Consider the following 72,089-nt stretch of genomic DNA (forward strand, 5'->3'; position numbering starts at 1 on the left):
ACAATGTACTTTGAAATGTACCATGAGGCCAGGCGCAGTGGCTCACGTCTCTAATCCCAGCAATTTGGGAGGCCAAGGAGGGTGGATCACCTGAGGTCAGGAGTTCATATTCACAAGGAATGTGAACAGTTACCAGGTACTGTTAGTCATTTAACTTTTCCCCAACAGCATACATCTATCCATCTATCTATACTTCCGTCCATCTTTCTTTCTCCTTTTTTTTTTTTAGAGGTCTCACTATGTTGTGCAGGCTGGAGTGCAGTAGTTATTCACAGATGGGATTGTAGCACACTATAACCTCAAGCTCCTGGCTTCAAGTAATCCTCCCACCGAACGCTACTGATTAGCTAGGACTATAGGCACACAACACCACTCCCAGTGCATTTCTTTTCTTTTCTTCTTCTTTTTTTTTTTTTTTTTAACAGAGACAGGGTTTCACCATGTTGGCCAGGATGGTTTCCATCTCTTGACCTCGTGATCTACCTGCCTCAGTCTCCCAAAGTGCAGGATTACAGGGGTGAGCCACTGTGCCCTGCCCGCCCTATTCATTTCTATGAACTTATTGATTACTGGGTAAGAAGAGAACGTAACTCCATACCACAGTAGGATTTGTTCCGACTCAGTCAGTTTAAGAACAGATTACAAAGTAAGCATTTTTATAATTGGTAAAATGGGATTCCTGAGTATTTAGTAAGAACAATGAAGATTTTATTTGCACAATATTCTCATAAAAGTAAAAAACAACTGAGCCCGCTTTCTATCCATATCTGATCTAACACTTCCTTCAGGTCATTATAAAGAGGCCACCAGGTACACAGAGATGCAGAGTACAAAGTGGAAAGAAGTGATTTACACAGAGACTTCAAAAGGATTTCTACCATTTAGTTAAATAATACCTAGAGTCCAGTCTCTGGTGACTCTGCAAATGCTGGGAAAGAGGATTTACTGCGCGGTTGGGAGGGGCTGATGTTACATAAGAAAGCAGTGGCTGAGCCACATACACTGCCAGATGCCAGGTCGGCCCGGAGCTCAGGGACCCAAGGCCCTTCTCAGACTCCCGTAGCAGCGATGATAGAGTTCAGCCATTTAGGGGAGTGTGACAGAGTGGGGGCAGAAGGACTCTAGAAGAAATAAGTTTGGAATCTGGTTCTGAATCCCACCCCTCACTGCTGCCTCTAGAGTGTCATTAAATTTTAGGAGAGGAAAGGAATTTTAGAACAAAGACAAAGAACTGTCTTTGGTTGAGAGGGTGTTCCTGTCCACATGGTGTGCCATACAGGACTTGAGAGGGGACAGGGAGATTTCCTGTATGTCATAGGATGACGTGGTTCTGTCATTATAAGATCAGTCCTCTTGGTTGGGCGCAGTGGCTCACACCTGTAATCTCGGCACTTTGGGAGGCTGAGGCGGGTAGATGGCCTGAGGTCAGGACCAGCCTGGCCAGCATGGTGAACCCCTGTCTCTACTAAAAGTGCAAAAATTAGCCGGGCATGGTGGCGGGGGGGACCTGTAATCCCAGCTACTCAGGAAGCTGAGGCAGGAGAATCACTTGAACCAGGGAGGCAGAGAATGTAGTGAGCTGAGATCATTCCATTGCACTTCAGCCTGGGCAACAAAGCAAGACTCTTGTCTTAAAAAAAAAAAAAAAAAGATCAGCCCTCTTGAAAAGATCATACCTCTTGATATAGTGACTGTTTCCGAGAATAATCAGAATGAATCATGAATCACAAACCTGTTAGCACTTCTTCTTCCTCCTTACCCGCCTCTGGTTGCCGGTGAAGTGCTGGGTTGAAAGTGTGTGGAGTATGTGTGCACAAACACATATGAACACATGTGCAGGTGTGATGGGAAGGGGCACACAGGTGTGTAAGCAGTTTGTCACATAGGGAAGCGGTTCAGGGCCCAATAGCTTGAGGCCTCTGAGTGAATTTACTTGTCCTGAAGAACACGGGAGAACAAAGGCAGTGTTCTCATGGTGTGACAGCTGCAGGGAGCAGTTCAGGAGAGGCTCAGAAAAGGGAAAATGAAAATGAGCCGTGAGGTCTGGGGATCAGGCCAGTAAGAAGGAGTCAGGTTAGTGGCGATAAATTAGGCCTGATCTTCCTGAAGTTTGGAGAGAGAGGTGGAATTAAGGAGGTACACATGCTTATCCTTCAAAGCGCCCTATAAAACGTGGGGAAATTAACTCACAGCATTGAAAGCGATTAATGTTTGGACATTTGATGTCTGTAAGGGGGTGCATATGGTGACCAAGAATGTCTGGAGGTGACCAGAGACAACTGTGGCCAAAATATGAGAACCAGTAAAAGCCAATATTTCCTGGAGCATATCAGCAGTTGCCTGTGTCAATGTAAGTGCTGGCCTACCTGTAAGCCTCTGGCTAACTTTAAACAAAGGCATTCATTAATCCCTGGGGGCTGAGAACAAAGCTGAGGATCTGATCCAGCCTTTCCCATAACAAGACTCAGACAGAGGCAGTTCAAGACTAGGAACATAGCTCTCCAGTTCTATTCATGTTCTGTTACGTGAAATAAGCCTGCAACAGAAAGGCAAACCGCGTGTTCTCACTCAAATGTGAAAGCCTAAAGAGCTGACCTCATAGAAGGAAAAAGCACTGGATGGTCACGGTGGCTCACGCCTGTAATCTCAGCACTTTGGGAGGCCAAGGCAGGCAGATTACTTAAGGTCAGGAGTTTGAGACCAGCCTGGCCAACGTGGTGAAACCCCGTCTCTATTAAAAATACAAAAATTAGCCTGGCATGGTGGCGGGCGCCTGTAATCCCAGCTACTCTGGAGGTTGAGGCAGGAGACTTGCCTGAATCCGGGAGGCGGAGGTTACAGTGAACTGAGATCATACCACTTCACTCCAGCCTTGTCAAAAGAGTGTGACATCATCGCAAAAAAAAAGAAAAAAAAAAAAGAAAAAGAAAAGACAAATGATTGAGACAATGGATATTCTAGTTACCTTGATCTGATCACTGTACATAATATGTATTAAAACATCACTACAGTACCCCATGAATGTGTGTAACTATTATCTGTCAACAACAACAACAAAAACTGGATTTCTCTTTGTTTTTTTTTTTTGAGACTGAGTTTGCTCTTGTTGCCCAGGCTGGAGTGCAGCAGCGTGATCTCGGCTCACCGCAACCTCCACCTCCCAGGTTCAAGTGATTCTCCCGCCTCAGCCGTAGCTGGGACTACAGGCATGTGCCACCATGCCTGGCTAATTTTGTATTTTTAGTAGAGACAGAGTTTCTCCATGTTGGTCAGGCTGGTCTTGAGCTCCTGACCTCAAGTGATCTGTCTACCTCGGCCTCCCAAAGTACTAGGATTACAGCCGTGAGGTGCCCGGCACAGAAACTGGACTTCTCTGAGGAAGTAGGAGGTAATGGTAATTTCTTGGACAAATGAAGCAGCAGGAAGCTGCATCAGTCCTCCTTCTTTCCATGAGCTGGGTGAACTGGGGCTCCTGAACACCTACAGGCGCTGGCTAGGTAAAATGAAATGTGACTGATATCAAAATGCACAGGCTTGAGATGTTGGAGTCAGAATGTGTTTAAATTGGCATATCATGCCCGTTATGTCTATATCTGCTCCCTTCTCAATCTAGAAATAATTCCCTCACTTAGCGAGTTGTATTTTCCTCTTCTTGCAGCAAAGAGATTCATGTGCAATGCTGCCCTGTTTGTGGCCTGAAAGCAAATCAGGGAAGATATACCCCTTCTCATTTAGAAAAGGAAAATTTAAACTCATCAGCTGCTTGTGAGTTCCTTTTCTATTTATTTTTATTCTTTTTTTTATTTTATTTTGAGATGGAGTCTTGCTCTGTTGTCCAGGCTGGAGTGCAATGGTGCGATCTCAGCTCACTGCAACCTCTGCCCCCTGGGTTCAAGCAATTCTCCTGCCTTAGTCAAGTGGCTAGGATTACAGGCACCCACCACCATGTCCAACTAATTTTTGTATTTTTAGTAGAGATAGGATTTCACCATGTTGGCCAGGTTGGTCTCGAGCTCCTGACCTCAGGTGATCTGCCTGCCAGTCCCAGCTTCCCAAAGTGCTGGGATTACAGGTGTGAGCCACCGCGCATGGCCGGTTACTTTTCTACTGAAGGCAGTCTAGTTTAATGAGGATTGCAGAGAAGGAAGAACAGGCTCTAGAAACTGGATTCTCCAGTTCTGCTTTCCACTAGAATTTTGCTTTGTTTCTTTTGAGAAAAAGAAACCTAAAACACAGCAGGGCACCTTGGACCCTGATTGTGTTAACCCGGTGTCGGGGTGCATTTACTGTCCCTGCCAATATCTGCACTGCAGAAAGGCTGTGGTTTTATTCTTCTGGATCCTCCAGTGACTGTCAAGTGCTTGCAGAGACCATGACACGTAATGAGATAAAGCAATTTCAGTGTCACAATTTATTTCTCTTGAATTCACTGCAGATTTCTAATCGTAGAAAATCATCTCACCATGGCAAAACTAGAGTGAACAAAAGTCTTTGAAACAGCCCTTTCAAATATTAGGTCCAAGTAGCAAAGAAAAGAAAATGTGGGAAAAAAGTAACATTCTATTCTCAAATTAATCCCATTCATAAGGGCTTCACCTCCATGCCATATCTGCTCCCAAAGGCCCCACCTCTTCATTGCACTGGGGGGACACAGACATCCAGACCAGAGCAAGCATCTGGAAAAGGGGGTCTGGACAAGCATGGTTTTAGGTCCAAAGAGGTTCTTCAAAATGTACTTTTAACCTTTCACAGGGCTTTATGAATAAACACATTTAATCCAAATCCTAATTCGCTGGAGGACAAATTGTTTCTTTTTATTAACATTTACTAAAGCCAGCAATCCTTAAAGTTCCGGGGAAGCATTGTGGAGATAGGAATTTGATCTCTGCCTGCGCAGAGTTCACAGCCAGTAGCTGCAGAGTCTATGGCGGACTTGCTATTCTTGGTCTTGGGAAACTGACTTTGCCTTTTCATTCTTTAAATATGGAACTGCCTATTACTTGAGTTAAATTCCCCGTAAGACAAGGAGGAAGGAGAGTGAGTATTGTTATAAAGGGTAAACCAGAGACTCCAGGGGTTACCTGGCTTTATCTAAATATTCTTCGATAACAAACAAAAAGAAATGATGGGAACTGTTACCTTCTGCCGTTGATAAATAAGTATAAACAATTTTGCAAAACTAAAATATATCATGTGCAGAGAAAATAGAACAAACGTTAGGTATTACAGAATAAAATTAAACATCATAGTTGGAGTGTAGACTATAGATTTTTGTGCTTAATCCTGAGTTTTGAGTGGAAAATACAGGATAGCCGTGTCCTGGACGCTACAAGTATAAAGAACATTTTTGAACTTAATGGAAATAAAGTATCCTAGTTTATCACTCTCAAAATAAATGAGCATTTGAAGAATGCTTTAATGTTGCTCTTAACTCATAGGCAGGCCCTCCACTATCCAAGGGAATAATTTCTTGGAAATAATTTGACTAATTTTTTTTTTTTGAGACAGAGTCTTGCTGTCACCCAGGCTGGAGTACAGTGGTGTGATCTTGGCTCTCAGCTCACAGCAACCTCCACCTCCCAGATTCAAGAGATTCTCCTGCCTCAGCCTCCTGAGTAGCTGGGATTATAGGCACCTACATGTCCAGCTAATTTCAGTATTTTTAATTAATTAATTAATTAATTAACTTATTTTGAGATAGAGTCTTGCTCTGTTGTTCAGGCTGGAGTGCATTGGCACGATCTCAGCTCACTGCAACCTCTACCTCCTGGGTTCAAGTGATTTCCGGCTAATTTTTATGTTTTTAGTAGAGATGGGGTTTCACCATGTTGGCCAGGCTGGCCTTGAACTTCTGACCTCAGGTACTCTGCCCACCTCAGCCTCCCAAAGTGCTAAGACTACAGGCATGAGCCACTACCCCTGGCCAAATTTTTGTATTTTTAGTAGAGATGGGGTTTCACCATGTTGGCCAGACTGGTCTCAAGCTCCTGGCCTCAAGTGATCTCCTGCCTCGGCCTCTCAAAGTGCTGGGATTGCAGGCGTGAGCCACTGTGCCTGGCAACAAGTTAATTTTTATAACAGGACCACCAGATGGCTTAGGCCAAAATGCTTTAAGCATTGAGGTTTGCATCATTTAATAGACATCCAAGATTCAGACTGAAGGGTTATCTTGACTAGAAATTAGGTTAATGAGTGTAACTTTCTGTGATTTTCAGGATTAATTTACATCAAGCGGACAGATTATTTGTCTGTCGTATTTTAAAAATTCATTGCTACCCAGGCATGGCTGATCCTGGGGAGCAGGATGAAGTAGAAGTTATTTTTCAGTTTCCCCATGCTTCTTTTAGGTAACTTATGTCCTGCGCTTCTAAGAGGTCCGTGTTTCTGATGCTTTCTGGCTGTCCAGGTCCTCCAGCCAGGCCAGCTCTCCCAGAAGTCCCGCTGGAGTCAACATGGATCTTCTTCTTTACCCTCTTCAACACCCCTGTCCCCCAGGCTTTCTGAGTTCAGGGGGTTGTTACGTAGAGTTATGGGATTAAATCAGCTCATACTATGAATTAACAATTCCTGACAGGGCTAATGGTGATTACAAGTCTAAGGTGTTTGCGTAAAAAGAACAATGTTCTACTGAAATAAACCTTTCATGGTGACATTTCAGTGGCTTTGAATGAGAACCTTTCTAGTGTCATTGACCCTGTTCCAGGGATCCACCTCCTGCCACCTCCTTGGAGTTTGGGCCAAGGTTCTTTTCCTCAACACTGTGGCCAGTTGTTTTAACTTCAATATTTGAGATGGCAATTGGCATTAGGGGTGTTTTACCAAGTTCCTTAAGCCTTTCTTAATATAACAACATCTGAATTGAGAGATAGCTCATTATGGCCTGGGTGCTGGATGTATGGGTGCTCATACTAAGTCCTTCTTAGCCAAGGGAGAAAAATGTAAGGATAAGACAACCAATATTACAGGGGCTGTCTGAGCTGTTACCTGTGATTTTCTTTTTCTTTCTTTCCTTTTTTTTTTTTTTTTGAGATGGAGTCTTGCTCTGTCGCCCAGGCTGGAGTGCAGTGGCGCGATCTCGGCTCACTGCAACCTCCAATTCCTGGGTTCAAGTGATTCTCTGCCTCAGCCTCCCAAGTAGCTGGAATTATAGGTGCCCCCCACCATACCTGGCTATTTTTTGTATTTTTAGTAGAGACAGGGTTTCACTATGTTGGCCAGGCTGGTCTCAAACTCCTGACCTCATGATCCTCCTGCTTCAGCCTCCTAAAGTGCTGGGATTACAGGTGTGAGCCACTGCGCCTGGCCAACCTGTGATTTTCTACACTTGGTAGCCTTCTGGAGCAGTGGTGAGTACTAGACATTTTGGTAATGGAGGGAGTACTTCTCTTTGAGACTTTAGAAGCCATGTACAAACCATGTCTTTCTTCTGTGTTCTGCATCTGTCGGCTGCAAGGGCAGTGAAAGGTGTAAACTGGACACCCAGGAGTCCCCACTGTGACCTCCAGCTACCTCAGGGTGAGTGTAGCAGGTCTTCCTGCTTCTCAAGCATTTTCTAGGCCTTCAAGTGTATGCATGTCTCCGATTCACAAACCAGGTCTCTATCTGCACTGTACAAGTTATTTAAAAGTGACGGGAAATCAGATGTCAACAAACTGATAAATTGGCACTTATTTTTACAGAAAAACACTCACTACAGTTGGTTTCAGACATGCTGCAGTTATATAATGAAGCAGAGTTTACTGATTTTTAAACAATGTGTTCTGGGGTTGGGAGGGATGGAGGCGTGTTTATATACGGCAATGTGAAGTATCTTTGTGATGATGGAACTGTTCTATATCCCGATTGTGGTGGAGGATACACAACATACAATGCGATAAAATTGTATAGCACTAAACACACATCCACATCCACACACACACACACACACACACACACACAAATAGGTACATGTAAAACTGGGTAAATCTGAGTCAGAGTTGAAAGCTGTATAATGTCAATATGCTGGTAATGACAGTTCTGCAAGATGTTATCACTGAGAGAAACTGGGTAGAGGATACATAGGGCTTCTCTGTACTGTTTCTTACATGTGAATCTACAATTATCTCAAAATAAAAAGTCTAATTTAAAAATATGTGTTCTGGCTGGGTGCAGTGGCACACACCTGTAATCCCAGCACTTTGGGAGGCTGGGATTTAAATTTAATATTTGGGTAATGGACTGAATCTAAATTAGGTATCAAAAAACTTAGCCATCCTTTTTAGATTTCTCTCACACAGGAAAATCATGACCATATTAGATTTTTTCTATGCAGGTGAATGTAAATGTTTAATGTGATGTGTGCCTATAATCCCAGTGACTCAGGAGGCTGAGGTAGGAGAATCACTGGAACCAGGTGGGCAGAGGCTGCAGTGAGCCAAGATTGTGCCACTGCACGCCAGCGTGGGCAACAGAGCAAGACTGTTTTTTAAAAAAAATCTCATAAACAAAAAGGCTTAAAAAGCCAATTCAAATCCATATGTAAGAACTTGGAGGAAATGTGTCAAATGTTTTAAGGGGTCCTTGCAGTCTTTTTCCCACCACACACCCCACTTGCGAGCATAGCGTAACAAGATATTAGCGGAAAGTCTTCCCTGTCTAAGCTTCAGATAAAGAAACATTCATAGATCACTCAGCTGCTCTGCTTTTATAATTATACTGTAAATTTCTCATTGATTCAAAATGATTGAGAGTAAAATGTTTCACTAATAGGTTACCGGGAGTTTGTGAGCATGTATGAAATACAGCAATTACCAATTTCAAAGGATTCAAAGAAAGCAGAATATAGTTTAATCCAATCACCTCAAATTTATTATGGAATGAGAGAAGGTAACAAAATAGTCATAATGATACTAAAGTATTTATCTTTAAATTTGGATTTTTTTTCAGGACCTGACAGTGTTCAGAAATATCATTAGTGTATCTCAACTATTGTTATGAAACCAAATAATTGAGGCTGGATTGATACAGAAAGTTATTCTGCACATTAAACAATCTAACAATCACAGATTCCTCTTATTGACTGTCATATTTTCCCCTATAAATACAATGTAGACTATGCCATTAATTTTTCTGAGATCTTAACACTTTCAGATTTATTAAAAAATTTTTCCTTTCTCAACAATCATCACAGATCGAATTTCTTATTAGATGAAAACACTTCTATAAATATAATGCTGAGTCCTAGTTTTTGGAAGGTTTGTTTTAAATAATTTCAGACACACCCAGCATGAAACTGATAAAGGGCCTGCTACATGGCAGATGAATTTTCTTCTGGAATCTTTCTATAACCAAGCGTTTAGATCATGCATAAGAAGTTGGTCTGCTGGTCAGACAGCTGAGGTAATGCTAGCAGGGAAGAGAATAGAAAACACCAGCTAACAATGAGGGCAATCTATGCAGCTGTCAGAGGATCCCTTGACCCTCTTCAGACAAACGTCTTTCTTTCCATTTTGTGTCAAAACTTTGGTGGTTTTCAGAATTCTGAATCCTCTTAAAGCTTTGGGACTTTGTTCGTCTATCTCACCAAGTATCTAAACAGAAGTCTACAGCACCAGCAGACACAGTAAATCAGATTTAAGTAGTAAATCTGGCTTAAATCAGAGACACTGATCACTTAAGATGTCTCCAATGTACATCAGCTTCATATAAATCATGAAAACTTTCAGGAAAAGGATGCTGTACTGCATTTATGCTGAACAGCAGAAAGTCCCCTAATTTCGTTGGATTTCTATGCTCAGGTGATTTTTTGCGTGGTTCACTGGGAGTCCTATTCTATAATGAACTTTAAAACACAAATCAATTGTAAGAAAATCCACTCGTTTAGTTAGTTGCAAGGGCTCACCAAAACTATTCACCTTTTTCAATGAACTGGACCAGAGGCAGAAAATACATCGGTAGTGAGAAATTTGCTTTTTGAAAAACTCATATTACCCAACCTCCATTCATTTTTAAAGATTATTTAATATTTGTTACTTCATATCTTAGGAAAATTATTTTCCCCTTAGTATCCTCATTTTATCTAATAGTGTAAATGCAATTGGTGCCAAATCTAATTCAATTGCTATTTAAAAATACCTCAGTATTTCACTCCATCCATCCATCCATCCATTCATCTTTCAGGAAGTTAATTCCAATGGTCTTTCAAAAACATACTAATCAACCGAGGCAATTAATCTGCTGGTTAATTCATTTTCTTCCCTGTTATTGAACAACTCTTTAAGGAGCTGTAGCTTTATGGCATCTCAGGGGTTGGGGGGGTGTAACTGATTCTGCCTTCAACATCCCTATTGGCAGAAACCATTCACTCAAAAGGGGGTTCACCACATGCCATATAGCTAATGTAGTAGTATCAGGCACACCCAATCTGTCTTTGTAGTCTTCTCTTTCATGTATTTATAATTTTAGTTTTGTCTTGACAGTAAAGATGATTTTATTGTACCAGGACTAACTTCATGTTTCCAGCTCCACATGGCTCCATAAGGACTGGTGGGGTACTATTATTAGGATTCTTGACTCAGCATTTGAAACCTAACAACAGAACATGAGATCATGAGATCATGAGCTCCCCCTTTGTCTCAGAGATTTTCAAACAGAGGTGAACTAGTACTTGCCAGGGATACTGTGGAAAAGATTTGTATAACACAAATCTTGAAATAAATCAGATACCCTTACACATATTTTCCAACTCAGTGACTATATGCTTCTTTGAAAATCATTTGTTAATGTTAAGCCTTACTAGGAAGGCCAGGCAGAACACAGCATTCCAAAACCTGAAAAAAAAATGAGCAGCTGTTTGTTCTGGGTCTTGACAATAGGCATCAGCCAGAATTTCCCGGTTAGGACAAAAGTTTCCTACTTTCTCTTTTGTGATGACACACGGTTAATTTTTCCATTTATACCAGTGTAATTTGCTAAAATCTTTTTTTTTGAAATTTTTTTCTTTTTGAGACGGAGTGTTGCTCTGTCACCCAGGTTCCAGTGCACTGGTGTGATCTCAGCTCACTGCAACCTCTGCCTCCCGGGTTCAAGCAATTCTCCTGCCTCAGCCTCCCAAGTAGCTGGGATTACAGGCATGTGCCACCGCACCTGGCTAATTTTTGTATTTTTAGTAGAGATGGGGTTTCATCATGTTTGCCAGCTGAGCCTTGAACTCCTGACCTCAAGTGATCCGCCCGCCTCAGCCTCCCAAAGTGCTGGGATTACAGGCGTGAGCCACCGTGCCCAGCTTAAATCCTTTATTTAATAGAGCAAACCTGTGGAGGGCTGCAAGCAGAAATTCTGGATAACTCACTCCGCTGTTTTGCTTGCCTGTTTGGTTTACCCTGCAGTACACCACTGATTTGCCGCCCTTTTGATTTGTCACTTTCCATTTGGTAGTCTCCTTTCTCGGTTCACTTATACATACTCCACAAAATCATCTCATCCAAGAGGAATTTGGTTTTTGCTGTTTACTGATTGTCAAAGAAACCGCACACCTGTAATCCCAGCACTTTGGGAGGCCGAGGCGGGCGGATCATGAGGTCAGGAGTTTTAGACGAGCCTGGCCAATATGGCGAAACCCCGTATCAACGAAAAATACAAAAAAATAGCCGGGCATGGTGGTGGGCACCTGTAATTCCAGCTACTCGGGAGGCTGAGGCAGGAGAATCGTTTCAACCTGGGAGGTGGAGGCTGCAGTGAGTCGAGATTGCACCATTGCACTCCAGCCTGGATGACGGGCCGGGGGCGGTGGGGGTGGGGGGAAGGAAGAAACCTACTTAGCATGTTCTTGGATCTGGTGTAGTCTAGGTGTTTTGTGGCATTCTGCTACTGATGTCTTCTCCCCGTGGAATGCTTTAGGGATGTGAGCTTCTTTCTTGGATTCTCTAAAGCAAGCTCCATGTGATGTGCTAAAAATTATTTCTTGATATAGACTAAAATCGATTGCTATAAAATTTGTCAGGACAGAGTTAGGCTTCTGTAGTGGGACAAAATTATGCAGGTTTTACATATAAATTGCTTCATTTTTCTCTTTTCCCAAGAAATGCTGCAGATGCAAAGGGCAGGGGTAAGAACCGACTGCAGGTTTTATACCACGGGAAGCAATGAGTCAGGCCACAGTTACCACCCTTCAGGTGGGACGCGACACACATTCCACACACCTGTGCAAACCCTTTATTAAAGCATCAATCAAAATACAGGATGGATCACATGGTTTTCTGTTTTTGCTACTGTTATATCAACTTATATATGAATCATTTGTTTACATCGTTATTTTTAAAAAGTGAACATTTTACAGTTCACAGAATCACCAGATGGACATTTCTGTCTAGAGACATTGTTCCATGTTCCAATTTTAACAAAGGACATCCAGAACTACTGAAATGCAACAAACAAAATCTAAGTGCAAGCATCTTCCTTGACTCTCACTGTTAGCAGCTCTGTGGTGTCTGAGATACACATTTGGAGGTTTCTATTAATGGCTAAATAAAAATAATTTATGCCAGAATATTCTTAGAACTATTTACTTCCTATTTTTACATTCTCTAGCTTCAATTTTGATTGTGATATTCTTAGTATTAACTTCTTTATAAATTCCATCTCTAAAAAAATTTGTTAAAGATTATCATCCTATGATATCTTCTTGAAGAAAAGATAAATGCTCATATGATATCTTCTTGATAAAAAGATAAATAAAAGATAAATGCATTTTCCAAAATCTTTTGGAAAACACAATAATCAATTGTTTTATTTGATTTTTCCCCCACAATTGATTCGTTAACCCAAACCTGGTTGATCAGTGAAGAACCCCAAAAAAATCATTAGGAAAATAAACTGTGGTATCTACTGAAGAATTTTTTTTTTTAATGACCAATATCTTGATGCCCAAAATATGAATGTGAATATACAATGAGATTTGGTAGGCATTTAAAGAGTACTAGTAACTTGATTTAAAAACCAAGAATAGAAACACTTACAGAATTACTGAAGTGACTGCCAAAAGCATATGTGAAGAGAGGTAAAGCAAAGTATCTGAACAGTGCTGAGAAAACAGAGTATCTGAAATACACGGTAAATGCTCCATTTTGGTACCAGATGAAACACAGAAAGGATATCCCCAGTTAAAAGAACCATAGGGAGCACCACTTAAGAGTTTTAGCACTGATCAACACTGTATTTCCTAGGGCAGAATAAACAGGTATCTGGTTTGCCTTTCTAAACCATTTCTTCCAGCAGCTGGAAGCGGTGTTTCTACAGTCAAGCCAATTTGTGTTGGCCGCTCTGGGCTCAGAGCATGCTGTTCAAAACATGGAAATGTCCTTTGTACCTGACATTTTCTTCATGTGCTAAAGAGCCGAGTAGATCCTAGATCCCCAGTAAATAAAGATCCAAGCATTAGACTTAAAACTTCTTGTCAGTCGTTAAAATAACTTACACAGCCATAAATTCATCCAGTCTTTCTATCACACTGCTTTCTTGTTATCTCATATTTGCCTTTCCAAACAAAGGTTAGACAACACAGACTTGTGCAATTAAAAATGAAACAAACACTGAAAACAGATAAAGGAGGAAAGGGGAATTCCAGAACCCCACTGTGTGAGATGTCAGGTCTTTCAGCCTTGGTAGTGAAAAAGGAATGCTCATAAGCATTCAAGACAAATCATTCTGGACATAATGACACGGCACAGTAATGCTTGGGGTGGATAAGACATTCAGAGATTTTTAGAGCGATTTCTGTAAGTTATATATCACATGTATCACATTTGGTTCCTAGAGATTTTAGTCAAGTATTAGTATTTCTTTTTGCTAAGTATGGTATACAAAAAGATGAGGATAGTAGATGTGCCCTAAAGATATGAAAATATAATATATAAAACAAAACCATTATAAATTACATAGATTTTGCATATAAAATTGGTTTTCCCATTTAGAATAAATACCATCCAAGTTTACAGATCATCTAAATGAATTAAATATACACATACATGAATCATTTTCAGAATTTCAAGAAAAACATTGCTAGAGATATGACCAGGATGACTCAGAAGCCAGAAATGGATTTTAAGAATGACTGCGTAAGACCCAAAGGACGAGGCTTTGGATTTAGTGTCAAGCTTTTAAAACTGCCCAAATGAGTCCAATGTGCACGAGTGTGTACACACACACGTTCAGTCACACACATGAATTTCTATGAAGCTGAACAGTTCACTTTGTCTTTGAAAAATCAGCTGAAAGTCACGAAGTCTTCTGTATTTCATATTCTAGCAAGAGGGCCTCTCTTATTTCACAAAGAAGCTGCAGGATGGATAGGAAGAGTGTAGCATTTTTGGAAAGAAAAATTCCTGTTTTAAGCCAACCTCCCTTTATGTCGGCTATTATCAAAATCGAGAGCATTCTGATGCCTTAAAGAGGGAGAAAGTTTTGAAAATCTATATACTCTCTCCTGACTGCAGTCTAAAGCAGCAAAACCAATTGGGAAACATTCTTTGGCCATGTCTGTCTGCTCTTGCTCCACTAAAATCTGCCCACTTTTAGCTTCTTATCACTATTCAATGTCTAGGTGGAATGGATGCCTTCTCCTGTTGCTTCCATGTGGAAACCTGCACGTGAGTTTGGGTGAAATGAGAACTGAATAGAATGGAGTAACATTCATACCATATCACAAAATGAACTTGAGTTCTCTGATTGCTTTGGGCACATAAACCCATGGTAAAGAATCTGCGGACCTTCATGACAACTGGAAAATTTTTATATTCTAAGAGCTGGAGTTAAAACTTTTCTGCAACCCCAAAACATACAATGCTAGTCCAGAGAGCCCGAACAGGAGTCATGATTTCTCTGAATTTCTCACTACTCATTTCTTTATGTGACCGCCCAAAGCACTTCTATTAGAAGTCAAAAGTTCAGTCCTTTCCAAGGGATGCCTGATCAAACTCCATGACTAGCTAGCTCCTATCAGCTTCCACAACAGTTAATCTATAAATCAACAAATCAACGCTAGGTTTAAAGCCAAGCCCACTGCCCTCCATTACAGAGCCAGATTACATTTGTTGTAAAGCTGGGATGGCAAAAGCATCCAACTTCACAGACCCATTTTTGCTTGTCTCATGCAGTGGGGGTTGGTTATCCTGGAAGATTGCAAACTTTCTGTGAAACTATACATGTTAGAACTAGAAGGGATCCTGTAGACTTTTGGGTGCTACCTGCATATTTTACAGATGAAAAAGATTAAACCCCAGAGATGGGAGTTGTCCAGACGGCAACAGGGTGAGGAGTAGACATCTGGGTCTGCTCTCATCACCAGTGCGGCCCATGCAATCTTAGACATCAAAACCCCACCACTTGATGTGGCTTGCTAAGTAAGGCCCTTATGAGTTTAAGGTTTCTGTCTCCTTTGCGTACCAGAGAAAATGAAATAACATGACTCATTCTCGCCAATATTAAATCTCAATTGCAGATGTGGTCCTAATGACTTTTTTGGAAGGAGAAGATCCACAATTTGTTTAAAATGCTACAGTTTCTCAAAACCAACAATCTTATTTAAGTAATGAAGTGTGAAAATGTTAGGTGGACCGAGAGATCAAAGCCAAAGTCTTTAACGTGATTGTGAAAAGGAGCGAGGATTAGTTTGGCTCTGTAACAGAGTGAGACCATTTCAGTGGTGCTCAGAGTTCGTCTCCTCTGCCCCTTCTACAGATAAGGGACCTGAGGCCCAGACTTGCCCAAAGCCAGGCAGCTGGATATTGGCACAGTCGGGGAAGGTATTAAGCCTTTGACTGACTAACTTTTTATTCTTTCCATAACATCATGCACCTCACATATAACTACTTTCTTGCAGGACAGAATAATTATTCAATGATTTTGGCATGAAACTTGATGGCACAGTTCCCTTTGCTATTACCTGAATCTTTCCCTCTCCCCTTTAAGGACAGCCAAGTCCGCTATGCAGTTCACAAAGGTGGACCTGGTTATATGACTTCAAAATCAAGTGTCTGAGTCATCCAACAGCATGTGGTCCCTGCAAGCCTGGTTGGAAGCCAGTAGTCTACAACCTATAGGAATTCATTGACTCCTCTGTCTTTGGAAGCAATAATTTTTCCAGGTAAAGAATCAGGCTTTGTTTGGAGGATGATGTAACTTAAACATAAATAATGATTTTCATGGGTGGTGTGGGTCTATTTAACCTTTTCCTATTTCCCTCCACACCTCAGCTGAGCTCACCAAAAGGCTCTCTGAATCAGACAGGTAAACACATTTCTTGACTATTAAAGTGCTATTCCGGGGCAAAGTTTTTCTCAGTTTCACAACAGCAGCTTCATTAGAAATGAACAAAAAAAGCAATCTATGAAAATAGGCCTGGGGAATGAAAAAAAAAAAAGCCTCGTAACTACTTTGGAACATAACAAATGTAATGTCACTTGTAGATATCAGCCCTGGTACTGGTGACTGACACCAAAGTCTCTGAGGTACGTGTTCTAGGGAAAAATAAGGACAAAAATGGCAACGAGGACTAACCCAGAAAGAGCAATTAGTATCAATCACAAGGACGCCATTAAAAAGGAACAGCCAAAGTAAATAAAACTGAGAAGAAAGTGCAAAAAACCCACGTACGTGCATTTGCTATTGTAGCAGACCTATACTTTTTAAAAGGAAAAGCAATGCAGTGTGCATTGGACAGGGTTCTTGAACTCAGAATATCTTACAGCGGTGGACTCTTTGCCAAGAAGGCATCACCAATTAAGGTATTTGGCAGAGATCAGCCTCTGAAACTCCTATCACACAGACAGACACCTTCTGTCTGATATCAATTCTGCACCCTGATGTTTCTTGCATCCTTTTCTACTGGGGAAATGCCAGTCCCATTCATGGCAGGCAGGTGCTTCCCCTTTCAAAGTGGCGTCACTCCTAGCTAAGGGATGAGAGTCTTCTGGTAAGGCTTAGCGGCAAGTGCGAACTACATCTGTATTACAAGGAGCAGCCCCTGATTTTCTGGATATGCATAGCTTTTCGGGGTTGGTATTAGACATGGCTTTCATAAATAATGCAGGTGTTTTTGTCATGTGTCACTGCTGGCTCCGTGGCTTCCAGGTAAGCTGGTGGCAGTTCCTTATCTGATACCTCAACAGGCGTGGGCTCTTCCGACGTTAGCTCGGTGGACGTGACATCGGTAGAAGGCTCTGCAGTTTCGGGGGAATGTTCAGCCGACAGTTCTGTCTCCTCTACATCTTTGACTTCAAATTGTCTACCCTCTTGGTCGTCTGCATGCTCTTTTTTGGACTGCGGGTGAACCGACACCTTGATGGCAATTTGCTGAGGTTGCTCGTGCAGCGAGGAGGCGTCTGAGTCGGCAGCGGGGGAGTCGCTCCGCTTCAGAGAGTTGGGGATTGTGTAGACCTCATCCCTGTCTGTGGCCTCCTGGCCCTCTGGAGTATGCCTCACAAAATTCTGCCCCTGCTCCTCCAGCCCAACCACCTCCATAATCTCCTCCATGATCGTCCTGCAGTTCATGATGAGAGGTGGCAGAGGCACGCTCCTGGCAAGCTCTTCGATGTAGCGGGCGAACTCCATGGTTTTGAACTGGGTGACTTTGGCAAGCTCGAGAGTTTTGGCAGAGGTGATGATGGGGATACGCTTGGCGATCTCGAATGCCTTCTGCAGCTTCTCTGCACCTTCTGTCCTAAAGAACTCATTGATGGCCTTCTCGGTCTTCTTCAGGTGGCTGCTCATCATGCACAGGCGGGTGATGTTGAGGACCATGACGATGGTGAAGGCCACCAGACACACGACCATGTAGTAGACGCCCATGTCTCCGGAGGTGAAGATGACACGCAGAGTCACCGTGTTGTTCACTGTGCCATAGATGTTCGAAGCCACACATGTGTATTTACCTCGGTCTGAGAAGGATACCTTGGTGATGTTCAGGAGGCCGCTGTCGTGCATTTGCCATTTTTCTGTAGGAAGGGAGAGAAGAGAATTCAACCAAGGAACACAGAGCTCCTGTTCTACAAACTGATAGGTTTCTAAGAATAGCTACTACTACTATGAACCTCTACTTAACGTGCTGGCAATGTGTCAGGAAGTGACAGACATTAGCTTATCTAATCTTCACAACAACTCTGCAAGGTGGGCCCTGATACTGGCTCAGTTTTACAGGATGAGGAAACTGAGGCACAGTCAGGTTAAACAACATTCCCAAGGATACCCGCGTGGAAGCTGTAGAACTGGAAGATGAACATGAGTTCTAGAGGCTGTGCTCTTTTTTTTTTTTTTTTTTTTCCTGCGATGGAGTCTTGCTCTGGTGCCCAGGCTGGAGTGCAGTGGCACGATCTTGGCTCACTGCAACTTCCACCTCCCAGACTCAAGCAATTCTCCTGCCTCAGCCTCCCGAGTAGCTGGGATTATAGGCGCCTGCCACCACACCTAGCTAAGTTTTTTATTTTTTAGTAGAGATGGGGTTTTGCCATGTTGGCCAGGCTGGTCTTAAGCTCCTGGCCTCAGGTAATCCACCTGCCTCGGCCTCCCAAAGTGCTGGGATTACAGGTATGAGCCACCACACCCGGCCAGGTGCACTCTCAACTACCAAACCCTATTGTGTAACTCCACCTCCCAGTGAAAAATGAGAGAAATTAACAATCTGGAAAACACTGTGCTCTTACTGAAAAGTTCCTTAACTTTAAAAGCAACTGATTCTCTAATCTGCCAGTGAGCATGCCTCTATTGAATATATGTTCACTGGGGAGGTTAATGCAATTAAATTATAATTGTTTACCTGAGTTTCTCAAATTTAAGACTGAAGTTATCCTTATATGATCTCAGTTAATTAAAACATAATTTATGTCATTCATATTGAGACTCCACAATGAATTATCTACACTATTTAAAGTTACAAGCTAACACTGTGAATATTCAGAGGCTGGATATGAATTAATATCAATTTGTTTGAGCCTTGCAAATAAATTACAGACCCATCAAGCTGAAAATAAGCTTGTCACGAAGGAGAACATACATTGATAATAAATGCGTGTTTTCTTACCCCCACCACCCTCTCTGGAAGGGACCTAGCGTCACCTTAGGAATGATAGTTTGAATCCAGTGAAATACTTTGGTTTGAACATAGTCTGCTCATCTACCTGCAGGTCAAAGACCCCAGTGTGGGTTCGGGGTGTTAGGTCTGACCCCTTCTGAAACCCTGCCACCTCCTTCGACCGTTCCATAGAGCGAATGAAGATTCCAGTTAGGCTTTTGGGGAGTTCTAAAAGACAGGCAGATATTTCTCCATAAGAACATTCTATTTCCCCGAGCCGACTAGAGAAGCCTCTCCTGAGAGCTGAGGCAACTGAACACAGAGCTTCCTTCTAAGCATCTATTATTGCACTGTGTATTACTTGTTTGTTCTCCTTATGGTAGTGAGTTTTAATTCTAATAAAAGGCTTGGTATTTCCCAAGACCAATTTTTTTTTTTTTTAAATCCAGGGTTCCAATGGACTATGGAATGAGGCAACAGAGGGCCCATTTTCCCGCAGTCTCTCTGCTCCAAGGAACTTTCTTAAGGAAGCTGGACGTGGCAACGAGGTACCTCCTGGGTTCTACAGTTCCTCCTGCTGATCAGCCAGGGTGAATCTGGCGGGAGGCCTCTTGGTGGGCGCTGCCACATGACTGTGCCTTCTGAAAGAACATCTGTGAAGAGTACTTTCTGGTGTCCCTGAGTAACCCTTTTCTAACAATTCAGCCAGTGTACTTCCTCCAAGAGTAGAAAACATTGGCTTGGGAAATCAAGTGAAAATTTTCAGCTTCTTGTGAATGCGTGCGAACCAACCAACCTACTCGGTCTGTGAAATTCTTGCTAATTGAGATACGTCATGGGCAAGACTTCTACCATGTTTGTTCCTTGAACATACATTTTGATATTCTGGCTACAGATTTATTCAAATATACAATGGCCCGAGGCCAGGAAAGTTACCTTATTTTCTTATAATTTGCATGTCTCATAAAAGCAGACTGCAGCAGGCATAGGGAAAAAAAAAAAAAAAAAAAAAAAAAAAACAGAACAAAACTCTGATTGATTGAAAGCTTATTCCATATAGAAGACACTGGGTTCTACCAGACGTACAGACTATGCTTCTAGTTTCTCAGATTTACCTTCCTTTTTTTTGAAAATATAGCAGAAAATGGAGTGAGGAGGCTAAGAAGGTGAGGTTATTTGTGTGGAGGATGGTTAGGATCAGTTTGTTATTTGTGTGGATGAGGTTAGGATCATCGTCCCCATCTGCACTACTTCTGTGGAACAATTATCTGTAAATACAAGGATCGAGTAGTCTGAACCTGGGTACAGAAGAGGAGAACACCAACAAAGGCATCTGATGTTAACAGAAACAGCTTTTCCCCAAACCTAAGTAACAACTTTAGTGATACTTAGGTTCTAACTGTTACAGAAAAGTAAAATGTGAAAACACTTACTAGTTACAACAACCCAATGCTTTCCTCTACCAAACATTTAAAAATGTTTCTGAATGTGAACTTTAGAGTTCTCAGAGATGCTTTTGTTCTACTGATATGTATTTAACCTACAACCAAGCAGTTCAATTCAGACAACTACTTACAGACACTTCAAACGTTTCTTGTGACATTGTTAAAAGGGGGATAGCTTGGAATCAAAGCACTCTAATTAGGTGATATGTGTGGTTCGTTTTGGGGAAATCTGTGAGACGTTTAACAGATAAATTATTATTTAGGAGTATAGTCAGATTCTTAGCCCAGTATAGTGGGTCCACAGGTGAATGGTTTTTATATACTTTATCCAATATTTAATCTTATTTGTTCTGAAAGTTTGAAGCCCAGCCATGTACCTGTGAAGTGACTATTTTAACTATAAACCATGACAAATATGAATAGATAGATGATAATCCTAAAGCAGTGAGGTTCTTATGTATAGAGTCAGCTGTGACAATCTAGTTAAATGACTGACACCATTACAGCTCTCTCTGCCAACAACTTCCCATTTCCAGTGGAGGACAAAGATACCAAAATACCTCTTTCGTTTTCAGTCAACTGCTAGATTCCTCTTGAAACCATCGTCATCTTCATTTTATGGGTTAATGTTCATGTCACTTAGAATTCTGGGTGAGATGCGGTAAAATGAGTATGTGACCTGGATTAAAACATGTATTCCCAGACCACAAAGTGAGTCCACGTCTTTGGAAGCCAACACACAATCCTACAACTATCATAGAAGAACTAAGGTCCTGCAGCCTTGAAGGTTACATATGTCTGTCTTCCCCTACTTTCTTTTTTGTAAAGGCCAAGACATTAATTCGTTCTGGGAACCAAGACTCCAAATATTTCCTCTCAGCCTCAGCTGCCCTTCCATTAGTGAAAAATACAGATTTCTGCACATACTATTGCCATATACAGTTCTGAGAAGCAAAGGTAGTGCACATTCTGAGGCTCCTCCCACATCAGCTTTGGGCTCATGCTCAAGAAGCATCTCCATCCACACAGCACCTGTCCAGACAGAACATCTTAAAAACATTCTTGCTGCTGCATGTCACCATTCATACCTGTCTATAAACACATGACCCGGCGGTTCATTCTAGAAGGGTCCTGACTTCAGCTGCTAGAAAGTTGTACAAACACCCACGGTGACTATCACAGATCTTCAGTGCTTTACACGTGACATGGGGATGTACAGTGCGGTTCCCATGTATTTTAAACTGTAACTGAGTGGGAATGTCAAGCTTATGCACTGAATGTTCATGAAGCTGCATCACTTCAGCACAAATAAAATCCAAAATGTCAGGAGCGAATGCCAAGTCAGTTCTACATGCAATGATTCTGGAGGAAACAACAGAGGCAGCCATCTCACTATGGCCTTCTGAATAGAAGACAGACTCACCCTCTTCCTGCACCTGGACTCCGTTACACAATCCCTGTGCCTTGCGCAGATTGTAGCTCCCCTGCCACCACGTTGAAATGCCCTTCCTCCATCCCCTCCCTTTCCACTCCTGTTCTGGAAGGTGATGCACATCTGAGGCTTTAGGCTAAAATGCTCAGGCCAAGGGCTGCTGCAGCTCATCTCTCCTGGAGACTAGAAATTGCCAGGGACCTGCCACAGTCTTCCCCAAGCACAAGAGTTAACTGTGAAAATCTCCCAGAGGTGGATAACAGTGTTGTGGTGACAGCGTCTCCTTTGCAAAGAGAAAAGCCAGCAAATGTTGTTTCTGAACTGTACCGCAGTGCATGGGCTAGGCCACACAACAAAGCTGACATTTGTAGAAGGGTAGTGATCATTTTTTATCTTGTTCGCTAATTCAGTCAACAAATATCAATGAGCAAACTCTCTAAGTACCAGGCTCCACTCTAGATGATGAGAATACCAAGATGAGCTAGACATGACCCCTGACTGCAAGAAAACAGCCAGTTCCAAGAGAAAAACAGACTCCAAGACACAACCACAGCATCATGTGGTAAGCAGAATGGCATCAGGGAAGGAGTGAAGGGGGCAGAGGGCAAGGGCTTCCTAGAGGAGGTCACTGCTAAGCCAGATCTGCTGGCACAGGAAGGAGAGGAAGGGGAGTAAAAGAGAAAGGACTTTTGAGGCCAGAGGGAGCACAGGAGAGAAGACGGTGAGCCACTAGACAAACCACTAGAAAACTGAGAAGGGCTCAGATGGAAGAAGGCAGGGCTGGATTCAGGCGGGCCCCCAAATGTGCAAAGCTTTCTATCTATCCTGCAGGGGAGCGGGAGCCCCTCCTGCTTCTCACTGTCATTTACACTGACCTTTCCCGTCTGACAGGTTGGCCTCACTTTATTTCTTACAGGGGCCACAGGGCCTTCCCACATGCTTCCTCTCTGGCTGCAAGGCCTCCTTCCTCCCCACTTCAAGTCCCAGCCTCACACACTTTGCCTAGTTAAGATCCCATCTTTAAGTCTTGCTCCAATTCCCAATAAGGCCTTCTCTGACCCCTGATTAAATCAGCGGAGGAACCTAAAAGCACTGAGCAGATGCAGCAAGCATGGGATGTTTAAAGATGAAGATGACAGCACTTCAAACTGGGGGGGAAAGACTGTTGGGATAGATGACTATTTGTTTGCATGAAAATAAAGGCAAATTCCTACTTTAAGTGATACATAAAAATAAATTCCAAGTATTCTGAAGATCTAAATATAAAATTAAGTCTAAAATTAATAGAGAATATAAAATATTTTATAACCTTGAAATAAGAAGCCCTTTTCAAGCATTTCAAGCCCCTCAGAAGCTGTAAAGGAGAACACCAGTGGATCAGATTTCCCCTAAATTAATTTTTTTCACTACAAAATATGCCCTATTAAAGTTAAAAGCAAATGACCAGGAGAAAATTCTAGAATGTTTGACAGACAAATGCTTAATGACTCTAAACCATCATGAACAGCTATAAATCGAGACAAACTATAAGTCAAGACAAACCCAAAAGAAAGAATGGGAAAGGACTATGAATAGATCATTGGCAAAAACAAGAAATGTGAATGGTGTCTATGTGTAGAAAATCACAAACAATTAAATTATGATTACATTTATAGGGATTACGGTCTTTTCTTTTTTTTCTTTTGAGACGGAGTTTCACTCTGTCGCCCAGGCTGGAATGCAGTGGCATGATCTCAGCTCACTGCAACCTCTGCCTCCCAGGTTCAAGCGATTCTCCTGCCTCAGCCTCCTGAGTAGCTGGGATTATAGGCACCCGCCACCATACCTACCTAATGAAAAAAAATTAATGAAAAACATTTTTAGTAGAGACAGGGTTTCACCATGTTGGTCAGGATGAACTCCTGACCTCAGGTGATCCACCTGCCTTAGCCTCCCAAAATGCTGGGATTACAGGTGTGAGCCACTGTGCCCAGCCATTACAATCATTTTTAAAACAACCTTTTCACCTTTCAAATTGCCAGATTAAAGGGGATCGGCTGCCTGGCTGTGTGAGGGGCAGGCCCGGGAGCTCGCCGCAGCCTGGATGGCCCACTCCTGCCCAGCTCAGCCTTCTTTCATTAATTCTTTCCCTTTTTTTTATTTTTAATGTTGCTGAGAATGTGGGGTAAGGGACGCTTCCACTCATTGCAGGTAGTCGTCAAGCTGGTAACATTGGAAGGTTGATTTAATCACAAGTTAAAATGAAGGCAGCCTATGACCCACTTTTAGACTTGAAATTCTTCAAACCAGGCAAGCCGAGGCTGACTGGGAAAACATTAATGAAGTCAACAAACCAAGGTGATGAAAAAAATATCTTTTTAAGAACAGTGTTTCTTCCCAGGGACACAGTTCCAGAGCCTTCCTCCCCTGCTCACTTTCTCCGAGGAAGCCATAACCGTGGTGGGTTCCACACGTGGGAGGCAGCTGACCTGGTGCCCATGTGGAATGGCCCAAAGTCTTCTTGACAGGACAGTGCCAGGTAGCCCATCTAGCAATGAGAAAACAGACCAATAGCATCCTATGGCTGCAATTAAACCAGTAAACAGCAAGAGATTCTATGGTACACGGGTGACTGCGCCTCAGTGTGAAACCAACATACAACAACATCAGAACTGACACTCACACAAACTTTTGAGCAAATTATTGCTGTGTGGCAATGAGCAATGCATTCTGAATGGAAGAATCACAGGGAAACTGACAGCACAACCTTCACAGACACTGTCATCATGCCACTTCTACCGAAACCCTACATTCTTCCCAGGCTTACCTTAGGATCACTGAGCACTAAAAGTTAACATTTTCAACTTGAGAAAGCTGACTGGAAAAAAAAAAAATTATACCCAAATGCTAAGCTCTTAAAATTTCCAATCACTAAAACTCCAAGAAAAAAAAAAAAAAAAAAAAACAAAAAAAAAAAAAAAAAAAAAAAAAAAAAAAAAAATTTTGTTTAAAAAAAAAAAAAAAAAAAAAAAAAAAAAGACCTATTTTTCCTCAGAGCAATCCTTTTATGAATGCATACGTGTAAACAGTGGTGGACGTACGGATTGCCTATATCCACAATGAGTGGTATAAACAGATTAAAACTGTATTAACAATTCTGTTTAGACACTTAGGCTCTTAAGCCTCACACACCCATGCTTTTCAAGGAGAAGAATTTAATCTACTAAAACAAGTATGTTCGTTTCTCGAAACCAACTTAAAAATACTCAGATGGTGAGAGTGCCAATAAATGTTTATGCAAACATAAATGAACTACAACATTCACTTAAATGACAATCATGTAGAATCAGCACCCTTCAAAGAGGCACACAGTGTGTACATATGTGTTTGTCTATAAATGTGCACATTTTCCACTATGTGAAATACAGGCTACTGAAGAGAAAGGATGCATGCCCTTTTACAAAACCTAATTGAAAGCAAATTTAGCACTGCATGGGTACACCTGTTACAGGGCTTCTACAGAAGATGACAGCTCCTTAAAGCCACTGCAGCGTCAGGTTATAAATCCCAGAAACTGCAGGTGCTCTTGTGCTTCCCCGACCCCACCCACAACCCTCCCAAGAGACCTCTTCAGCGAGTACTAGGGCAGCTCTAACAAGCTATTTCTTACATCACGTGGAGTGAAGGTGGTCTGGGGTAATATAGGCTTGGCTAAGCTTTCAACGCAGGATGGTGGGGATGGAAGGATTTTGCTGTTCTGAATCTGCAGTTCTGTTCTACATCAAGGTATTAATATCTGAAAAGAACCTACGGTCTTTTTATTTCCTGGAAAAGGAAATATCTGTTCCTCTAGCTAATTTGATCTGGTAATCTTAATTTTAAAAGAAGTGCCAAGCATGTAATTCCATGTGGGCTCACAATAGTCTTTTCTAGAGAGTAGCTACACGTGGTCCTCCAAAATAAGAGCACCCTACACTTGGTTCACAAAAATCACTTCCATTTTGAGACTCTCAGCTGTCATCCTTCTCTGAGATGGATCTGGAAGGGTCTTTTCACTGCTAAGACTAAAGCTATCTGGGCTTACATCCCAAGTGGAGCACAACTCACTAAAGAAACTCACAAATGGTGGTTATCAGGTTGGTACTTCATAAGGCTCAATTTAGAAAATTAACCTTAGTAATGTCAAGTAAACTCCTTCTATGGGATCTACTTTAGAATGACTTTTTTTTCTTTTTCTTTTTTTTTTTTTTGAGAGTCTCACTCTGGAATGCAGTGGTGAGATCTCGGCTCTGCAACCTCTGCCTCCCGGGTTCAAGCGATTCTCCTGCCTCAGCCTCCCGAGTAGCCAGGACTACAGGCGTGTGCCACCACGCCAGGCTAATTGCTGTATTTTTAGTAGAGATGGGGTTTTACTACATTGGCCAGGCTGGTCTAGAACTCCTGACCTCATGATCCGCCTGCCTAGGCCTCCCAAAGTGCTGGGATTACAAGTGTGAGCCACTGCGCCTGGCCTCTGGAGTGACTCTTTAGTTAGCTAAGGGGTTGCTCCTCTGTGTTAGAGCAGGATTTCTCAACTCTGTTACTCCTGACATTTTGGGCTGGATAACTGTTTCTTGTAGGGGTCTGTGCTGGGCAACATAGGTCGTTTAGCAGCACCCTTGGCCTCTCACTAAAAGCCAGGAGCACAACCTGCCTGACCCCGCTGGTTATGAAAACCAAAAATGTCTCCCGACTTGGCCACGTGTCCTCTGTGGAGAAAATAGGCCCCAGCTGAGAACCACTGGGTTAGGCAAATGCAAAATTCACCTGGTAGATAATACTTTGTAATTTCCACATACACTGCTTTCTTCCGAGGCAGAAGCACATCAGATATCAAAGGGCCCTTTGTACACAGAAGCGATGCACTAGGGAAGGAAGGCTCTAATGAGAAGAGATTCCCAAACTCACTATCACAGCAGTCGGGACATTATTTTGAAATTTCAAATAACAGATAAGGGACAGGAATTTCTTCTGTATTTACTGAGTTTTTAAAAGGTTGAGAAATTGAGAGAGAGAATATCAAATTACCCAGAAAACACTTTCCTTTACAAAACACAGTATATTAGGAAACAGGGATTTCAGCAATCGAAACCTACTATTGTGAGGATATAGTACAATATTAACAATAATAATAGCAGTGTCACTTACTGAGAGCTTGCTATATTCCAGGTACCTCTGCTAAGCATTTAAAACTCACAGTCCCACCTGTAGTGAAAAAGGATTCTCTCTACTTCACAGATGACAAAACTTGGTTCAGAAAAGTCAAAGAACTTCCTTAAAGACTATATAGTGTGAATCTTCTGAATTTCCAATAATATATTCCTAATTACCTATTTTCCAATAATCCATACATAATATGTTCACAAATCGTAAATTGTGTTTGGTACCTTTTGATGTTTTGTTTTTGAGATAGCATCTTGCTATTGCCCAGGCTGGAGAGCAGTGCTGTAATCAAGTCTCACTGCAGCCTCAAACTCCCAGGCTCAAGCAATCCTCCCACCTCAGCCTCCACCGTAGCTGGGACTACAGGTGCATGTCACCAAGCCCTGCTAACTTTTAATTTTTTTATAGTGACAGGGTCTCACTATGTTGCTCAGGTTGCTCTTGAATTCCTCGGCTCCACTGGGTCCCACCCTGGCCTCTCAAAGTGCTGGGATTACAGCCGTGAGCCATGGCACCTGGCTTTGATGAGTGTTTTTAAATCTCAAATATTTAATATACTAAACAAGGAATTCAGTCTAACAGGTTAATACACCACTTACACTGATCTTAGAAGTTAAGAATAATTTACATTTAATGCTATGGACACCGATCTCTTGATATATAGATATTAAGTAGGGAGGTGATAACTATAGTCTTAAGACTGGCTGACACGGCTTGTCATGGTCCCTTGCTGAAAGAGGCATATTACAATCTATTCAAAGAAACCTGCAAAAGTAGAGGAAGAAACACAAAAAGCGAAGTAAACTAGAGGCAAAATGTCTAATAATGAATTCCACAGCACTACAAGAGTAGTTGTGACAGTTGTGGATTCAGTGTTTAATTGTTTTTGGCAACCAGACACTACAAAAGTACCGAAAACAAATCCACAGAAAGTAAAAAATCTAACTTGATGGAAGATTTTCAAACGTAATCTCTAACAAACCAGACATGTTTACAAGGGCCGACCAGCTGGCTTTCTTAAAGCCCTTGTAACTTATCATCTCAGATAGGTGCTAATGTTAATGTAAATGGTTTCAAGTCACAGTAAGAAGCAACAGTGAAAATACATTGGATAATTAGTGCCTGAAATAATTAAGACTTACTTCTACTCGCTTCTTGCAAAAGGAAAACTGAAGGTAGCCTATTTCGTGGTCATTTGTAGTTATTGGTATTGTGTGCTTTATGGCGGGTGGACCATCGCAAACAGGTTCTCTGCTGAACTACAAAAACGAAAACCAAAGTCTTCCGGAGAGAGATCACACATTAGCCTCTCCTGATCCGGTGAAATTAAAGTGACAGCACCAGGCAAGCAAAGCAAACCCGCCAATGACAGGAAACAGCCCCATTCTCCCTGGGCCTGGAGGGGCTGGCAGGAATTACAGCTCTCTCAGCTTTTCAGCAGAAACGAGACATGAAATTGCTCCTTTCCAGGCTAATCACAAAGTGAACGGCAGTATGCTCCTTGAGTGACTCACCTGATGACCATGAACGCCTTTTTGTGCATGTGCATGCCATGTACACATACACGTTCCAGCACAAATCCTAACCCTGTCTGACCTTGCCATTGGTAGTGATGATACAGGGAATTCTCACATTCGCTCAGTCTGGGTGAGAGGCTCTTCAACATTTTTCACCTACCGGAACCTAAAGGATGCTGCTGGTGGGCACCGAGGGAGAATGAATACCAGCTGGCCACACTGTGGTTGTGCCATATCCTCTGATTTCACCTTGTTTTATATGAGGATTAGTAGCACTTCACTATTGTGCTCATTATAAGGACTAGAAATAGCATGTCACTTGGTACAGGGGCTTAGTAAATGGCAGCAGTTGTTAATGAAAATTATATTAATTTTGTTTGGTTTTAACAGTAGCCTTAGTGTACCTAGGTAAGGTTCTAAGATACTAGCTTTTTTTTTTTTTGAGACAGAGTCTCACTCGTCACCAGTCTGGAGTGCAGTCGCGCGATCTTGGCTTACTGCAACCTCTGCCTCCTGGGTTCAAGCGATTCTCCTGCCTCAGCCTCACAAGTAGCTGGGATTACAGACACACGCTGCCACACCCGACCAATTTTTGTATTTTTAGTAGAGATGAGATTTCATTATGTTGGTCAGGATGGTCTTGAACTCCTGACCTCGTGATGTGCCTTCCGTGGCCTTCCAAAGTGCTGGGATTATAGGCGTCAGCCACTGCGCCCAGCCTAGTATTTTTCATACCATATTCAATCACCTCTTTGTTGAGTTATTTAAAAACAACAACAACAACAACAACAACAACAAAAAACCACTCCCTTTAAACTTCTAGCCTATTGGCCTGAAAATGGAAATCTATGTTCATTTCCCTCATCAGAAATGAAAAGTTAAAGACTATAGGTTTTCCAATAGGCCATTCCAGCTTTTAGATTCTGATATTTTATGAGCAAGAACCTCTTGTTTCTGTTGTTTTCTGTGTGTTGCTTGGTTGTTAGGTACACTGCTTTGTATATTATCCCATGTTGCTCATGCTCTGAATTACCATTATGCATTGCAATTACAGAAGCTGAGCTGGAACATCAAGTACTGGTAGCACGAGTTCTTTTTAAAACTTGAAAGTGCATCTTCCTTATGAGATTTAAAATAGATTTACCAGCAAGGCTGCTGGTGACAAACAAGATGAGCGCACTGGATTCTGCTAGAGCGGTTCTGTGTGCCAAAGGCTTTTGACTGGCAGCCACCAGCTTGGGGTCTACCGAGTGGCTGCTACCATAGTCCATCTTAGCACCCAGAAACAAAAGAAAACGGAGCCAAATATGACTACCAACTGGTTCAATGCCCTCATATACAGATGAAGGAGGCATGGTGCGGAGTCAGCTTGCCAACGCTGAGTCAGCAGCTACAAGGACCTTTTCGCTAAGACACTGCATAAGTATCTCCGAAGCAGTAAGATACTACACTTTGGGATAATCCTCAAACCGTTGCAACTGAAATCCAGGCCCCAGCACTAGGCTGTTCCCATAGTTCTCTTCCTCTCTAGGACTGAGGAGTTCAGTGCCAAAGCCCAGCTCTTTAATACCCAGGGATACAACCTTTGCTTCAGGGTCCATGTAAAGGTAGATCCAAGTCTGGTGTCTTTGTTTCCTTTGATTCAGTCACCCTGGGTTCCCCAGCCATGGCCCAGCCCTGTAGAAAGACCTGCTAAGGTCCCTGGGCTGCAGTGTCTTTGTTACCATGGCTACTGCCCTCTGTTCACAAGTGTGACATCACTACCTTTTCACTTATGCTGGAGGAAGGGGCTGTAGGAACAGAAACCAGTGTGGGCCAGGGGTTGCATTTTCTCATCTTTCCGCTGTCAGTAGTAAAGGCTCTAGTCATAGCCACTTTTTTTTTTTAATTGAGACAGAGTCTCACTTTGTCACTCAGGCTGGAGTGCTGTCCTGTGATCTCCATTCACTGAAACCTCTGCCCCCTGGGTCTAAGACATTCTTCTGCCTCAGCCTCCTGAGTAGCTGGAATTACATGTGTGCACCACAATGCCCGGCTAATTTTTGTATTTTTAGTAAAGATGGGGTTTCACCATGTTGGCCTGGCAGGTCTCGAACTCTGGATCTCAGGTGATCCGCCCGCCTCAGCCTCCCAAAGGGCTGGGATTACAGGTCTAGTCATAGCCACTTAATAATAGCAGGGCTTTGGGCAAATTTCAGTAAAGGCACATTTGAACTCTAACATCTCCAAGGTGCCTTCTAATTTATCTCTGCGACTGTCTCACAGTTCCTCATGGTGGGTAAAAGTTCGACTCTCTGAGGTTAAACACGATTCATAATATATCATATTTTGACTTAAAGGAAGAAGCTTTATAATACTGTACAACCTTGACTGACTAACCCAAAGCAGTGTAAGTGACAGCATTACAGCAAACCCCACATTCCGGCCACTCAGACGGCTAGCAGCCCCAACCATGCGGAACACAGCTGTGAACCAGAAGCAGGCAATTGCCAGAAAGCTTCATCACTTAGCTCCTAAGGAGATAGATGGCATTAGCCCCTATTCCTTTTTCAGAGCAATTAAGATAAAACGAGGGAAAGAGATTTAAAATGTAGGTTTTCCTGTAGCAGAAACTCTTCTGGGAATTGTCCATTGGTTAAAGAATTGTGGAACAGGAGGGCAGTGTGAGCACAAGGAACAAAAAAGCAACCACTTCAGTCTTTTCACTCCCCAACCCCAGCCCCTCGACTTCACACAGCACATGCCTGGGAAAGCAGATTCAGTCCTGCTCAATCCCACCAGGCTTGGGTTTTCAGACAATTACTTCTCGCATCTAAAAGAAGAAATGCACTGATTCCCGAAGACCTAGTCCTCTCCCGGGCTACGCTTTCCTGGAGTAAGCTGACTCACACATTTTCGTTGGAGATGCATTTATTAAAAACCCAGCAGTCTCCCGTTACCCCACTCCCTTCCTTGCGATTGCATCCTCCCTCCCTCCCTGCCTCAGCCTAGAAACTGCAGCCAGGTCTCCAGGAACACAGAGGGACTCCAGCCAGTGGCTGAGACCTGCACTGAGGTTTCCTTTCCAAAGTGTGGTCTTTAAATCCACAATGAATTGTACTGACATTTAATCATAAACACTGGCCATATTGTTTATTCCAGCCATCTCCATAAAAGAAAACAAAGCTCCCTTACAAATGGAATGTATATTTAGGAAAATCTATTTTACATCTGTGTCTATAATGTATTGAATGTATTAGATTGTACAATTCCAAGAAGCCTTTTGAAAGACCTCTGTTTGTCTTCTGTGTCAATGAGTGAAAAAAATGAATTAATTACTTCTTGGAATCCTTAAGAATATATGTCCTCTCACCTGCCTTAGAAAAACAAGACAAGGTAAGGTCTTTAAATGATCTGTATGAGAACAACTAACATCAGGGGTGCCGGCTCCAAGGCTCCTGTTGATATTTTACTATGATATTGTACAACTGTAAAGCCTACCTCCTCCTCTCTCCTTCTCATCCTCTTCTTCTTTCAGCAGCTTGCCAATGGAATTATACCACTTGAACTGTGGGGCAGGGATGCCATGCACACTACAATTAATCAAGGCACTGTTCCCTTCCTTGACTATGATATGGTCAGTTCTGGCAATGATTACAGGCACAGAGCCCAAGACCACGTTAGTGCCATTTAAAGTGCTGTTAGTCACACTCTTCGCAGTGGCTAGAGTGGATACGAGGATTAAGAAGGGCACAGAAGGTAGAAAGCACACAGTCAGATGGCTCTTCAATCGATACATCTTCTTTGCTTGCTCTGTAAGGCAATAGAGAGATGGTTTGCCAACCGAATCTTCTATCAGACAACACACTGTTCACAGCAGGTCATGGGACAAACCTGTCCTGGATCCATAGAGTTGGGACTTGATCAAGAACCTGTTTTTAAAAAAACAAAAATATATATACATAAACATTAGCATTCATCCATTAAAAACACTATTTACAGAATTTTAGCAATGCAGCTAAAATACAAACACCTACATACTTTTATTTGAGACAAGGTCTTGCTCTGTCACCCAGGGAGGAGTGCAGTGGGGTGATCTTGGCTCACTGCAACCTCTACCTCCCAGGTTTAAGTGATTCTTCTGCCTCAGCCTCCACAGCAGTTGGGATTACAGGCACCCACCAATATGTCTGGCTAATTTTTGTATTTTTAGTAGAGATAGGGTTTCACCATGTTGGCCAGGCTAGTCTTGAACTCCTGACCTCACTCAATCCACCTGCCTCAGCCTCCCAAAGTGCTGGGATTATAGGCATGAGCCACTGTGCCCAGCCAAACCTACATACTTTTTAAACAAAACACAACCATAAGATGTTCCAGATGTGAATTACATTTTTCATAGAAATCATAATTTTGTTTTTGCTATCCAAACATAGCTTGTATAGGAACAAATATGTTAAATGTATATATTACTTCATAGAGCTCAAAAATGGATTCAGGCTTCTTTCATTTCCCATGACAAGCTCTCTTTACTCCACAGTACCTGTCTTCATTGTGGAGGAGCTAACTGTCCACCTAGGTGTTCCTTAACCTCTTCTCTCCCAGTAAACGTGACTTCCATCTACGTCAGTGGTCACAGCGTGGGCTCTGCTGGCATTTGGAAGGACTCCATCACAATCACTCTGCCGTTCTCCTAGCTCCCCATTATAGCTTCCAGAATGCTCCTTACTCCCTTATTCAACTGCCTGTGCTCCTCTGAGCGCCACCTCATCTAGTGCTCTCTGCTCTGCGTGACTGTTACCTATGGCTTCCAGATCACTCACGCACGACCTGGTTTCAATTTCATCTGCCTCCCACAGGCTGGGGAACATCACCAGTGTGTAGGGGCTGACATGATGGCTGGCTGCACTTCTATGCTGAAAGATTTAACCTTCACCTTGTCCTCTATCCTCCATTTCATTTTCATCCTCCAGCCTTCTTCAAAGGCAGAAGTTATTATTTCAATTCTGTCTACAATAACACTGAAGGGTTACCTGGCGATGATAAATTAGCTTCAGATCGTACATTTTTTTTTTTTTCAGTAGGAAAGAAAAGAGTTTTGTTTTGCCATAGATTTCCATACACCGCCTAGGAAGCCAACACATGACGCTACCAGCTGAAAGAAACCTGGTGGTGAAGGGAGATAGCACACAGACTGCAAAGGCATGATAGACACCCTGCCATGACTTTGCAAATGTCTTTCTTTACTTGGCTAAACTTGTGGTTTCCTTTCTGGTTGTAAAGCTGACCTATTCAATACAGAAGAGCTGTGAAGAGTATGGCCTCAGGTTAGAGAGAGAAAAAGCCAGGATTCTGGATGTAACCACCTTCACTGGCTGTGTGTCTCGTACAAGACAGTTACAAGGATTCACAATCAAATGTCTATCCCACTTATGTCCTGCTTGCCTTGATAAACAAGAATTATTGGCATCCTTTATTGAAATTATGTTTCTCAAATCCGTTTTTAAGTTATGTCTTCTAAAAGCCAGACCTTGAGTTTTATTTAAAACGTTATTATAGGCCGGGCGCGGTGGCTCACATCTGTAATCCCGGCACTTTGGGAGGCCAAGGCGGGCCGATCACAACGTCAGGAGATCGGGACCATCCTGGCCAACATAGTGAAACGCCGTCTCTACTAAAATACAAAAATTAGCTGGGTGTGGTGGCGCTCGCCTGTAATCCTAGCTACTCGGCAGGCTGAGGCAGGAGAAACGCTTGAACCCGGGAGGCAGAGGTTGCAGTGAACCAAGACTGCGCCATTGTACTCCAGCCTGGTGAAAGAGGGAGACTCTGTCCCCCCCCAAAAAAAAATTAAAAAAAAAATCCAAAACCAAAACAAAACGTTATTATAAATTACAATTATAAATGACTTTCAGCACCGGGTCCTTTGGCAGGGGCTCAAGTCTAAGAAAGCATGAGCTGCCTCCTTAGGTGTATTCTGTGGTGAGCATGTGGAGGGCAGGAGCTAAGTCACTCATCACTGACTCCCTGGTGCCAGGACCATAGCAGATGCGTGGCTAAATACCACAGGGGAGGATCAGAGACGAGGCAGGCTGGGAGATGGGTTCTAATAAATATGGGTGATGAATATAACTTTCTTTTCCAGTTAGAGAGAATGCAACAAATGGAAAATCAAACTGAATTTTAATGCACATATCTCAAGACCTACTTTCAAACAGAGGCTCTCCACATTTGGCTTTCTGCTTTCTTTCTTTCTTTTTTTTCTTGAGACAGTCTTGCTCTGTCACCCAGGCTGTAATGCAGTGGCATGATGTTGGCTCATGGCATCCTCTGCTGCCCAGGTTCAAGCGATTCCCCTGCCTCAGCCTCCTGAATAGCTGAGACTACAAGCACATGCCACTGTGCCTGGCTAATTTTTTTTGTATTTTTCATAGAGACAGGGTTTCACCATGTTGGCCAGTATGGTCTTGACTTCCTAACCTTGTGATCTGCCTGCCTCGGCCTCCCAAAGTTTTGGGATTACAGGCGTGAGTCACCACGCCTGGCCAGCTTACTGCTTTTAAACGCATTGCGCTAGCAAGAGTAAAGAGAAGGGGATACTGCTGTGCTATTATACTTTAATAATGTCAGTAGGTGCTTTGGGCTAGAAACACAGCAACTGTTCTGAAATGGAATCTAGTTCCCTTAGAGATCTTATGAGATACAGAGGCAGAGTCTTTCATGTTATGCAGGAATTTCAGTTAGCAAACAGGTTTCCTTCTCTTCCTCATTTTCACTCCCATCCTCCCCCATCCGGAAAAGTTACTGAGGTACAGAAGACGTAATGCATCATTTATAGGTTGTTTATATCAAAGTGTTAAGATTCTGTGAAAATGTATTCAAAGCACTGAATTCACACTACTGAATTAATAGTTTTAGTAATAATTCACTCTCAATTTACTCTTTTGCTTCAGATTTTTTAGAAGGTATTTATTATACGCTGGGTGCTCTGCCAGGATTCAGGGGATGGGAAGTGCCACAAAGCTCAATAAACCACAGACCATGTCCGCTCACAGTCTAGTTGGGGAAAGACATACAGATAACTTCAACACGTTCTCCAGGTGCTGTGGGCTTGGAGGTGGGTAGGAAGGAGGGGCACTGGACAGCTTTGGTGCCACCTAGAGACGATGTTTGTTGATTGTCCATCCAGCATGCAGCCCCGGTTCTACCTTTCCTTTCTTCCAGTCCCATGGCTCACACAGGTTCTAGTCCTTCGCCCCACCCCACGGCACCTGCAACTCCTTCCAAGCTGGCACTCCTCCCTGGCGCATAATCATGCACTATTCTGTTTTGTGCTGAGGAAATTCCTTCTCGATTACAAGGAGCGCTCTTGGACAGCAAAAACTTGCACACATCATTTAGTAGGATTTCCTTATTGCAGGGTACCCATAATCATGTTTACACGCTTGCTGTATGAAGCCATGCTTGTGTGGAATCCAATGGCAATTATTTAAGAACAAATGACAATGTATTGCCTGAGGAACATAAGATATCATGTGACTTTGGACGCTGGCAAAATATTCTGCAAATGTACTTTTTCAGCTTGTTGGATTAAGATCTTACAGACAGCACCAAGAAAAGTTTAGTTGAGCTGGGCACGGTGGCTCACACCTGTAATCCCAGCACTTTGGGAGGCTGAGGCTGGCAGATCACGAGGTCAGGAGTTCGAGACCAGCTTGGCCAATATGGTGAAACCCCATCTCTACTAAAAATATAAAATTTGGCCATGCGTGGGGTTGCACACCTGTAGTCCCAGCTACTTGGGAGGCTGAGGCAGGAGAATCGCTTGAACCTGGGAGGTGGAGGTTGCAGTGAACTGAGATTGTGCCATTGCAGTCCTGCCTGGGTGACAAGAGTGAGATGCTGTCTCAAAAAATAAAAAATACAAAATAAAAAAAAGTTTAGTTGATAACAATCTAACACTGTGAAAGACATTTGAGCCAGCAAAGAGTAAACTGTAAGTACTATAATCCAGCAGCTTAAAGTGCAGTCCTTCAAAATTCAGGAACAAAGACAAGAGCTTTCAAAACCAGGGTTTAACAAAAGCTACAATGGACTGGTTGTTAAATCTCATAATCTTTGGGAAAACTCTGAGAGACGACTTTATTTTCTATAAATAGAACAAAAGAGGAATATTTAACAAACATCAAATGTTTCTTATTTTGACCCCTTCCCTACCTCCCAATCATTGTATTTTATCTAAAAATGTTTAATAAAATTTTTGTTGAGTCCTATTTCTTCTTTCTCCACCTATAATCAACAAGACTGTTGCCCATGTATTTCTGGGCAAAGGACCCCTTGCGGTCCTTATCCTTCCAATTCCAGAATTGGAATAGTACAAAGGGGTACAAGTACAAACAGCACAGTAGTACAAAGGGGTGTTTTGTACTAAGTGAATATTGTTGTTTTTGCTTGACAGACTCAGTGTGGGTACTGCCCCATCTACTCTGATGAATAATTTGTAGAGTGATACAACTGGATTCTGCTGCAACGCCTACTGAGAGTTACCCCTATTTGCATTTGCGTGGGAACAATACCACAGGCACATAAGCTGCCTTCTGCATGAAAACACATTCTTCATAGGGTTATAGTCAGGAAGCATTTTTCATATGAATTGGAAAGTGGCAGTAAAATACTCATTCAGACATAAATGCTAACTTTTCAAAACTGGTAATCAACTCAAGCCATGTTAGTTATGAATATACTTCTGCCACTTCCTTTCCCGTATATCATAATGAATTCAAAATATCCATGTCTTTTCAAGATAAAAATTAAAAATTTTTTTGCAATTTTTTTTTTTTAATAATGACAACAAAATTCTCATTGGCCTATTCTATCCCACCTAACATCTTTCAGGATCAGCAAAGAGTCTCTTGAACATGGGTTTGAACCGCTCAGTCCACTTACATGCACGTTTTTTTCAACAGAAGTTACACTGAGTGTCCTGCCTCTCCTGCCTCCCCTCCCACCTCTTCCCCCTCTTCCACATCCACCACCCACAAGACAGCAAGACCAGCTTCTCCTCCTCCCTGGTCTACTCAACTCGAAGACGGTGAGGCTGAAGGCATTTATGATGATCCACTTCCCTTGATGAATAGCGAATGTATTTTCTTCTTTTTAAGAGTTTCTTAATAACATTGTCTTTTCTCTAGCTTACTTTATTGTAGGAATATGGCATATAATAAACATAGCCCACAAAATATGTGTTAATGAGCTGTTTATGTCATCAGAAAGGCTTTGGGTCAACAACTGCCTATCAGTAGTTATGTTCTGGGAAGTCAAAAATTATACACAGATTTCCAACTGCATGGGGGGGGGTGCCCCTAACGCATGTTGTTCAAACATCAAATATACTGAATTGTAGGTAATTAGGGTGATCTCTGAATGTAAACTATTCAGAGATATGGTTTGGCTGTGTTCCCACCCAAATCTCACCTGTAATTGTAATGATCCCCATGTGTCAAGGGCAGGGCCAGGTGGAGATAATTGAATCATAGGGGTGACTTCCCCCACACTTTTCTTGTGGTAGTCAATAAGTCTCATGAGATCTGATGGTTTTATAAATGGGAGTTCTCCCGTACAAGCTCTTTTCTTGCCTGCCACCATGTAAGACGTGCCTTTGCTTCTCCTTTGCCTTCCGCCATGATTGTGAGTCCTCCCCAGCCATGTGGAACTGTGAGTCAATTATGCCTCTCTGCTTTATAAATTACCCAGTCTCAGGTATGTCTTTATTAGAAGCATGAGAACAAACAGATACATATGGGAATCTAAAGTCAAGGGCCAAGAAATCTGTGGAACAAGAACGTTCCTTTAGCAATTACCGCAGTCCAGAGTCAAATGTCCAAAGTCTTATTACAGAGATTCCTACTGCCCTTTCTTGTCCATGTTCTATGGCCTATTTCTGTACAGAGATTCCTGATGCTTTAATCACACAAAGGGAATACCTAATTCAGATAGCAAATGTGATCATCACAGGAAAGTAAGAAAGGGCATTGCTTTTAGAAGCACCTAGAGGGGATCAGTTCCATCCAAATCGATATGCATGACCTGAGAAATGACCCCGTGCTGGGCGCACTGCCAGGGGTGAGGCACACAGAGGTGAGACTAAGGCCTTTCCCCTCTCGTCTCAGTATCCGGCAGGGGGACAGAGGAACACATGTCAACATTTATAAGACAGTGTGACAGCTGCCCATCACAGGGTGTTAAGATCCACTGAGGTATCAGAGAAGAGACTGAAGTATGAATAGTATGGATGTGCCAGGAAGAACTTTCTAGAAGAAGTGATCCTTTAATTTTAAAGAAGTCCCCAAGTAGACCAGGGGAGAGAAGCTGACCCAAAAGAGGACTGAATATTCAAAGCAACAGTGATGACAGAGAACCTGGGTCAATGTCTGTAACTGGGCATGGATGCCCAGGTGTGTGTATAAGAATGGAGGAGGGTCAGCAGGCTGGAAAGGTAGGCTGGCCCAGATAACAACTGGATAGTATGCAATGCCAAGGGCGAATCTGAAAGGGAGAAGTGACGGGGCTAGCTCTGTGTTTACAAAGATCAGCTTCATCCTCGTAGGGCTGCGATGTAGAGCCGGCTAGGAGAATAGCATTATACAATATCCAGGAAGGAGATGATCAGGGGCCTGAACCAACAGCAGTGGGGAAGGAAAGAAGTGGGCAGATCCAAAGAGGCACAGAATGACTATTTTATAGCAGGTTCAGGTAGTGCTAGAGCTCCTGACAGTGGTACCTATGATTATACAGACAACAATTAGGAAGGGAGTGTCTCATTTGCTAAAAACCAACGCCTGGCACTGTCAGTGGAATCCACAGATGAAGAAATTCAGCAAACCACTCCCTTGGGCAGCACTCTCCACTCTGCTGCCACTCTTGGATGAAGGCATGTCTGCGAGCAGCCACCTGGCAGAGGACATGGTGGCTCCTGCCTAGCTCCTCACGGCTCCTCCTAGCTTCAACATCTACTGTCTCCGAACCCTGACTGATGAAGGGTGTTGTGATGGCAAGCAGCAGTCATGACATTGAAATATATAAACTCGCAAATTACGAACTATATAGCAGCATGCCATGAGAAGAATTAGAACCTGTCTTATTAAAGTAGCCAGCCCTTGGGAGGAAAATGAGACTCGGGAGAGACCTCATGGCATTCTTGGTACGACATGCACTTATTAATTGTGTAGTGTTAGGATAATTTCCAGCTACTTCATGGGTAGAACTAAATATACACCCAGACTTGCTGGATTGCTGTGAACAGCTAGCAGATGAGCTAAGCCCACAGAACCACTGAGAGGGGCAACAGCATTATTACCCCAATTACACGAACGTTCAGCCTCTACAGGTTTCCTTTTATGCTCTGTTATTTTTTTTTTTTTTTGATACATAGAAGGCACATATTTTTCAAAAACTGATCCAGGTTACATCACTGTTTTTCAAACCCAAAAACGAACTAGAGGCACAGAGATGCCATCCATCTTCATAAAACTTTATTTTTAATGGAGCAGAATATTAAGAAACCATTCTCGAATCTCTACACTTTGTTCACGTGGTATGAGTTTCTGACTGAAAGTAAATACAAAATAAAGCTCTCAGAAATATAATGTTTAAATTGCCCAGGGTCATCAAATGATTATTTTAAAATATCACTCTAATATGCAGGTGAGATATTGCTGACATCCTACTAAACATAAGTGCTGGTTAAGCCTGGTTATCAGAAGGGAGATACTCAAGGGACCTTTACTACAGTCTTTTAAAGAGAAAAAGAGAATCACAAACCCTTACAAAGGGAAAAAATTACATCAAAGGTTGTTCTCTATAGATATATAATTATTAAGCAAGTTAAAAACAGGTCTACACATGTCTTCTCAGAACTAGAACATTAGACTTAGAAAAACTTGGGTATCTTTTCATAAATGTTTTCCTTTATTCTAAAAAATGGAAGCCTAGAGAAGGTTTGGTATTGCATAAAATAGGTCATGCAATTAATTTAGTGGCTTAGAACAAGAATAAAAAGACCATGACTGCTAATAATAATTCCAGATCAGGCCTGGGATTGTTTTCTTGGTTCCATGAAGGCAATTTTAAAATTGTTCCAGCACTTGAAACATGCAATGAAGGCTATTCTGATCACAGGTTTGTCATTAATGTTTAGCACAAATTTAACGTCAAATTCTTATTCCTCATTCATGTATTAAGACAGCATCTCACTGTCATCATGGCTCACCGTAGCCTCAAACTCCTGAGTTCAAGTGATCCTCCTGTCTCAGCCTCCTAAGTAGTTGGGATTATAGGCATGACCTATTGTGCCTGGCCAAATTTTCATTCTAAAGAAATAGGCTACCATAGTTTTGGACCCAATTAATATAAATCCTTAATTGATGAGAGACATTTCCCCAGAAATCCGATGATCCAAAGAATTAGCCCAACCTGGAAACTAAATACAAATGGGACAGATGCACTGGTGCATGGGGCCTTTAGGCTCCTTGGCCAATCCCTCAAATGGATGACAGAGCACGTCAAAGGGTTACAATGCTGTCTCCAATTTTTCTTTGATCTTTGACACTATCCTGATGAGATTCCATTTTCAACCTAAGCTGGTACAGAAGCATCTCTCGCTGCTGTCTGTCTTATCATTAGTATATTTCCCCAACGTTTCCCCCCTCTAAAAAATTAAATCCTTTCTTATCCCAACCCAAATGCCCATCGATGATAGACTGGACAGGGAAAATGTAGCACATATACACCATGGAATATTATGTAGCCATCAGAAACGATGAGTTCGTGTCCTTTGTAGAGACATGGATGAACCTGTAAACCATCATTCTCAGCAAGCCGACACAAGAGCAGAAAATCAAACACCACATGTTCTCACGCATAGTTGAACAATGAGAACACATGGACACAGGGAGGGGAGTACTACACACTGGGGTCTGTTGGGGGGAAATAGGGGAGGGACAGCAGGGGCTGGGGAGCTGGGGAGAGATAGCATGGGGAGAAATGCCAGATATAGGTGAAGGGGAGGAAGGCAGCAAATCACACTGCCACATGTGTACCTATGCAACAATCTTGCATGTTCTTCACATGTACCCCAAAACCTAAAATGCAATAAAAAATAAAAAATTAAAAATTAAATCCTTTCAACACATTCTTCCTACTCATGTGGAGTATGCATACAGAGATTCAAATTCACATTCTTGCCCCATGAATTTATGTCACCTGCTAATCTGTAGACGGTACTACTTCTGCCAGCTTTCAATTGCTTTTATTTGATCTCAAGTCCATTTTCCAAGAAGCTCTTGATGTATTTAGTGCGAAGCTCCTCTATTCAGAGTGAGGCCAGGCAGGAGCTGAGGGATGTCTGGAAGCCTGGACACATCAGTGAGTCAGAACTCTTCTTTGGCTAGAAAAATGGCCAGAGGATGCCATGTATCAGGGAGGTGCTTTATGGGGGTGCCAGTCCCCGGCTGCCTACCCATCAGTCCAAGCTGTCTGTGCTCTGCCTGGAAGGAGGAAGCAAACCCTGTCCTCTCTGCAACCCAGAGCACACTGTTCATAAATCAGAGAGCAATCTTCTTAATATACTTTCCTAAATATGACTCAGGACCTGAAACAATTGTGAGTTTACATTTTCTTGCTAATTCTGGATCCTTTGTAAACCCTTAACAGCCTTGATAATGAAAGTGCCTTTCTCAATTCCTACCTCTCCCTTCTATTTTATTGTGCACACACGGCTTCTCAACTGGCCAAATGTAACTCCCTTTTCTGGAACTGGGAGGGTAATGTCACATACAATCTTACAAAGGGTGGTTAATTATTTTGTGGTGGGACAGCTCATGATAGAGCTACTTAACTCATGATGAGACTGAAGGATAGTATTAATAGCACCCAACCAAGACACAATAACTTCTCATGGAAACACATCCAGTGTTCTGAGCGACAGCCGGTGTGAAGCATTCACTGCAGGTCTCCCTGCAGCTGTGGAGCTGAGATTATTACACAGCAAATGGATAGGATCAGGTGCCTGGGATAAGTGATGGGTTGGGCTCTGAGGTTAAGGGCAAGAACAGAAACTCTGGGGTGATGTATGTGAAGAGCAGATCAGTTTGAATTTCAGGATTAAGACCCACAAGCTGGGAGTGAGGATACTCACTCCTTTCCTCCATTTTTTATTTACTAGTAGATGACCCCTGGGAGCCAGCTGATCTCTATGGGCTACAGACCCACCTCTTAGGTCCTTTCCAAAACTATCATTAAATGATGATAACTGGGAGCAAGACTGGGATTGGCAAAGGGAAGAAATGGTGAAGGGTAAATAGACAAGGAGAAGAACAAGGGAGCTCTTGGTGCATTGCTAAAAATTCTGCTGCAGTAAATACAGCTGGGGCAAAGCTCCATGATGGCAAAGCCATTTGTGACTTGGCAGATGGCCACAGACACAGCTTGTGCACCAGGCGGCCATGAGAACTTGTTCTCCGTACGCAAGACAGCTTCGTGTGTGTCCCTTACGTTCTGGACAATAAAATGAGGGAATAAATGGATTCAGGCTTTCATTAGGATGCCCTCATCTCACTGCAAATGTGAATCAGCCCAGACTCCTCTAGGACTTCCTATATGGAAGATGGGCCAGTTGTAGGTTTGGGGACAGCTGTAGGTTTCTCCCTCCAACTTCATCCCCAGAGCAGCCTGGAGTGAAGCCTGAGCCTCACTACTTTTATCTCGTCACCTGAACTAAGGGCAGGTAATGAACCTAGTGCCTGTGGCTGTGCCACGGACCCAACCTTTCCTCTTCAGACCAAGGGCTGCTGGTTGTGTCAATCGGAGCTGCTCCACTGGGGGTGTGACCAAGGCCCGTATCTTTGGGCCTTGAAACCTTCAATTCACTTGATAATTCACTTCAGCGAGGCCTTGTGTCTATTCTTGCAATTTGGGAATGTAATTTTTATCATTAACAAAATTCTCCCACTAAAAAAATGGCTGGCATTCAAATACTTGTTGATTGTGCTTAGCACCATGCATTACTTTCATTATTGTTTAATGATTAGTAACATCTGTGCATGGGGAATGTCTCAAAATATAAGGAAAATAAAACACTAAAATGCTTAAATTATTATCATGTACATGTTTCCAGCAGCTCCTCACTCAGGGTAGAAGCTGGAGGCAGCCTGGCTATGGTCTGACGGTAGGCCCCTGCAGACTCACAGCCTCCACGTCTAACTTCTCTACACTCGCTCACTCCCCACCAGCCTCCCTGGGCTCTGGGAATCCTGGCATGGGTAAACCCTGGAATCCTTCAACTTACTATTTCCACCGTTTGAAATGAGTTCTGGGATTCCTGGAACATTTCCTTTGGAGTCCTCGGGCCTCTCATCAGTGAGCCCTTCCCTGTCACCTATGTGAAACAGCACCCACCCCATCATGCTTTATCTACCCTGATCGTACCTTTGTCTTCACAGCACTAACTACCATGTATTTGCATACTATGTCTGTCCCCATTAGGATGGGAGCTCCTAGAGGGCTGGGCTCCTGTCATTGCCCCTGTTTATTGACACATCCCCAATGATCAGAAACACTGCTCACAGCAAACACTTGAATATCTGTTGAGTGAACTTATTCTACTTCTATGCCCTTAAGTTAGACCTGTCACTAACTTACTGATCGCCTGTGATACAAGTTCTATTCATTTCTTAGATGGTTTTCGAGAACGTCTATTGTTTAACCACAGAACTAAGTATAAACCAAGAGTTCTTTAGGTCGGTCTTCAGAAACGCAACCTTCGATTACAGTCTAAATTGAGAGGCTGGTGATAAAGATGGGCGTGAGAACAGGGGCTCAGGGTAACACAGAAGAGGAGGTGGAGAGGCCCGAAATGTATGCTTTTGTTATTGCTGAAGTGAAAAGCAATGGCTTACTTAATTTCTATCTCAAAATGTTGAACCATTCCTCCTTCCTGCATCTGTGGTTGTTTGATTAAGGCCATTCAAATTCACAGCATAGGAACTGGATCACCAGGGTTTCCTCTTTCATCAGGATAAAATTTCATCTGTCGGAAAAGATGCACTCAAAGCTTCAGCAACCCTCAAAACAGTGTAGGTAAGTATTTTCAAATCGTGTTCATAAAACCAATCCCTTTTTTCAGAATTTGCTTCCATCTTATTAATCTTCCTGAGTTTAGTGCTTAATATCAGTCTTCCACCTAAGTGTTTTTCAGTGTGACAACATAGCAAATTATTGCAATTAAACAAAACCACCAGAAGAAAGTTGAATATACGGATTCAGTGGCTTCCACTTTGCTCTTCTCTCAGCTTGGAGGGAGAAAGCCCCTACTAGGCTGAGTAGACTTTCCAGGTGACCTCAAGGATCTCTCAGCTGGGCAGTCAGCTTTAACTAAGTGATAAACACAATTAGGAGTCAGTCATGTCAATTAAATGAACTCCAGGTGCTTATGAGGCCAATATTATCCATTTAGTACCAATTACTATGGGGATTAAAAACAGTTTAAGACCAGCTCTTTGCCCCAAAGGTGTTAGAATCTTGGTGACACCTGCATACAAAGCAATACGGAATTATGCGCTAAACTAGGTAAATTCAGAGGAGGCCAAGCTGGGAAGGTAACAGAATGTTCCTTGGGGCTGGCCAAGACCTGAAGGAGGAATAAAAGAGACAGGCAGTTCTCCCAGCAGGAGTAATGGTTTAGTCTAGGCAAGTGAGGGTAGAAAGAAACACAGCATGCCAGTAATAAAAACTGACGTGGCATCGTTTTGCACAAGCATCACACAGTGGATGTGCTGTGCAAGCCTGTCTCGAGAGCTCTGGGACAGTAGGGAACTCCTCCAGAAATTCTCCGTGAGAAGGCCTCTGGGGCTTCTTAGGAGAAATGATAAAGAGGACTTTGGGACAGACCATCCACTACTTAGGCACAAGAACTAACACCTCAGGGAAAGAGGGAGAGGCGGCCCTAACGTGGATGCAGGGATGAGATGCCTTACAAAGGCAGGAAGAAATCAAAAGTCCACTGCGGGTCCTGGGCACAGATGCACAGGGAGAGATGCTCAGTCCCCATGAAGGCAAAGGATCGGTGATAATTCATCTCCAGATATTTTCTGGAGATGAATTTCAAGATCCTCAAAAGTGTTTTGAAATGGAGAGAAATAGGCTACCTTTGAGAAGTTCTAATCAGAGCTGGACTCAAAGACCAAGTAATCTAGGATTTTCCAAACCTTGAAGAAAAAACAAAACAAAAACAAACAAACAACACCTTCCAGCCAGCGTAGGGCTGCCAGCAGAAATGGCAGGGAGATGGGAGACAGAAGCACAGGCCTGGCCGGGAGCAGCCCAGTGAAGCCCAGCACTAGCTTTAGCAGGTAAGCAGCAATTCTCAAGATGAACTTAATAACAGCAGCTGAGAAGCAAGACAGCTCACTGGTTACTAAGAGTTTATGCTACCCACAGCCATCCTGGGCTGTAAACACCTAACAGGACGTGTTGGGAGCCAAACACTCACTCCATCTTCACTCAAATACCTTCCCCTGCTAAGGGTCAGGGAAAATGGGTTTTGAGTCTTTAAGCACAGGTGTGTAATCCACCTACTTCCTTGCAGGGCATTCAGGCCTTTGGGGAGGAAAGGAGTTGGCTCTCCTCCTCAGGGTGGTCATTCCTGCCACAAATACAGAGCACTTGCTAATTTCAAGAAGGAACAGAAAAGTACAGATGCAACCTGGTGCAATGGCTCATGCCTGTAATCCCAGCACTTTGGAAGACGGAGGCTGGAGATCGCTTGAGGCCAGGAATTTGAGACCAACCTGGGCAACACAGCAAGACTTTCATCTCTACAAAAAAATTCATTAACTGGGCATGGTGCCATGCGCCTGTAATCCCAGCTACTCCGGAGGTTGAGGTAGGAGGATCACTTGAGTCTAGGAGTTTGTGGCTACAGTGAGCCATGATTATGCCACTGTAATCCAGCCTGGGCAACAGAGCGAGACCTCATCTATACATACACACATATGAAAGGTAGAGACTCGAAAACAGATGCATCGTACCTTGTTAAGGAGAGGTACTGCTTTAGTAAACCGACGAGAATGATTTGAGTTACTCTCAGCCTGCACCTGAACTGGGTGGACACCAGAAGTGGATAATTCTGGAGCACTTTATTCTAACCCATTTATTTCCTCAAGGAGCAAACCCTTCCCTTATGTTCTTCCTTACACCATCAGCAAACTCAAATCTTCAGTGGAAGGAAGGGGGTGGGATTATATTTTAGTATCTGCTAAGCAAGCTTTCCTCTTTCCTGTTGACTGCAGAGTCAATTTCAGCACAGCCTCTAAGTGAGTTACCCTATCAATCCAGAATTAGGAAAGCCCCACGCACTACAATTTTCTGAAAGAAAAGTATAAGTCCCCAACGCTTCAGTCCAAAAGCCGAGGGGCCATCAGGGAATTAATTTCTTCTTTCTTTTGTCTCTCTTACAAAGTCTGTGCCCTGTGATGCTAAGGTTCTGACTTTTGCCCTCATACATGGTCTGGGTGTGGGCTTCGTGACTCCTCCCCTGCCTGAAGTTAGTCTCTGGTGCTGCAAAGCCTTGCCCTCGGTGGGAAAACCCCTGAGGGATGCTCCGACCCCACTATTTCTCAAGACAGGTGGTTCTTCCACATTGCTGCTGCACCTGAGACAGGGAATCGGATTCACTGCAAAGGGGTTGTTTCTAATGCCCCTTTCCTTCCCTGCCCTGCGACACCAATCAATCACTGAGCTCTAATGATTCTCAATCTTTAATATGGGGCTGCCACATCCTGGGCTTCTCCTGGGTTCTGTGCTCATCATCTCTACCTGACCCCTTCCTTGCTGACCTGCCTCTAGTCCTGCCTGCCTCCAATCCATATACCACGTCATTACTAAAGTTAGCTGACTCTGAAAGATCGAAAACATATTCCCTATCTTCGTGGTGTCAACAGTGTGAAACTCAAGTCGTTCATAGGACCCAGGTGATTCTTCACAGTCTGACTCCCATCTACCTCCCTGACTGTGTCTCTGGAGCCTCCCCTCCCCCTCTCCCTCTCCCCACCCACCCCAATTCCAGCACGTTCTCTTTCCTGAACTCCCAGGAGTTCCCCACAGCACCTCTGTGCCTCCAGCTTCGTTCCCTTCCTACCATGCACATGTGGCAAACCCCTACTTAGTTCTGAAGTCTTGGTTCAAAGCCCTCCAGGGCGCCCCAGGTAGCCCCACACACTCCTTTTCTCACCGCCCTTTATACATAACTTCCTATTTTCGTTATGATTTTTTTTTTGCACATCTGACCCTTCATTAGATTAAGATCTCAGGTTGTCACTAGTTGCTGAATGAATCCATGAGTGGATGGAATACGAACTTCAGAAAAGCTGGACACTGTGCATGGATGACTGATGCAGTTGTGAGGAAAAACAAGTCACCCAGAATGAACATAACAGGGCCACAGACAAGAGGACCCAGGTAAGCACACAGGGAGGCAAAGGACAGACCCTTGGAGAAAAAGCAATTAAAAAAAAAAATCTTGAGCCGGGCACAGTGGCTCACGCCTGTAATCCCAGCACTTTGGGAGGCTGAGGCAGGCAGATCATGAGGTCAGGAGTTTGAGACCAGCCTGGCCAACGTAGTGAAACCCCATCTCTACTAAAAATACAAAAAATTAGCCGGGCGTGGTGGCACATGCCTGTAATCCCAGCTTCTTGGGAGGCTGAAGCGTGAGAATTGCTTGAACCTGGGAGGTGGAGGTTGCAGTGAGCCAAGATCGCACCATCACACACCAACCTGGGCGACAAAGCAGGACTCCGTCTCAAAAAAATAAAAATAAAAAATCTTGGGAATAGTATTCCAAAGGCCACAGCAGGTGGGCCCTCCGTGCTGCTGCAGAGCCTGACACAGATAATCCAATTAGTCACATGGGAGTTGTTTAAAATGCCCTCTTTACCTCCCAGCACATAGAGTACAAGTCCACTGCTGAGTCCTGGTGGTTCTCACTCTAAATATCCGGCTACCATATCCTGTATTTTCCCTGTTAAGGGTCAAGAGAAAGGGAATGGTTTACACCAGCCTAGTACTCTACAATAGAAAACAATTATTTTTGCATCATTCTATGAGAACATTTGGGTAAAAATCTTCTGAAGTTATACAAATGGATACTAGCTATACAACATAAAGTTCTGTTTTTATTAGGATGCATTTTAGTCAAGTCTTCCTGTTGTTTCCAGCATCTAACACTGTTAGCCCATGGCTTCTTTCACATTGTCTGAAAAATTTTTTTCTTAGTAATTTTTTCTCTTCTTTGAGATGGAGTTTCGCTCTGTTGCCTGGGCTAGAGGACAATGGTGTGATTTCGGCTCACTGCAACCTCCGTCTCCTGGGTTCAAGCGATTCCCCTACTTCAGCCTCTCGAGTAGCTGGGATTACAGGCATGCACCACTATGCCCGGCTAATTTTTCTATTTGTAGTAGAGACGGCTGGTCTTGAACTCCTGACCTCAGATGATCCTTCCGCCTCGGCCTCCCAAAGTGCTGGGATGACAGGTGTGAGCCATGCACCCAGCCTTAGTAATTTTTTCTTAAATGTAGTTCAGTTTCAAGTCAAAGCCACTCTTTTAACACTAAGAAGAATCCTTGAGTTTAGGTTTTCCAGACACAGACATCAATTTAACCAGGAGACAATACGCTTTTGCCAGGTAGATATTGAGGACTTGGATATAAAAGAGACTAAATGAATATGTTTGAAACTAATTACTAGAGTTCTAATATTCAAACCTGGAAATCAGTTCATCTAGTATTAAAGCTGTCAACTCCCGCACCCTCAACGACTAATATGGAGCCCATTGCAAACATTGCTGATTGATTGTGACAGTTTCCCAGGTGAACCAGTACAAGCCCACAACATTGCAAACAGTATTACCAACTGGTCGGAGATGGCCCATGTGAAATCTCATCATTCTCAAGTTAATTATGTTAAATTTTAGCTTTCTCAGCTCCCTGCTCACGTGTGCATGGTACGGAGACAGCAGAACAGCTGACTGCTGTTCTAGAGGACAATGGGCAGAAGCAAAGTGAAATGTGCCTCACCTCTGCTGCTTTATGATGTCCCACTTATTGTAAATAAAAGTTTTAATCTATTCTTTTCATACACGCGTACGAATCCTGCCATTTCAGATGAATTCAGAGACCTGAATTACAACAGGCTGGTTCCAGACCTCTATCGGCCACTGACCACCTCTGGTTGGACATTCTCTATCAAGCTGCCCTGTGAAGCCTGGGGCTTAGTTACCCATTGTGTTTTTAGCAAGTAAATCTGGCATCAGTCTGTTCATTTCATGTTCTGGTTTCCCATACATTATTATCTATAATAGGAGAGAATCCAAACTCCTTCACGTGACATTGAGCTCATCACAGTAAAAGGATGACTTCAATCTCCTCGCCTATTACTCTACTGCACCAAATCTTTTGGTGGAAATGGCTGTATTTGCTTTCCACAGCTCCTGTAACAGATTTCCACAGACTGAGGGACTTAACACAAATTTATCTTGCAGTTCTGGGTCATGGAAGTTCAAACAGGTCTTAAAGAGCCACCATTTAGGTGGGCCCAATGTAATCACAAGGGTTCTTTCATGTGAAAGAGGGAAGCAGAAGTCAGCATCAGAGTGATGCCTCTCGAGAAAGACTGGACTGGCTGTTTCGAGCTTTGAATGGGGGATGGGGGCTACGAAACAAGGAATGTGGGTGGCCTCTGGAAGTTTGCAAAGGTGAAGAAACAGGTTCTTCCCGAGAGACTCCAGAAGGAACAGGGCCCTACAGAGTTCCTGACTTTTGCCCAGGAAGACCCATGTTGAACTCCCATGCCACAGAAGTGCATTGGGCCCACCTGGAAACTCCTGAACAATCTCCCCATGTCAAGACACTTAACTGAATCACATCTTCGAAGTTCCAAAGCTGACATCTCTGGTGGTGGGCAGTATTCTGCCTACCCTAATGGTGTTTCTTCTGCCTGGAGTGTCTTTGCTTAGAAGACTTTTCTAATTCTTCAGGCATTCCTTAATGGAAATGTCACTCCAAGCATGAGGTCCTCTCCTCCTCCGGTCTATGGGGTTCATTCCCCCATTTCCTCGGCCCCGTGTGTACCTCTCTGAAGCACTCATCCTATATTGTATTTTATTTGTCCTCAAGCATATCTCTCTGACTCATCTGTGAGTTACTGTCTTATTCATTTTTGTGGCCTCAGGAGCCTAACTATACAAGTTTGTGGAAAGAAATTAATGTGATTATTTTAATAAGTAAAGACCTCAGGTGGCAGCAGAGGCCAGACCAATACATTCACAGGACTTCTGTCTGGAGCCTAACTTATAAACTACTTCTGACAGCTCTTATGTGGTTACACCATGACATAATCAACCAAATCCTTTGTAACCATCTTTTAACCATTCCAGGGAGGTATTATACCAAACTTAAAATTAACCATTTGCATGTTAAGGCCATTTCTAACCATAATGTGATATGCGGTAGATTGAAAACACTAGCAAAGTTTTAAGTGTCCGCCCGGTGTTGGCTAGAAAAGACAAGTCACACCCCACGTGCTGGGTTAGATGCCAACTTAGGGGAGTGATAGCATCTGCATGATTTCGAAATTCCAAAAACTAAGTTAGCACTTGTCTAACAAATCTGACTAGGCTGTGTTGAGGTTAAAAGCAACTTGGCCACAATATTTATTTGTATTCCAGTATCTAAACGTTCTTGCATTAAAAAGTAGAATAAAAAGTCTGAATGAAGCAAAATTTAAAATACCTTGAGTATTTAAATTGCAAGCCAAATAGGAGTTGGATAAATTAAGGTCACAGGGTTGGGGGTAGATCTATTTTTAAAGGAAGTCATTTGCTGTAAATGTCTAATGTCACTAACATCACACAGTATAGAAATCTAAACACATAGAAATAACCCTAAAAATCACGTGCCTAGCAAGTGAGCTGAAAGAACCCAACAATTAACGACAAAAGACAAGAAATGATCACCTTTTTTGTAACATGCCTACAAAGTTGACTTTTTTTTTCCATGAGCAGTAATATAGCCCTTTTTCAACCTAATTCCTGTTGTTTTTTGAGTTTTAGGTTAGGGCAATGTGGACCTTTTGAAGCCAAGGGCAGTATGTCAATAAGCCTTTGATTAAATTTCATTGTCCTTCTTAACACTGAGAAAATCCTTAGGATCTGTACTCAGGATTTCTGGATCGAGAAGGGGGCCCATTGATCTGTATTAAACCTCACAGTCACAACAAGTAAACTGAGGCCTAGCTGCTTCCTCCAGGTCAGGAAGAGCCCAAGGTTGAGGGGAGATGCTAGCTACCTCTACTGGGGAATGCCGCCTGAGGATATGAGACGTGCTGTACAGGACAAGGTGTACATCCAGGCAGTACTTCATGGAAGGTTTTAAACTTGATGTGTTTTTATAGAAAAAGGAAGCACAATTATTCAATATTTGGGTTGGGATTTTCAAACTTCTTTTTCCATAACTGTATTTAGAAATAAATTTAGGAGCAGTGAACATCACCAACCAGACTATTGGCTAAAATGGAGGACTGCAGGTTTTAATGCATACAAATGGTAATCATGTTATTGCTACTGCTGTTGTCTGCACATTTCAAGACTTTCCTAGTATTAAGCCTCGGTTATGCAGCAGTACAGGACAGAGCCAACTCTATACTGGGAGAAATCACCCCAGAGAGTATCCAGAATTAGAGCTGAAGCCATCTCAGGCTTGCAAGCACCAACCTTAAAGACTACCCGCAACCCAATGAAAAGTCAATGCATTTCTGAAATCTATTAAGGTCTATTAAGAATGTAAACAAGAAGCTTTGTAATAAGCTTAATGAATAAAACAACTGAACCCATTAAGTGGTACTTAGAGAAATAGGCGTGAGAATGTAGCTTTAGTTAGCAGAACTAGTTCCCACTAGTACAGGATTGTTTACCTTGCCCCTATTAGATACAATAATCCTAATAGTGTTCATGGTACTAAATGTTTTGGGAAGAAACAGCTGTAGAAACCACAGTGCGACACACGAACTGCATTCACCATATAAGTAAAACGTCAGAAGAACTACACTGTTATAACTTATAGTCTCATGAAAAGACATTTTTTTTCCATCTTGTATTTCATCCTGAAGGATTTTACTATGTTCAGCATAGTAGCAACTGAAAAAAAATGTGTTTCATCTAGAAACAAAAGTGAGAAAACTACAAAAAACACTAAGCTTCTGCAATGCTCGGTTTCCAAGTGTTTAACATTAAATCCAAGATAACGCAAAATAAAGATTGCCACAGTAACCAAACTTGTCTGTCAAGTATCCTTAAAAATGAACACAATTCGACCGTATCTTAACGGTTTTGTACAACGTGAGCACATAACAGACCTACAAACCTTTCTTTGCTAGCTTGCTTTATAAATCTTGCAAGATAAGTTTTTTTTTGTTTTGTTTTGTTTTTTTTCAGGGGTGGAGGAGAAGACAGATTAATGATCAGGCTTAAAATAAATCGGTTCTGCAACCACTCTGTGTTTTAATTCGATGAAGCACGTTTCCCCATTCCACGCCATGAAGCAATTCGATGTCAACTTGTTATGGAGTCAAATGCGACAAACTCCGAGAGCTCCGCGCGCGAGGCGGCGGCTCGCGGCACCCACCACCGCCCGCACTCCTGCGGCATCAGGACGCGGTGCCCTCCCGACGCGGAATCCGCATTCACGTTCTCCAGAGCCCCGGGCAGCGCACCCTCCTCCCTGTCCAGGGAAACTGAGGCACGGCCAAGCGAGGGATCCAGAGCCTGGCGAAGGCCCCCGCGGCTGCTCAGCGCCTCCTGTCCCCAGGACACCTAGGAGGCTCGCCGGCAGCCGGCCGGGGATTCCGCGCTCCTCGCCCTCGGAAGGTGACGGTTCGAGCCCGAGCTGCGGCTGTCCCCAAACGGCCGGCCCCCGCACCGCGCGGATCTCGAAGCATCCCGCGGCCCCCTCGCGCCCGCCGCCGGAACCCCGCGGCGCCTCGCAGCGCAGCCTCTGCCGGCCCTCACACGCAGAAGTTCCGCGGCCCCGGCGCCGACCCGGTGCTCCCCCCAACCCCCTCCGCCCCGGCCCGCCCGGCGCCCCCCTCACCTGACACCGCCGTGCCGCTCAGGTGGCCGCCGGGCACCCCTCGCCATGGCCGGCACGACAGCGGCCTCTGCGCCGCGCTCTGCGCCGGACCCCGGGAGCGCCCACCGTGGGCGAGCCGCCTCCGCCCGCGCCTCACAGCGTTGCGGGCTGCGCCGCCGGCGGCCGGGAGCGCGGAGCTTCCCACCTCCAGGCACCGGGGCCGGCCGGGCCGAGCATGCCCAGTGCGGCTCTCCGGGCGGCGTGGAGGCGCGGTGTCGCCGCCGGGTTTTCGCGGCAGCCGCGGGCGGGCGGGGCGAGCCAGGCGGAGGGGCGGGCAGGCCCTCCTGAGGAGCCAGCGCAGGAACCCGCAGAGGCTGTCGGTGCCCGGGGTCCCGCGTTCTGTGCGCTCAGCCTGTGGGCCGGGCCTCGGCGGGCCCCTGAGCCCCGCACCCGCACACCCAGGCTCTCCGCGGCCGCGCGGGGCCTCACGCCGCTCTCTGTCCCGCTGGGACAGCGTGGCTGATCCTCGTCGGGGGCGGGGCGCTCCCCGGGCTTTCACCGCAACTTTTGTGGGCGTCGCAGCCCACTCGAGTTCAAGGACACCCAGGAAAAGGCTCCCTAGGGTCCCATCCCGGGGCGCTAAGTGGAAAGCAATCAACCCACCCGGTCTCCTTGTAGTCACGCGCAGTCAGGAGCAAACCACTTTGCAAGCAAAAGAAGCTTCTCAGGCCCGCCCGGGCGAATGCGCTGTCAGCCTTAAACGTCTCTTAAGGCAAAGCCCACAGATGGAAGAGTCTGGAAGGAAACCCAGAGGGACGTTCCCTGGTGGCTTCTTGAGTGGTGCGGTTCCAGGAATTTTTTTTCATTTTCTTTAAAAATATCATTTGTACTTTCTACGTTTTTTCTAATGAAGCATGAGTGGATTTTTTAATGAAAAAGTAGATTACTCTAGAATTATTTTTAAGTACCTCCAGTAGTTTCGCTGCACGATCCTGCAATGTAAGTGGCTTCCTATCCCTCCTTGCCCACCGTGGGAGAAGAGAGCCGCTCAATTTCAGGGGCGGGGCCAGGCTCCTCCCACACGGCTTTCAGTCCCGCCCCCTTGGCCACGCCCCGCTTCGGCCCTTTTACTCCTGTCCCTCCCTCGTCCCGGTGGGTTGCTGCGAAAACCCGGAAAGGTGGACTTTCCCACGGACGCTCCCGGCGGCTCCTGCAGATCTTGCAGCCAGACTGGGCATGTTCCGCCGCCGGGTCAGGGATGGCCGTGCCAAGAGAGGAGCTTGAGCAACTCTCCGTCTCTCACCTCCTCTCTGTTCCTGGCAGACTGACAAAGTAATGCTTCTGACCCCACGCCCCGAAGTCGGACCTGCAGAAGTGGGTCAGGACCCGACTGAGCATGCTCGGGGCAGTGCCAGGCTACCGCACGCGGCTGCATCTGGTTGCCCAAGGTTGATGTAGCCCCGGTCTCTCGTCACGACATCGAAGCTCGGGAAGCGGGTGGAAGCAGGGCTGTAGAGAGGCACGATTGCATCGACACGTGGGCAGGTCGCCAGTACCAAGGGCCATGTTGGTGGGTGGGTGCGTGGGATCTGTCTTAGGAGTGAGTCAAAGCCTGATTTTTTTTTTCTCCAAGAAGATTGAAATGAGATATCATATTTTAACATTAATTTGATGGCGTCTCGAATAGCAACACATTTTAGCTCAAGGGATATTTCAGCTGTTATTTAAAGAAACCTAAATCTTCTATTTTCAAGTATTTAATAAGCATTCTTTCCAAATGCACCAGAGCACGAACTTTTCCCATGCTTTATTGATTATTACATGTGTGTCCCCACTATGAAAATATTCCAAAGTATTAGATCCCGTTTTCTTCTCCAGCATTTCTGCATTCACTCTGACTCTATTTCCTCCCCTCCCCACTCTCTTTTAAATTCTCAGAGAACCTGCAAAATGCACTCATGCTATCTTAGAAACCACTTGAGGTCGGTGTGGGGAACTTGCTTTTAATTCTCCTTTAGAGAAGACAGGATTGAAATGGAGAAAAGTCACAGGGAAAACCTTTTTACAGATTTGAGATTAGTAAAGAACCCGAAGAGAGCCTTTCATTGAGAGCAGGAAGGCGGGTGGAATTCGCGTTTTTTGTGTAAGGAGGAGGACGATGGGCAGGCAGGTCAGCTGCCCAGTGGGGCTTGGGGTGAAAGTGGTAGACGTCCTTCATTTCCACCACTCTGCCTTGCCCAGCTCTAGTTCAGCTTCAGCGTGGTCAAAGACACTGTGGAAGGTCATTCCAGGTAGACTACATTTACTTAGCTGCTTCCATTGCGGAATCCTAATTTGTGCTGGAGTCCCCTTCATCCTCCTCCTGTGCTTTGGGAATCCATCCTTGAGGGTCCCTGCCCTGAGCACTGCCCTTGAACTTGCTCAGTTAGCCCTTGACATCCACACTAGAAATAGTCTAGCTTTACAAAGGTGGACAAGAGGTCTTTTCAACAGTCTGTACTGCCACTTCCATCCATCCGAAGCTTTTTTCTGTTCCCCAGTCTATCATGACATTCATCTTTCTTGGTTCTCCTCCCTCTCTTTCTGACTGTTCCTGCACATCCTCCTCCTCCAGGTTCTCATCCTTTGCACCACCCCTTTGCAGGTGTTCCGTGGCCTCTTCTCCCTGAGGTCTGTCATCCTCCTCTCTGATGACTGTCACCGTCAAAGGGGTGTTAGCTGGTGTTTTCTTACATGCCCATGCTAGGTGTTTATTTCTGGAATCCTTTCTGGTTGATCAGACACATGTTCTGATTGGTCAGCGTCTTCCCTTTAGCCATAGTGTGTGTGTGTGTGTGTGTGTGTGTGTGTGTGTGTGTGTGTGTATTTTTGAGCCGGAGTCTCATATTATTGCCCAGACTGGAGTGCAGTGGCATGAACTCAGCTCACTGCGACCTCCGCCTCCTGGATTCAAGCGCTTCTCCTGCCTCAGCCTCCCAAATAGCTGGGACTACAGTCATGCGCCACCACGCCCAGCTAATTTTTTTGTATTTTTGGTAGAGACAGGGTTTCACCATGTTGGCCAGGCTGGTCTGGAACTCCTGACTTCAAATGATCCACATACCTCGGCCTCCCAAAGTGCTGGGATTATAGGCCTGTTTGTTAATATGGTGGATATCATCTTTACCATAATCATATTTGCCTCTCCACGTCTCTCTGAGTTCAGATTTTCATATGTGATCTACCAAATCGCTTAACCAGTATGATCCTCAGGAAGCTTGAACACAGTATGACCCAAACAGAACTCATGACCTGCAATGGCTTTTCTGCTTTTAGTCCCTCGCTTGGTTAGCGGGTAACTCTGTCTTCTCAGTCATTTACATTACAAATCTGGGCATGACCCTAGATTCATTCATCTGCCTTTCCCCTCTCATCCAGCTGGTTAGCTGGCATTGTCTCCCCTGTCCTTATTCATCTCTGAACACCTCCCTTCCTGGCTTCATCGCCTGTTTTGCTTACTCATTCCCATCATCTTCCTGATCAGCTACAAAGCAACAGATTCCTAGATGATTCCTCTCTCTGTGTCCCCTCCAATCCATCCTCCATAGCTTCTCAGGGTTTTCTTTGTAAGCAAATTATATTCCAATATGTCTACTACAGATCTTCAGGTGAATTCATAATGCCTTCAGGATAAGGTCCAAACTTTAAGCATGAACTGGCTGCTGCCTTCCTTTCCAGATTCGCCTCCGGCCTGTGTCCACTAGTATCCCATATTCCTACTCAGCCCAAATCACCTGCCATGTGAATTCACACCTCCATATATCTGTTAGTTTTTTTGGCTCTCTTTCCCCTTTGCTCACCTGACAAACAGGCTTGGAGATGCAGTTCAGGCGGGGTGTCCTCTGATCTTCCCAAGGTGAATTCCTTTTGAGTACTTCACCTATCTTCATTTGACACCTAACCTGGATTGATTTTCCTCTCTCTTCTCTGCTACGCTGTAGGCAACCTGGTCGCAAGGGCTGTGTCTCAGCCATCTTTGTACCTTTGTTCATAGTCTTCAATAGAATTTACTTAATAAATGAATATTAAACATATGCACTGATACAATGTTTAAAGTTTATTAATTTTTAAAAATTCTTTTTGAGAATTATAAACAGGTGGCAAAGAAAACTGCCAGAACAAAGGCACATCAGATACAATCTGCTGAACGATTATGCCCCTAACCATAAGTGAGGAGACAGATAAGTGAGTTCTCAGACTTGACCTCCTTAAGCCCAGTGAATTTTCTTCCACTTCAGAAATCAGGAAGTATTTTGTGAGCCAGTCTGATAGCCTTGTTTTATTGGTCTATAACTGCATGAATCTCAGCACCGTATTGATAATTGATCCACAAATTCCATTGTTCTTTATCACGGTATTTATTTCTTTCTACAATGTAGTCATAACCTTCTAATTATGTGGTTACTCCTTAGAATAGATTTAGTTTATTTTTTTCTGTTGAAAGCACGGCAGGCACCCCAGGAAGACAGACTAGCCTTTTGGGAATTCGTATAATTTTTTTTTTTAGATGGAGTCTTACTCTGTTGCCCAAGCTGGAGCGCGGTGGCATGATCTTGACCTACTGCAATCTCAACCTCCCTCATTCAAGCAATTCTCCTGCCTCAGCCTCCCGAGTAGCTAGGACTATAGGCATACGCCACCATGCCAGGCTAATTTTTTATTTTTTAGTAGAGACAGGGTTTCACTATGTTGACCAGGCTGGTCTTGAACTTCTGACCTAGTGATCCAACCTCCCTGGCCTCCCAAAGTGCTGGGATTACAGGAGTGAGCCACCAAGCCTGGCAAGAATTAGCATAATTTTTACAGCTCTACCAGCTCATAGTGTCTGCTAAGGGCACCTAGTACTAACTGTGGGTGATCTGATCGCCAGCTTCAGGGTCACCTGGGGGAATGAAGTTCCCCTTCCAGACCTCTGGATACAGTAGTCTGGGAGGCAATGATTTTTTTTTTGGCAGTTTTATTTATTTATTTTTTATCATACTTTAAGTTCTGGGGTACATGTACAGATTGTGCAGGTTTGTTCCATATGTATACAAGCAGGAGGCACTGATTTTTAACAAGTCCTCCTGGTGATGCTGCACGCTATATGTGAGAAACAGTTCTAAGTCATATGGACAAAATGAAGAATGATAACTCTTGGTCAAAAACTTCAAGTAGCTCCTATATTGGGTTTTCTTTGGCAGAGAGATCGATGTGGGTGGGAGAGGTATCTGCCCATTCATAAAAGTGATATTTATATCTGTGCTTATTACATAGCCTTGGCTTGTATTAGAGGGTGTGGAGACCATAGAAAAGTAACCTAGCAAAGTAGCTGCTTGTTTTTCCACCTGTTGAACTTCATAGAGGTTTCACTTGGTAATTGATGCTGGCCAGATAGTACTCTCCAGCTCCTCCATTCTGAATTCTGCCCCCTCCAGCAGAGAGTGAGTGGGGGATTGGAAGTTTTGACCTTACACCCTTCGTGGAAGAGGACGATAAGAGGTGTATTAGGCTTTCCCTTATTCTGGGAGTTTGTAACAGCACAATTAGGAGGAGGGTTGAGGGGAGAATGGAAGGAAGCCAGTATGTCTCTCTAGTCTAGTGATTTGCTGGTTGAGGAGAGCAAGGCCTCTTGAAAAGGCTGAGTCAATACTGTATTAGGAAAATATTCCCCTTCCTCATTCTCGGTTTGGACTCAGCATTGACGTTGGTCCCTTGGAGGGGTGTGCACGTGTGTGGGTTAAGTGGTTATCCAGCTGGAAGAATCAGGAGACCAAGTGGCATGCCTGCAACTCACAGCAGGCAGAAACCCAGCGTGAAGGCTCACATCCTTCCTGGACCTCCCTCTGAGACCACACCAAAGCCCTTCCCTTCTGGACAGTTTGCCAGCTTGGGACACTAATGGCCATTACAGATGAGCTCCCACCTGCCAGGATTTCATTTCAGTCAGTAACTCAGACATAGGGCCATGGATTATTGGCAGGAGAAGGGATGCATCTGGAACTTTGCCTCTTGGGTGTAGAGGTGGCATTTCTTGAAAGGTGGGTGGATATGTGCAGAGGAAGGTGAGAAGAATGAATATCTTGGTGAGAAAAGTATGGAATAGAGCCCTGGAGACTCCGACTAGGGGGGATGGCTGAGCTCTAGTGGAAACCCCTTTGTAAAGAATTTGACTTCACAGGTAATTTGCTCTTGGATTCTGGAAAAGTCCTGACTTTATATATAGCTTGCAGTTTGTTCTTCTCATTCGTGATTTCCTCAGGAAGGAAGGAAAGCCAGACAGCCCCTTTCCCACTCTGTGATGGAGGATGTTGGAGCTGGGTGACCCAAATAAACAAACAAGTAAAGGAACATCAGTGCTTGACACATGGGAAAACACACATCCAAAGATGCCAACATGTTCTCCAAGAGTGTGGCCCACCGGGTGAATCCTTTTTCCCCAGGCTTGACAGGGAAGCTGCGCCACTCACCTCCAAATGCTGCTCAGAAGAGGGGGGCTCTCAAGCTCAGGGGAGGATGTGGCAGCTTCACTGTGATCTCAGCAGGAATAACTGTGACTTTGCTTTTGCATGATGAGAAATCCAAAGGAAACTCATGATGTTGATTGTAATTTTCTGGGCTGGTAACTTTCATACCTCTCTTTTTTGGGCAGTTGTTTACTAGAATTAAGAGAGAAGAAACAGAATTCTGTATTTTATCTTCCTTCCTTTCTTTCTTTCTTTCTTTCTTTCTTTCTTTCTTTCTTTCTTTCTTTCTTTCTTTCTTTCTTTCTTTCTTTTTTTTCTTTCTTTCTTTTCTTTCTTCTTTTTTTTTGAGACAGGATCTCGCTCTGTTGCCTAAGTTGGAGGGCACCAAGCTCACTGCAGCCTCAAACTCCTGGACTCAGGCAATCCTCCCACCTGAGCCTCCTGAGTAGCTGGAACTGTAGGTGCACGCTACCATGCCCAGCTAATTTTTCAAGTTTTTGTAGAGATGGGTATCTTACTATGTTGCCCAGGCTGGTCTCCAACTCCTGCCTCAAGTGATCCTCCCACCTTGGCCTCCCAAAATGCTGCTGGGATTACAGGGATGGGCCACTAGACCCAGCCTTGGCTTTTTCTCTTTTGCATAAACATGACACCAGAAGTCCTGGTGTGGACACAAGGACTCCTTTGAGGGCAGAGGCTGAGGAGAAGCCCCAAGGTCTGGCCAAGGCCAGGAGAGATGAGGCTGAGATGGATGGTAGAGATGTACAAAGGGCTTTTTAGTGGTGTCTGGGGGACTTACAGAGACAAGAATGGGGGGGTAAGAGGCTGGCTTGGCAGTAGGTGCAGCAAGCTGGCTTTCATTTGGTAAGATCTGAAGAACTTTGGAAGGCTAAGAAGGCTTGCTTTATAGGGGTATCCGGCTTTTCTTCTTAGGACCTCCCCACTGCTAAGTGAGCCTTTTCTGGAGCATGGAACCAGCTGTCCAAAGCCTGGGTCCTACCCTGAGAGGCTCCACAGTTGGGAGCCCAGGCCATCTACAAGTGGATTGTCACAATGGGAAAGTGGGTTTGACACTGAAGTCTACTTTAGATGATGTCACAGTTTTGACTTAATCCAACCCCAGAAATGAATTTTCCTAACAAATTGGACCCTTTCCCTTCCCTATAAGAAGAGGCCAAATGCAGTCACCTCCAGTATGATGGTGGCTCTGTTTTCCCCAAATAATAAATACAATTTCTACCCTTCATTCCAGGAATGATTGGCTGGTTTGTTTTGTTCTCCGTCATGGATAAATATGCTTATGAATAGTTTCTCTTTATTTATGGATTGTTTGGAGGTTATGTCATAACTGCAATTATCCAGCTGAGGAAGTGGGTTTCTTTATTTGGACCTAATTTCTTAAGAAATTATGTTTCTCCTATGATATTCAGGCATATATAAGCTCTGCAGCTTTTCCTTAGGACTCTTTTCGGTCTAATCTAGCACAGCTTCTGACACACAAGAGATGCTAATACATTTTGTTGAATTATCTGCTGGAAATTGGTGGTAGAACCACATGCTGAAGAATCCTAGAGGCAGGCATTTTTAAAATACAGATAACTATCAGTCCACTTGGTTGGTCTGAAATACCAGTCAGGCATTGGCCTCAAGTCTCTCTGGTATAGATTCTGCTTTTCTCTCTGGTGACATGTTTCAGATCTGTTACCAACATGTTTCTCCCTGACTTCAGTCATCCAGCAAAAAAGACAAAATTGATTAGTCCAGGATGAACGTATAGCCAGATGTATATGGATGACTTTGAAGCAGTGGCTGTCCTTTTCAGCATCATGATTTATGGGCTCTCTCATCATAGGTGGGCATTTCTCCTGCTAATTCCAATGAGCCTTCCTTGCTGCTTTAATAGGAATTGTAAAGGTGTGTTGAAATTAACTACCTCTAAAATTTGAGGAATGTTGTCATTGTATTTATGAATGAAATAGGACAGTTTCCTTAAAATGAATAGAAATTACAACTCGCTGCTCAGAAGTATGGAGCATGGGGTAAGAAGGGCATGTAAGAATTGCAAATAAGCACAAGATGTGGGTTAGCAATGATGAGGGGTGAGAAAATGGAGCATAAAAGGACCCTGGAGATCCCCATTACTGTGAGTGATTTCAGTGATGTGTACTGCTGTGTGAGGGTGTGCTTGGCCTGTGGTACTAATTACTGAAAATGGACTAAGATTAAAAAGGGAATAGCCAGCTGTCTTTAGGAATCTTGGACTGTTACATGAATATTACATTTAATTATATAAAAAGGTCAACTATAGCTTATTGCCCATAAGAGACGAGGTAGGTAATGAGTTTACTCCGAGGAAAACTGCTGGTCTTCACTTAGCTGTTAACCAGCCTGTGATTTTTCTTAGCCCCAGGCCCCCGCTCTGAGGACACCAGAAAATTGGGAGAACCAAAGACAGCTCTAAAAAGGTCAATATTACAAAAGAGTACCAAAATAGTCATCATAGCACAACCATGCTCCTCCACCCTGCCTTACACTCATTTTACAGCTTGGACTTGTTTGCACGTTGACTGCCTACTTGAAAGCTCTAAGTCATTTATTTATTTATTTATTTTTGAGATAGAGTCTTGTTCTGCCCCCAGGCTGGAGTGCAGTGGTGTGATCTCGGCTCACTGCTACCTCCAGCTCCTGGGTTCAAGTGATTCTCCTGCCTCAGCCTCCTGAGTGGCTGGGATTACAGGCATGCGCCACCATGCCCAGCTAATTTACAGGGTTTCACCACATTGGTCAGGCTGGTCTCGACCTCCTGACCTCGTGAAGCCCCCTCTTCAGCCTCCCAAAGTGCTGGGATTACAGGCGTGAGCTACCAAGCCCAGCCCTGAAGCTTCAAGTTCTAAAGGTCTTAATCTGGTTTTCTATCTCTACCTCTTGTTTTTGCTCACATTTACTCTCATGCTATTTATTTTTCTTGACAGCATTATTTGCCCTCCTTTCATAATGTTATGGGAAGACTTACGGGGAAATGAGGAACCAGAACCATTACTGGAAGCGTCCAAGAGACTTCTCAGATGTAAGCATGGTTGTAGTTTCCAAGAACATTGCTGTCAGCCTGACTTCCAGGACCATTTTCAAAGACTACATGTGGGCTGGGCATGGTGGCTCACGCCTGTAATTCCAGCCCTTGGGAGGCCGAGGCAGGTGGATCACAAGGTCAAGGGATTGAGACCATCCTGGCCAACACAGTGAAACCCCATCTCTACTAATAATACAAAAATTAGCTGGGCATGGTGGTGCATGTCTGGAATCCCAGCAACTCAGGAGGCTGAGGCAGGAGAATCACTTGAACCTGGGAGGCGGAGGTTGCAGTGAGCCGAGATAGCACCACTGCACTCCAGCCTGGCAGCAGAGTGGTGAGACTCCGTTTCAAAAAAAAAAAAAAAAAAAAAGACTACATGCATAAATGGTTGATTATTTCTTATAAGACGCTGGCTCAGGTATATGTTTGCTTTACGTAGTAGTTGTCTAACTTAAGGCATTAGAAATAAGATGATACACAAGTCAAGAACATATAAGTTGCATATTTCAAGGATCTGTGGCTCTTTGACTCCTCACGAATGTACCATTTGTGTATGTGTGAGATCTACCTACAGAATGCATTTAGCTGTTAAGAAACCAATATTGCCTGCTTCAAAGAGGCTGCTGTATTGCCAACTTGCTTTTAAGATGTCCTTGCTTCACCTCCCCAGCTTCCCCTAAAGTGCCTCTGACCTTGGCTCCAGCAGGGTCTCACTTCCTTAAGGAGAAAGCCATGATCTGAGTGTACCTTTCTGCAAGCAGTGCCTGGGGACCCAGAAGCTGAGAAGTAGCCCAGGAGGATGGAGACCTTCTGGGTGCTCATGATCACGTTTGGGCCGGAGTGTCCTACTCTGCTTGGCCACCAGGGTTGAGGATGATGGAAGAATGTAGTGGTCACTCACCACTGCCCTTAACTACCCTATGGTCCTAGCCCCTCCTGACGGCAGGAGAGGTTGAAGCCTGGGGTTGTGGCTAAAAGGACACTGTCTTCTCTTTGCCCTGGCTTCCCCAGGCATGGGCTATGGGCTTGCTAATTTCTTGCCAGTTTCTTCAAGCATTGTTACACCTGCCCCAGTTTTATTCAAGATACCTTGGGTCCTGTGGATGATCCCTGGGGATTTCCTCAGAATCCCCTAAAGTCTAGTCCACCTCTCATAATTGCAGCTCTGTCTGGGGTTACAGTTAAAGCAAGAAGTTACTTGAGAGAGGCCTGGGGGTGAGACTATGGAATGACAGGAAACAGAAGTTAAGAAGGGGGTGGGTATGACTTCATTTCACACTCTTGATCAACCAAGTGCAACTTCTTAATGGAATCAATATCTTTAGTATAAACAAATGGATATTGATTGTTTTTGGGAGAGAATAGTTTTCATTTGTTGCATTAACTGTCAGACTGTATCATTCTAGACATTAAGATGACTACATATCACCACCGTGTCTCTGAAGTGGTAAATTGGGAAATATTATATGAGCTTCAGTACGATTTGCTCTTAATGTCATCATGAGAAATTAGCCATATAATTAATGCATTTTAGAATGGATTAGATGCAATATTTTGGACCAGTGAAATGAATATTGTGAATAAGTAGGAAAATCAAGTCCGTTGCATACATTTTAATTTATTATAAAATAAGTATGCCAGATTTGTCTGAGAGTTTAGGAACATTGCATAATTTATAGTGACAGTTCATTTACGAAAGAACTAGAATGTCTTTTTTTAAAGCCATAAAATAAATTGGACGGTGACTCTTATCCCATGATTTATTTATAGTGAAAGATTAATAAAAACATTAAGCGTGATGAATGTTATTTTCAGTGAGAGGATTACAGCAAGAAAAAAATGCCAGCAATAATAAAAATAAAATGAATTTTACTTTTTTAATCAGTCTGAAGAATTTTGGTGCACAACAAAATAAGTGATATTGTTTTTATCACTCACATTAAAATTGTTTTGTTATGCAAACTATATTAACGTACGTTGCTCACCTTCACAAACTGGGGGTAAAGCCCCTCGGGAAAAAAGGACACATCGCATATTCTTGTATCCTTTGCATTCAGGTGTTGTCCTACACATAAAGGTATTGCTGAGTGTCTGTTAATGAAAATATAAACTTACTAATGATTTATACAGGTTTCTTTTATTTTTTTTGAAGACACAGTCTCACTCTGTCACCCAGGCTGGAATGCTGTGGCACGATCTTGGCTCACGGCAACCTCTGCCTCCCAGGTTAAAGTGATTCTCCTGCCTCAGCTTCCCAAGTAGCTGGGAATACAGGTGCGTGCCACCATGCCCAGCTAATTTTTTTGTATTTTTAGTAGAGACAGGTTTCACCGTGTTAGCCAGGATGGTCTTGATCTCCTGACCTTGTGATCCACCCGCCTCGGCCTTCTAAAGTGCTGGGATTACAGGAGAGACCGGTGGATTTATACAGTCAAATAAACTGTTCTATATTAGGAACAAGATATGTGGAAGAAAGGCAATGACTTCATTTTGAGTAGCTGTTCACCTAAAAAGAAAAAAAAAGAGATTATTTGGTTAGAAGCCAGTTGGTATTTAGGGAGGTGTCTTCTCACAGAGGTTTAGGCTCCAAAGTTAGTACATAGTAAAAACGAATCTAGAACATCCCTTACATTGACCATAAAATGTAACATGTTTGAGGGTATAATCTACGCAGTAATTCTTATGCACACAAAAACTTCCTAAATGAGGGCTGAAAGGAAAGTCCCTGTGCCGATTTCTAATGACAATCAGAGGCATCTGTCTTGAAGGGATTTGTCAAATTGCCAGGTGAGTAGAGGCTAGGATGAGACATCTCGGGGGTTCCTGCTTGCCCACAGGATTTACTCTATTCAGTCTTAATACTAATCCTTGTTGGCTTTAATATGTAACACTATGAGGATTAAACCTGATAAGGAGACACCTTTTCTGTATGTTATGGAGGGAAGGGCCAGACGCTGAAGTAAGGGAACACACTGCCCTTTATCTTCCGACTATGGTTTGATCTGATGTGAAAGGGAGCTGGAGATCCATGGCAGTTTTGGGCTTCAGTTCCATCTTTCACAGTTGCTAGAGCTCCATGCTTTAGCCATCCTGGTGTGGGGTTTGCTCAGAGAAGTTTTGATCCAGTAAAGAATTCCTTTTTGGCCGGGCATGGTGGTTCATGCCTATAATCCTAGCACTTGGGGAGGCCGGGTTAGGCAGATCATGAGGTCAGGAGATCGAGACCAGCATGGCTATCACAGTGAAACCCTGTTGCTACTAAAAATACAAAAATTAGCTGGGTGTGGTAGCCATGTGCCTGTAGTCCTAGCTACTCAGGAAGCTGAGGCAGGAGAATCGCTTGAACTGGGGAGGTGGAGGTTGCAGGAGCCAAGATCACACCACAGAGCCAGACTCTGTCTCAAAAAAAAAAAAAAAAAAAAAAAAAAGAATTGCTTAATAAAATGCCATATGATTGGTTACTGCTCCCAGATCGTGATGCACTATAGTGTGACAGTAAAACCAAAGTATCGTTGATATTTGAAATTTAATTTCACCTTGTTCTGGGTCTTAGGAAGACTTTGTCCAGACATCTTAAGATGGTCGCAGGGGAGACTGCATAAGGCACAGTGTGATAGCACAGTGCGGCACCATGATTGGGAAAAATGTGCAAAATCTGGCGAGCAGTCTAACGCTGATGATATATCCAAAGTTCATCATTAACTGTTTTCGGGCAAAGACGTAGTATTTCCGTCCATTTGTGTGAGCTTGCTGTACATTTCTCAGCCTTTCTTTTAATGAGATCCTTACTAATTTAAGTCAGGCCCAGCTAGGGTCTTGTTTGTAGCTGGTTTGTAACTCGGGGCATGAAGAACTTATAAAGTCAAGGCTGGTGCATTAATCCGGACACCACGGTTTAGTTGCCAGGAATGCCGACTTAAGTTTGAGCTCCAAATGTCAGCAACCATGATGACCTGACTTAGCAATGAGATTAATTCCTGAAAATTCTATGGAGAGCTTCAGCTTCAGAAGGGTTTCCTGGGGGTCACAAGAGCACTTTCATTTTCTACATTGTTGAGCTAAAATGAAGTGATGGAGAGCATGATTCTATGGGCTCCATTAATTTTTGTGCCCTTCCCATTTTAATTACACTTCATATTTCCAACCTGGAGTGCAATGTAATAAGCCCCTTTCCAATGGGCTGGCATTACATGGAGGCAGAGTAGCTGTCCCTGCACACGCTGAATGACTCAGGAGTAGGAGTCTTCTGCAGACGGCTCTCCACCAGCATCCTTGGCTGACCTGCAATGCTTCCTTCTCTCCTCCCACCTGTGTGTTCTCACCTTTTGAGTTGCCACCTCATTTCCACAATGGGGATAACGGTGTTTCTCTCAGATGCTTGTGGCCTCACGTATGTAGGTGTAGAGTGCACTGTTTGAAAGTGAAGCTCCACATAAAAGTGTGCCATGACTTTTGTCGTAGTATGGTTAGCGTAATCGCAGCCTGGGTTGTAGACTCAGAAGCCGTGGGTTCAGTTCTTCTGGGTTTGTGTGTACACATGAGTAGCAGAAAACATTCATTCAGCCTGGGCAATAGAGTGAGACGTTGTCTCTACAAAAAGTAAAAAAAATTAGCCAAGGCTGGTGGTGTGTGCCTGTAGTCTCAGCTACTGGAGAGGATGAGGTGGGAGAATCGCTTGAGCCTGGGAGGAGGAGGCTGCAGTGAGCTGAGATTGTGCCACTGCACTCCAGCCTGGGTGACAGAGAGAGACCTTGTCTCAAAAAAATAAAAAAGAACTTTGGGAGGCTGAGGTGGGTGGATCATGAGGTCAAGAGATCGAGACCATGCTGGCCAACACAGTGAAACCCCATCTCTACTAAAAATAAAAAAAATTAGCCGGGCATGGTGGCCCGTGCCTGTGGTCCCAGCTACTTGGGAGGCTGAGGCAGAAGAATCGCTTGAACCCAGGAGGCAGAGGTTGCAGTGAGCCGAGATTGTGCCACTGCACTCCAGCCTGGTGACAGAGCAAGACTCCATCTCAAAAAAATAAAGAAAGGAAAAAAGAAAAAGAAAACATTCATTCAAAACAGACATAGTGTCGTCCTTCATCAGTCTTACCCTGATTCAAGTCTGTCAGTACAGAAGAATCAGCTGACAACGAGACAATTGATTAACAATTCAGGAAGGGGCCAATGTTAGTGTCATGTTAGTGCCACGGGCTGCTCGGATGACTGGCTGACTTTTTCTTTCTGTAAGGATGTGATTTAATGGAGCTTTCAGAGTAGAGCATGCTGGGTTGCCATGGAGTAATTTGTAGGTGGTATATGTGGAATTGTGTTTCAAATGCAACCCTACTGTATATATATTTTTTGAAGAATGGTTCTTTCTTGTTTGTTCTGGGACACTTTAGGATAATTCAAGGGATCTTGGAGAAAAGGACTATGATCATTTTGCTCTTTCTAAAATAAATTCTTGAGCTCTGATTTCTTCTTTTAAAATTAAAATTAATTTCTTAAAACATTTAAATTGTGTAAGTCATTCCCCACTCCCACCTATTTTCTTGAATTGTGTTTGTAAGGATTTGTAGTGCTTGTATTGTTATTTCCTTAGGAAAAAAAATTATTTATTCATGTTAATTCATTTTTATTTCTCCTGTTTTTGTTTTGTTTTTGTTTTTGTTTTGTGTGTGTGTGTGTGTGTGTGTGTGTGTGTATGCTCCTTATTTTTCTGTTATATAATTGGTTCAGATGGTAGCTTTTTCTGTCTCTTGTTTTTTAGTTCTGTGGCTTACAAGTATACACAAATGCCAGTCCTGGTGGTTCATGCCTATAATCCCAGCACTTTGGGAGGCCAAGGCAGGAGGATTGCTTGAGTCTAGGAGTTTGAGACCTGCCAGGGTAACATAGGGAGACCGTGTCTCCAAAAACAAGAAAATTGGCTGGGTGGGGTGGTGCATGCCTGTGTGCCCAGCTACTCGGGAGGCTGAGGCAGGAGGATTTCCTGGGCCTGGGAGGTATAGGCTGCAGTGAAAGCACCATGCCGCTGCACTCCAGCCTGAGCAAGATAGTGAGACCTAATCTCAAAAANAAAAAAAAAAAAAAAAAAAAAAAAAAAAAAAAAAAAAAAAAAAAAAAAAAAAAAAAAAAAAAAGTATATACAAGAGCAAGTTAGAAACACACACACACAAAACATTTTTCCCAAAGTGAGTTTTCCTACATACAGGATTATCCTTTGTTATTGAGCCTGCTACGGGGAAATATGGTTAACGGATAATAAGAATGAGTAAAGAGAACTTCCCCTGCCTTTTCTCTGCCGTTTATATTGACCAATTTATCTCTGATTAGTTGGTGTATGTAAAAAGTAATGTCATGGCAGATAAAACTTACTCCAGTCTTTGAAAGTGATGGCGGCAGCAGGAGCTGTCTGGTGGGGTGCTGCCATCACGCCAGCTGCTGCAGAGCGTGGGGAGGAGGCAGACAGCCCCCTTACCTTCCCCCACAGCTTGCAGCAGGGCTCAATGCAGCAAGGGAGCGGGGAGATCAGGCAGAGAGGGATCCGGATGTGGAGCTGGGAGCTCTTGGGGGTTGGGAGTAGGCAGAAGCCCCGCCCTTGCTCCCACCTGCTTCACAGCTTCAGCTGTCCAAAGCAGCAGCTGCAGACTTAGGTATTCCTGCACTCTTGGAGGCCCAGGAAGGCTCCCCTGCCCTTGCAGGCTTGGAAGTGACTCCTCCTGCTGCCTGGCTTCTCCCTACTGTCAGCACCAGCTCTGATCTTGGAGCGAAGTCTGGCCAAGCCTGGGTGCCATGAATGGCAGGAGGCAGACAGATTCCCAGGTGGAAGCTGTGTGTGGGGTCTCTGGTAATGCCCCATCTTCAGGCCAGGGAGGGCTGGAAGGCTGCGGGAGGAGCTGCAGTGGGGACTTGTGGTGCCTTTTCTGGGCCTGCCCATGGCTGCCCATGGACCAATTGGCACATACTTCCTCCCCTGTGAGGACCATAAATGTACCCCACCATCCCTCAGCACAGCCAGAGCAGAGCATAGAATGGAGAGTCACTAGAGGACCAGCTGCAGAGAAGAGCTACCCTCTCTGTGGCGAGCTGGGAAGATGATGGGGCGACCAGCTGCAGAGAGGAGCTATGGTCTCTGCTGAGAGCTGCAGAGTTGATGGGACAACCTTCCTGCAAAAGGAGCCACCCACTGTGGCTCTCCTCTGAGCTGTTCCAACACTCAGTAAAACTCCTTTTTGTCTTGTTCACACTCCATTTGTCTGCATACCTCATTCTTTCTGGATTCTTCCTGGACGTGGAACAAGGACTTGGGCAAAGGTGCCACCGGACACCCCAAAGAAAAAGCAACACCCTAAAGATCCCAAAACATAAGCACATGTTGTTCAAATAGCACAGACCAGGCATGCATTTCCATTTGGTATCTGAGTAGAATTTTCCATTCTGTGAAAGCCGACTTGATGGAATGTGTAACTACCCTGTCAATTTCAGACCACGTGGTTGATCATGTACATCTTGGCCAGGTGTTTTTATTCTAAGTCATCTCAAGTCCGTTTGGGAAACAGGGAAGTCAATCAAATAAGTACACCAGATAAACAAGGATACATAGACAGGTTTTTTTGTTTTATGTTTGTTTGTTTGTTTTTTGTCTTCTCAGTACTAACCCTGAAGATGGGGAGTCATAGGTTTGAGGATCAGAATCAGGAGCATTCTGGATCATCTTTCAGAGTGGCAGTCCAAGCTAAAAGCCCAGTTCCACCATACAGGGTACATGAGCCCGCTGAGACAATGTCTGGCTGAGAACAAGAAAAGTGACTCAAAGCAAGCCAATGTGGACACTAAAGCCAGGATGATGTTCCAGCAAGCTGGTGATTCATAGAGCGTTGGTGCAACCAGCCCTCTACCTCATGCAGAATCCAGAGAATAGCCTCATCCAGACCCTTTTGCTACTTTTTCACTGGCCTCCACTACCTGCCACACTTAATTTTAAATTGGTGAATGAGGTCAGGTGCAGTAGCCCATACCTGTAATCCCAGCACTTTGGGAGGCCAAGGCAGGTGGATCACCTGAGATCAGGAGTTCAAGACCAGCCTGGCCAACATGGTGAAATCCTATTTCTACTAAAAATACGAAAAAAAAAAAAAATAGCCTGGCATGGTGACACATACTTGTAATCTCAGCTATTCGAGAAGCTGAGGCAGGAGAACTGCTTGAACCCGGCAGATGGAGGTGGCGGTGAGCCGAGATCACACCACTGCACTCCTGCCTGGTCAACAAGAGAAAAACTCCATTTCAATCAAATAAATAAATAAGTTTGTGAATGAGAATTTACTTAGAGTCCTCTGCATGAGTTTCTCCCCAATCTGTAAGTCTAATGGGGTGACTACCTCTGAATACTTATGCTGGATTTCACTATATATGTTTATACATATAAAATATTGACATAAAGGCAGTGCATTTTGATTGATAGGTGTCATTAGTTTGCTAGGGTTGCTGGAGCAAAGTACCACAAACAGGTTGCACCCAAGAATCTTCCAGAATCCTACTGGTGCTTACCCTCCATAAGCTGGTTATTGTTATTGTGTCCCCCTGAAAATTATGTTGACATCCTAACCCCCAGAACCCCAGAATGTCAGCTTATTTGGATATAAGTTTGTTGCAGATGTAATTAGATATGATGAGGTCATGCTGGAGAAGGGTGGGCCTTAAATTCAATATGACGGTGTTCTGATAAAACGGGAATATGCAGACACAGACGTGGTTCAAGCAACAGAAATGT

At 43.7% G+C, this 72,089-nt stretch overlaps 1 protein-coding gene across 6 annotated transcripts; it reads right to left on the minus strand.

Annotated features, from left to right (window-relative positions):
• Window positions 1-12,883: 12,883 nt before the first annotated feature.
• On the minus strand, window positions 12,884-55,163 carry MFAP3L (microfibril associated protein 3 like). Of its 6 annotated transcripts, none has more exons than XM_037745044.1 (4): window positions 54,741-54,826; window positions 32,491-32,528; window positions 32,098-32,409; window positions 12,884-17,969 (listed from the first exon to the last, which is right to left on the minus strand). In XM_037745044.1, exons 3-4 carry the CDS (start codon window positions 32,393-32,395, stop codon window positions 17,038-17,040), a joined length of 1,230 nt encoding a protein of 409 aa, XP_037600972.1. In that variant the 5' UTR covers window positions 32,396-32,409; window positions 32,491-32,528; window positions 54,741-54,826; the 3' UTR covers window positions 12,884-17,037. The 6 variants fall into 6 exon arrangements, with proteins under 6 accessions (XP_037600972.1, XP_017402159.1, XP_037600970.1 ...); XM_017546670.2 differs by lacking the exon at window positions 54,741-54,826 and adding an exon at window positions 53,790-53,949; XM_037745042.1 differs by having other exon boundaries at window positions 32,098-32,528; window positions 54,737-55,163.
• Window positions 55,164-72,089: the final 16,926 nt, after the last annotated feature.

The sequence above is a fragment of the Cebus imitator genome, unplaced genomic scaffold (genome assembly GCF_001604975.1).
Source record: "Cebus imitator isolate Cc_AM_T3 unplaced genomic scaffold, Cebus_imitator-1.0 Scaffold190, whole genome shotgun sequence".
NCBI lineage: Eukaryota > Metazoa > Chordata > Mammalia > Primates > Cebidae > Cebus > Cebus imitator.

Excerpts from the sequence above, each read along its gene's own strand:
- MFAP3L (XM_017546670.2), bottom strand. The coding sequence starts at position 53,836 with ATGGCGAGGGGTGCCCGGCGGCCACCTGAGCGGCACGGCGGTGTCAG. Across the intron at positions 32,529-53,789 it reads GAGCGGCACGGCGGTGTCAG|GTTCTTGATCAAGTCCCAAC; the intron begins GTGAGGGGGGCG and ends TTTTAAAAACAG. Across the intron at positions 17,970-32,097 it reads TGAGAAGGAGAGAGGAGGAG|AAAAATGGCAAATGCACGAC; the intron begins GTAGGCTTTACA and ends CCCTTCCTACAG.